At 39.8% G+C, this 60,948-nt stretch overlaps 2 protein-coding genes and 1 pseudogene across 16 annotated transcripts; 2 read left to right on the forward strand and 1 right to left on the reverse strand.

Annotated features, from left to right (window-relative positions):
- Positions 1–19,577: 19,577 nt before the first annotated feature.
- LOC119140926 lies at positions 19,578–23,354 on the reverse strand (annotated as a pseudogene).
- On the forward strand, positions 22,787–40,852 carry LOC119140773 (heterogeneous nuclear ribonucleoprotein K). 15 transcript variants are annotated; one of them, XM_037372350.1, is made up of 16 exons: positions 22,787–22,946; positions 23,933–24,052; positions 25,849–25,928; positions 26,704–26,813; positions 28,173–28,229; positions 29,667–29,710; positions 30,657–30,729; positions 31,329–31,442; positions 32,620–32,748; positions 33,265–33,572; positions 33,920–33,974; positions 36,811–36,861; positions 38,738–38,759; positions 38,834–38,916; positions 39,347–39,516; positions 40,292–40,852. In XM_037372350.1, the coding sequence occupies exons 3-16, from the start codon at positions 25,880–25,882 to the stop codon at positions 40,323–40,325; spliced, it is 1,299 nt and encodes a 432-aa protein (XP_037228247.1). In that variant the 5' UTR covers positions 22,787–22,946; positions 23,933–24,052; positions 25,849–25,879; the 3' UTR covers positions 40,326–40,852. The 15 variants fall into 15 exon arrangements, with proteins under 15 accessions (XP_037228247.1, XP_037228249.1, XP_037228255.1 ...); XM_037372355.1 differs by lacking the exon at positions 22,787–22,946 and adding an exon at positions 22,969–23,198 and having other exon boundaries at positions 40,353–40,852; XM_037372362.1 differs by lacking the exon at positions 22,787–22,946 and adding an exon at positions 22,969–23,198 and having other exon boundaries at positions 26,716–26,813; positions 40,353–40,852.
- A 6,207-nt stretch (positions 40,853–47,059) lies between these two features.
- Positions 47,060–58,814, forward strand: LOC119140927 (ubiquitin-associated protein 1-like). Its single transcript, XM_037372589.1, has 6 exons — positions 47,060–47,072; positions 48,714–48,871; positions 51,519–52,448; positions 56,415–56,450; positions 56,892–57,086; positions 58,541–58,814. Exons 1-6 carry the CDS (start codon positions 47,060–47,062, stop codon positions 58,667–58,669), a joined length of 1,461 nt encoding a protein of 486 aa, XP_037228486.1. The 3' UTR covers positions 58,670–58,814.
- Positions 58,815–60,948: the final 2,134 nt, after the last annotated feature.

The raw sequence follows: 60,948 nt of genomic DNA on the forward strand, positions 1-60,948 counted from the left end.
TTCTGAAAACTCAGTTCTCCCCCACTGCAATTACCCATTTCTCTCCACTAGGGTCAGTAAATTCTACTGTCTGCAGGGTAGGAAAAATTTTTCTCATCTTAGCTGGTGTGCTGAGTGCCAGAATGCCACTCACAGCCAACGACAGGAATTAGAGGGAAGTCCTAGCCAGTCATTTCAGTTTTGAGAGACAGCACACAACTGTGCAGTACAGTTAAGACAGAAAGCCTGTGAAGGGAGGAGGTATGTGTAAACTGGTTATCTTGCAGAGACCCTATTTTTATTAAATTTGGGTAAATTTTCACAAGATATCAAAAAGTATCTACAAATATTGGGGATACATTAGAGTAAGAAGACAGCACTGTCTCCACTCCAGCTGCTACATGATTACCTGAAATAATTTAAAAAAGCAGAACAAGACAACCCCTCCCAACGATATACACCGATTGTGGAGGAAAGTTTGAGAAAAAAAAAGTTATGCCACTCACATGCTTTCTTAGGGCAGAAATCACTCCTCTGCTCCTGCTATTGTCCTCTTATTCATCACTCAAAGCCTGGAGCAAGGAGGGAACATGATGGAAAAGTGCTGCATTCTGGTAATCTGTGTCTTGTGAAATTAGCAGCCTCAACTGTCTTCAGGATTGTAAACTAATAATCTTACTGTTCAAGTAAACAAAGCATGTAAAGGATAGAAGAAAAAAAGTATTAGCATTATACAACAAGAAAGTGAGAAACTGAAATACAAGATTAAATTTTGTAAGGCTGTCTGTGAGACTGAGGTACTTGTTCTTGGTAATATAATTAGTTCTGTGCGTTTATTTTTTTAACCTCAAAAATATTTTCCATAAAATGGTACTCTATACCATCATTGAAGTTAAGAGTTCTCAAAAAGATCTTTCAAAAGAATGCCATGATTATTATTTTATTTAGTATTGCTATGAATTCTGTATCCAAACAAGAATTGATTAATGTTATCATGATTACTTTAGTATTACTTATAAATGTTCAGTTAGTAGGTTAAATTAGTTGATTTTAGCGCTTGGATAGAATAACTTATTTTTGTGGGTTTGTTTCTGTTGGGTTTTTTTTAAGACTTAAGAAAAATAATTTATATGGGAACATGAATGGATTATGGCATTAACTGTACTTCTATTAGTGATTGTGAGCATATTATCTCTTTTAAATCAGAAAGCATCCTGAATAAGGTCTATTTTGTATTAGAAAGCGATAGCAATACCAGTGAACTCCTTTACTAGAAATATAGCTTATACTTACAAAATATTTGTTTTGCAAATATAAATTTAGTAATCCCTGAATGAAAGATGGTATACAACAATCACATTTTTAGCCAATATTTTATGTTGACAAAACTTTCTATTGTAAGTCTAGTCCAATTGTTGTACTTCCTTAATTTCCATCAGGGACTATTAAGTGCAAAGATACAACCTCTGGCTTAGGGGGTTCATGAGCAAAAGACTGCTGAAAAAATATTTCAGGGAAATAGCACTACATGATTGCCATGCTACCCTAGGCACCCACTACTGGCCATTTTCAGAGACAAAATACTTAATTATATGGACCATTGGTCTCATCCTATACAGGTTTCTTAGATTTTGTTTATAAAAGAGTGTTATAAAAATTTTATCCACTTGCCCTAGTATTCCAACATCACTTAATATTTTATTTTTTTATATTAGTTTACTTTGTTTACAAATGGTATTCCACACACTAGAGGTGTGGAAAATCACATTTTGTGTTTACCGCATTGTTTATACATTTTTAGTAATGTATTGAGAACTCATTAGGAAACATGGTTGGAAAATTCTCATTTTAAGTAGAATAGTTGTTAAGCAACTTCAGAATTTAATTAGAACTCTTTGCTGCATTTCATTATGAGGTTATTTCATAATTACTCAGCAGGTCCTAGGTATTTACTAATGCAGAAGTGTGCATGATATTGCTGAATTATAACTGCACAGCTGGAGAAGATAATTTGAAAAATGAAGAACAGATAAATGCATTGGTTAAAAAGCATCAGGGGAAAATTCAGCATGGAGCAGAATCCTTTTTCTCCCCTATAGCTACTATTCATAGTTGCAAATAATGCTACAAAATCCAGCATGGTCATCTATCTTGTAATGACTACCTAATAGAACCAGTTCATTCTTTACATATGCAAGTCACAGGAATTAGGATACATATAAGTAAAAGGAAGGTATGCTCCTAACTAACAAAAAAAAATGAGAGAACTATTACAATTAGGCCTGTACTCACCAAGTTGAATTTAGTGCTGTGGGCAAAACCGGGTTCTAATTATGCTGAGACACACTACGTGTTTTTTTCTTGGGGAAAAAAAAAAACCCAAAGACTACAATTCATTAAGAAATGAAGTTACCACCACCATTCAGGTCTTTTTAATTTTAAATTAATTTTCTTTTTATTATGTTTTTATAATAAAATAATATAATAAATTAAAATAATTCATAAATAAATTTATTTTTAAAAAATATGGTGATATGTTGCTACCACCCAGATATAAACATAATTATTATTATACAGACATTATTTGTGCACTCATCCACAGAAGCACAGTCCATATTTTAAGCTCACAGAGGAGTCTGGCAGAACCTGTGACTCCATGGGGGACCCACACTGGAGCAGTCTGTTCATGAAGGACTGTATCCTGTGGGAGAGACCCCACACTGGAGCAGGGGAAAAGCATGGGGAGGAAGGAGCAGCAGAGACAACAGATAATGGACTAAACGCAACCCCCATTTCCTGTCCCGCTGTGCCACTTGAGGGGGAGGAGTTAGAAGAGTCAGGAGTGAAGTTGAGCCTGGGAAGAAGGTGGGGGGAAAGTGTTTTAAGATTTGTTTTTATTTCTCATTGTCCTACTCTGTTTTTAATTGACAATAAATTAATTAGCTCGAGTGTGTTTTGCCTGTAACAGCAATTGGTGAGTGATCTCCCTGCCCTTATTTTGACCCATGAGCTTTTCTATTGTATTTTCTCCCCCTGTTCTGTTGATGGAGGAGGAGTGATAGAGCATCTTGGTAGGCACCTGTTGGCCAGCCAAGGTCAACCCACCACATCAGTGTAAATATGATTTTCTTTTTTAGCATCTCTTGCAGCTGGATCAGGCTTTCTATAATCACTTATTGTTTTTCAGAGTCCCAAAGAGTTTAGAATTTCCCTTTTTTCCCTCCTTCCTTGTTTATTATGCTTTACTATTTCTGACAAAGCCATTGCTTCCTTCATGGAAGAAAAGAGAGGATACAGTAAGCTTTTTTTCTCTGTTATATTCAAATGCTGAACAACCTAGCTTCCTTTCTCTTGTGTTCTTTACTTGGCCTCTTCCTATATTTTTATACTACCTTCCTCCAGCTGGTTCCAAGAAACCTGTTGCTGTCCATCAGCAGAATTGTATCTATGGCTGGAGTTTCACATGCTTTAAACAAGCACATGCACCTCTCCATGACACCCCACTGCCCCCATCCCTGCTTCTTTCCACCTCTGTACCATTTCCTCTTTTGTACCTCAGGGAACTGATCCAGGCTAAAAGCCAAACCAGTAGCAGCAACTAAAGATAGTTTTTAACCTAGCAGCATTACGGTGATGTTTTATAGTTTTTAACCCAACACAAAGAAGATGGTGTGCAAGCATGAAAACAGGGCAAGAGAAGTCTAAAGGCTTCATTCAGTGGCAATGCTGACTTATATGGATGTGGGACTATTGCATGAAATGATCAGGTCCTTCTTTTTTTTCAGTCAGCCAAATTCCACCTAAATATTAAGGCATTTAGGGGTATGATTTTCCTTTATTTTTCTATATTCAGCATAGCTATACTGATTTACTGCTTTAATATGGACATTACTTTATTAACAGGGCTTATTACACAAATGGAAACTGGTAGAAATTATACCAGTTTAAATATCTTTATACTGATGATGATACTAATGATGATAATGATATTGATACTAATACATTATTAACACAATTACTATAGATTTTGTTAGTCTGTGTCAATTGTATAATGAGTAATGTAGTTACACTGAACCTGTCCCCAATAAACAACAAACAAATCCAGCTAGTGTAACTCAAAGGCCTCAGGTTAGCCCAGACATCAGAACATTTTACAGGCTTTTTCCTTAAAATGAACATAAAAGTTTTTGCTTCCAACAATATGCTAGATGAGGTACTACTGTCAAAAGCACAGCAGCCTGAATTTTTGACACACAAAGTACTATGAAAGTATTAAGCAGTACTTGTAGATTAAGGTCTACTATGACCAGGCCCAATAAAAATTTTGCTACTGATTGATCTGTAGACACCACTAATGCAACACAGATACACTGTATTTGTAAAGAACAATATTTCCTTGCCTAGAACAGCAACCTTAGTTGATATTTTTCTATTAAAAAATAAATTAAATTAAAATCAGAAAAGAATGCTGTACTGGGTCTGGTTGGGATGGAGTTAACTTTCTTCATAGCAGCTGATATGGTGCTGTGCTTTGCATTTGTGGCTAAAATTGTTGATAACACACCAATGTTTTGACTACTGCTGAACAGTGCTTGCACAGCATCAAGGCTGTTTCTCACTGCCCCTCCAGTGAGTAGCTATGGGTGGGCAAGAGATTGGGAGGGGATGCAACCAGGACAGCTGACCCAAATTGGCCAAAGGGATATTCCATACCACATAACCTCATGCCGAACAATAAAAACTGGAGGTAGAGGAAGAAGGAGGGGTAGATGGCTTTCAAGGTGGCTGTTGCTTGAATACTGGCTGGGCATCAGTTTGCTTGTGGGAGGTGGTGAGTGATTGCCTTTGCACCACTTGTTTGGGGTTTTTTTTTCTTTCCTTCACTTATGAAACTGTCTTTAACTTGACCCACAAGTTTTTCTTGCTTTTGCTCTTCCTATTTTCTCCCCCATCATGCTGGGTGGAGAGAAGTGAGAAGCTATGTGGTTGTTTGGCTACTGGCAGGGGTCAACCCACCACAAATGCTTATAGACAATGCTATTTTAATGTTGCTTTACTTAATCTTTTGCGGGTTTTTTTTTTATTATTATTTAAGTAAGGAAACATCCTGTTAAAACACCCTTCTTTTAATATACCTGACATTCTCACCAATCACGCCTTCTTTTTCCACTCATAAATCCTCCCCCTCTAACATTCTCTTATGCTCCAAAAGTCAAGTCAGGAATAGAAATGTACAATTTCTCAACATCAGACTAACACAAATTTTTAGCTGGCAACTTATTAGAATGTCTCCATCATGATAAAAGTTTGGTTTGCTTACTTCCAACGCAAAACATCTCTCTTGAATTTTGAAATACCTGGTAGAATACAATATCAACCAACTGACCATATTTCTCAGGAAGATCTAAAGTGGTAAATTACACTGAAGACATAACATCTGATTTTTAGATTCAAAACTATTAACTTCATAAAATAACAAGTTTTCAGAAATAATGTGCCTTTAAATCAGTTTAAGATTATCATTGTTGTGAAAGTATTTATTATTTTTTATCAGACATTTCCATATATCTGAAGCTGAAAAAACTTTTAAGAAAGCTTTCTTCTGCAAAGAAGAGACAACAGAAGCAGTAATAATAAATTATTCCTGTCTATAAGACAGGAATTTTGTAAGAAAGAGTTCCAGCAATACATAGTATACTGTTGAAGTATATCAGAGTCTATGTCACAAGAATAACTTATTATTACAAGAACAGAAAATATATAAGAATAGATAAATATATAGCCATGTTTCATTTTGTACATTTGCAGCAGTCTATGCAAACTCATTAACTATACTTATATATGAACAGATAATACTTAGCTGTGAGTGTACACAATTATTTCACTTACATTTTTCTATGTGTACCCAGGGCCTAATTTACTGGTTATTAACTTCATAAAAGCCACTACTAAGATATTATTAGATCAAACTAATACCCAGTTCTGTTTTTCAAATAGAAGAAATATCACTGAATCAGGAGTTTTTAATACAATTGGGAAATAAATAGTAGCCTAACTGGTATCACCTGATATAAGAAAATACAGAATTTTTTCTGCTTCATGCTTAGTCATCTACCAGTACTAGAGACAGCAGATTTAGTATTTTGCTAGAGATACTGAGGATTATTTTACACTGTTCTTTATTTTACATTAAAGATTATAGCCTATGTTCTACAAGATTAGTATCAATCTCATTACCTTTTATGATGAGCAACAGACCCTGTACGTAAGACATTTGCTTTTCTCCTGCTTTGGCTTTGCCTATGCTACCAAATGTGACCACGTTACAGTATTTAAAAACTTGATGCCTGTCTGTTGAACTTTGTATCTGACCACGTGTGTTCTTGGTAACTTGTGAAATAAAAGGTAAAACATCTTTCAATGTTTTTTGTGTATTTTAACATACTTTTTAAAGAGATATAACATTTGTTTTATTTAGTCGCTTGCTGCACATATGCCTTATGTAGTATGTCAGTTTAGGTATGTCAGCTCAAAGTTATTTATCATCTATTTTTGTACTCAAGAGGAAATCCTCAATCTGTAAGTAAAAGGATCCAGACAATAACACATTTTCATGAAATGTATTTATTGATTTTTTTTAATGTTTTAAATTACAAGTGGATCTTTAATTACACTTTCTATTTAATAGTACTGTATTTTCTAGTTTGTAGAAACTGTATGAGGACAACTACACTAATAGGTGATACCAGGGGGTAAATTATCTAAACATATATTTAGGAAGCCAGCAGTCCTGGAGCTGCTAAGTATGTTTTTCTTTACAATAAATGCCAGATTTCTGGTTTAATAGTAACCTTTCTGGCTCCCTGCTTCCCCAAGCCTGCTAAGAGTCTGTGGAAATGTAGTACTACCTACTGTGGGGAAAGATACAGCTAGGGACTATTTAACCCAACAGACATACAGCTCCATGAGACCAGACAGGATGCAGCTGAGGGTGCTGAAGGGAGCTGGCTTGATGTCATTGCAGGGCCACTCTCTATCATATCGGAAAGGTCATGGCAATCAGGAAGCTATTCCTGATGACTGGAAAAAGGCAAATGTCACACCCATCTTCAAGGAGGACAAGGAGGAGGATCCAGGGAACTACAGACTGGGCAGCCTGACCTCAGTCCCTGTGAAGGTTAGAGCAAATCCTCCTCGAAGCCCTATCCAGGCAAATGAAGGAGAAGGTGGTGACTGGGAAGAACAGCCAGTATGGGTTTACCAAGGGCAAGTCATGCCTGACCTATCTGATTACCTTCTACGAAGATATTACTGACTGTGTGGATAAGGGGAAAGCAGGGAGAAGCTACCAAATGGGGGGGGAGGGGGGAGAAAATAGTCAATATATTGGAGAGAGAAGGAACCTCAGCAGGCTGGAGAAATAGTCTGATAGAAACCTTAAGTTCAGCAAAAGCAAATGCAAGGTTCTTCATCTGGGCACAAATAACCCCATGCAACAATGTAAGCTGAGGGCCAACTAGTTAGAAGGCAACTTTACAGAATAAAACTTGTGTGCTCTGGTGAACAAGTTGAACATGAGTCAGCAGTGTGCTCTTGCAATGAAGATGACCAATCACATACCAGGCTCTCTTAAAGAGTAGCAGGCAGGTCCAGGAAAGTGATCCTCCTTCTGTATTCAGCACTTGCGAGACCGTATGTGGAGTAGTGTCCCATTTTGGGCTCCCTACTACAAGAAAGCCACTGACATAGTGGAGCAGGTCCAGCGGATGGCTGCCAAGGTGGTCATGTGTTGGAAGAAGGGTTCGCCAGAGTCAAGAAGACGCTCAATATGAGTTATGCATCTTGCTCAACTTTATTAGTTTCTAACACTACTTATATAGAACCGATACACATGCATATTCATAAAGCAGAAATATAATTGGTTAGTAGTCTCTAAACGCGCGCGGTTCTCACACCCCTGATTATCATGACTAAAATAAGCATTCTATCCATGCAGCTAATTGTGTTGCTGTGCTTCAGCCTTGTAGTTTGTTACTCCCTATATTCCCATACCGCTCCCTATCTTTCTTGGCCCTGCACCTGCTTTCCCAGCAGCTGTATCTTGTTACAGCCATGGCCTGTTGGCACAACATAATTACTTGGTCTCAGGATTCAAGAATAGCTCAAGGCTACCTTTCTTGTTAACTTCAGCACAGCAACTTCAGTACAATTCTGATTACAGGCCTATTCTAATACCAGGCCTGGACTGTGCAGATCTTCAGAGATTCTAAGGCCATGCTTCTGCAGCCATTCTTCTACAGTCATGAGGCTGGAGCATATGCCACTCCATGAAGAGGATGAAAGAACCAGGTTTGTTCAGTCATAAGAGAAGGCTAAGAAGCAGAAACAGGTCAGATTCTGACAGGAACACATTGCAATTTGCCCTGTTATAAAACATGGTGTGAACAGGGAAAAATTCCTCAAGGACAAAAGATTAAAAAGTGACACACTGGTACAGAAGTCTGCTACACAAACATTTATATGAGAAGCAAAGTTGTAGAAAACTTCTACGTCTTATGTTGGATTAAAAAAAAGAGGTGCAATGTCAGGCTGCCCTTAATCTTCAGTTTGCTGTTATTATTCCTAGCACTCTGTTCCTTCTAGGATGATAATGAATAGAATTGGATTAGAAATGAGAAGTAGTATTTATGTTTTAAGTTCCTTTTTGCCAGGTAAATACATTTCAGTTTGCTTGACACCAGATAACTCAAAAACACTGCTTTAAATCACTCTACCTACAAGGAACAGCTTAAAGTTATTAAGATTTCATTCTAAACAGAAATGCTTGCAATTATTAAAGCAAGTGAAGGGAAAATACAAATTGTAACTGCTCAGCAGTGGTAATTTGTAACCAAGGAATGATCTGGCAAGAAGGCCCGACTGCAGAAGTGGTTGAACTGTCTGGAAGTAGGAATCCCAGAGACAGAAAGGTGTAAGGGAGTGAAGTTTCCCTTGGTGATGAAATAAGAAACAGCCTCAGCATTGTCTTGTAGCCATCCTGGAATGCAAGCCCTCAGGGGTCACCTTTGGGTAGCAGAGCAGGGCTGGAGGTTCAACCTAAGGCTGGTCTGAGATGCTTCATGGGATTGGTGCTGGTGTGAGAGTATATGTGTCATGGTTTAACCCTGGCTGGCAACCAAGCACCATGCAGCCCCTCACTCACTCCCCCCTCACCCAGATGGATGGGGAGGAGAATCAGAAAGGAATGTATCCACCCCTTATTCCATACCATTTACGTCATGCCACACTCTCCAATGCAACCTCATTAACCACCATCACCGTTCCCATCCTTTGATATAATACACAGATATCATTCCCCTAGTCTATGCACCACCCCTGTAGAAATGTCTATAAAATGTCCACAAAATGTCCATTGAGTTCATTTAGTCCATGAACACGATCTCTTATGGTGGTCACTCAGAAGAAAGGTTGTGTGTTGTATGGGGTTATCAGGCATCAAAGCCAGCTCAGGTCGGGTCACTGCTGCACTTGCACTGCTTCTTGTAAGGCTTGTCCTCCAGTGGTTCAGGTGGTTGCTGCTATAGTCATTCCTATAACATGAAATTCAAATCATGGGTTACAACAATTTAAAGGTATTTCCATTACAATCTCCACCCCTGGTCCCTTCGGACCAGCCCGTAGGGTTTAACATTGCAATGAACTCCTCCCCTTGCCCCTGCTCTGCCTTGGACTTATCCATAGAATGCAGTCCCTTAGGGGGGTGTACCTGCTCCAGGTGGAGCCTCAGCTACGAGCCACAGTCTCTCCAGGGGTATCCCTGCTGCGGCATAGACTCATCCACAGCCACAGTCCCTTTGAGGTGCACCTGTTCCAACATGGCCTTCTCCATGGGCCATCACCATGGACCTGGTCCAATGTGGCCTTACCCACAGCCACAGTCCCTTCAAAAGTAAATCAGCTCCAGCGTGGCCTTATCCCTGGCCACAATCCCTCCAGGGCTGTACCTGCTCTGTCATGGGCTTATCCATGGCCACACACTTTGAGGTGCTCCAGCATGACCTCACGCACAGCCACTGATGCTTCAAGGTATACCTATTACAGCACAGACTTATCCACAGCCACAGATGCTTCGAGGTGTGCCTTCTCCAACATGGACTTGCCTTTGGGCCACAATTCCTTCAGAGGCATACCTGCTGCAGCACAGACACAACCATGGCCACAGGCACACCGAGTTATACCTGCTCAGGCTTGGACTTAATCATGGCTACAGGAGCACTGGGGTGTCCTGCTCCCATGTGGACTCATCCACAAGTCACAGTCCCTTTGACATGAGTTCATACTGGAGTTCCAGCCTGTCCAGTACAGCAGCACAGAAACAGCAGCAATGACACTCTGGCCATCTGCCAGCCCCAGTGCATCGCCATTGCTGTTATCAAAATGTTCCTGAGCACAGCACAGTGAGATGATAAGCAGTACAGCAAGCAGCAAAAGTAAAACCAGCCACTAACAAGCACTAGACTAACATACAGTAAGGCAAGCAAGCCCCATGGCAAGCACAGAAATCTGCCCCTTCATAGATAAACAGCAATAAAAGCTATAAATTCAAACTAGCACATTCCAATCAAATTCACTGTTATTTCAAACCCTTCGGGCCCCACGTTGGGCACCAAAAAGGACTGTCGTGGTTTAACCCCAGCTGGCAACCAAGCATCACACAGCCGCTTGCTCACTCCCCCACACCCAGAGGGATGGGGAGGAAAATCAGAAAGGAATGTAAAACTCAAGTGTTGAGATAAGAACAATTTAATAGGTAAAGCATAAGCCACACACACAAGAAAAGCAAAACGAGAAATTCATTCACTACCTCCCATGGGCAGGTGTTCAGCCATCCCCAGGAAAGCAGGGCTCCATCACGCATAATGGTTAATCGGGAAGACAAACGCCATAATGCCAGATGTCCCCCCCTTCCTTCTTCTTCCCCCAGTTTATATACTCAGCATGACATCCTATGGTATGGAATACCTCTTTGGCTGGTTCAAGTCACCTGTCCTGGCTGTGTCCCCTCCCAATTTCCCATGCCCCTCCAGCCCTCTGGCTGGCAGGGCCCAAAAAACTGAAAAGTCCTTCATTTAGTATAAACATTACCCAGCAACAAATAAAAACATCAGTATCAACACTGTTCTCACACCAAACCCAAAACACAGCACTGCACCAGCTACTAAGAAGAAAATTAACTCTATCCCAGCTGAAACCAGGACACAAGGGCATGAGGGAAGACTTAGGAAGCTACACAAAGAGGGTCCCCCGTGGAGAGTTGGCCAAGTCACAACAATCACACCAATATGGCTACATGCCGTGATCAGTTTATTAAACAAACAGGTCATATTTATAACTTAAACCAACCACTCACCCAACTTTACACACAGGTGATTGGATAAAAGTCTCTGGCCACGCGGGCGTCCTGTTGCTGACTGGTGAGCATGCTGCAGGCGCCTGATCAGAGTGTGCCGATGAGAGTGTGTTGATTTCACAGTTCCCAGGACTTGCTCTGCACCTGGCTTCTTGTTTGTGCACAGCTTGTTTTCTTTCTCACCCTGCTTGTTCCCAGGACAATTTAAAGTTGCTCTGCAGCTTCAACTAATAGGCCTGGGTTGTCCAACCCGGACAATGGTAACATATGTCCTCGGTCCTTTAAAAATCCCTCTATAGCTACAGACCTGTTAGTCTCACCTCAGTACCTGGAAAAATTATGGAGATCATACTGGTGCTATTGAAAGGACAAGGCAATCTTCAGGCAGTTAACAGGGGTTCATGAAGGGCAAGTCAGAGAATTGTCAGGGTTAGAAGGGACCTCTGGAGATCATCTAGTCCAACCCCCTGCTAAAGCAGGTTCACCTAGAGCAGGTTGCACAGAGTTGCGTCCAGGCAGGTTTTGAATGTCTCCAGAAAAGGAGACTCCGCAACCTCTATGGGCGGCCTGTCCCAGGGCTCTGTCACCCTCACAGTAAAGAACTACTTCCTCATATTCAGAAGGAACTTCTTATGTTTCAGTTTGTGCCTGTTGCCCCTTGTCCTGTCGCTGGGCACTACTGAAAAGAGCCTGGCCCCATCCTCTTGACACTCACCCTCAGGATATTTGTAAACATTGATAAGATCCCCTCTCAGTCTTCTCTTCTCCAGGCTAAACAGGCCCAGCTCCCTCAGGCTTTCCTCATAAGGGAGATGCTCCAGTCCCCTAATCATCTTTGTAGCCCTCTGCTGGACCCTCTCCAGGAGTTCCCTGTCTCTCTTGAACTGGGGAACCCAGCACTGGACACAGCACTGCAGGTGCGGCCTCACCAGGGCAGAGCAGAGGGGCAGGATCACCTCCCTTGACCTGCTGGCCACGCTCCTCCTAATACACCCCAGGATCCCATTGGCCTTCTTGGCCACAAGGGCACACTGCTGGCTCATGGGCAACTTGCTGTCCACCAGCACTCCCAGGTCCTTCTCCACAGAGCTGCCTTCCAGCAGGTCAACCCCCAGCCTGTACTGGTGTGTGGGGTTGTTCCTCCCTAGGTGCAGGACCTTACACTTGCCTCTGTTGAACTTCATTAGGTTCCTCTCTGCCCAGCTCTCTAGCCTGTCCAGGTCTCGCTGAATGGCAACACAGCCTTCCAGTGAATCAGCCACTCCGCCCAGTTTTGTATCATCAGCAAACTTGCTGAGGGTACACTCTGTCCCTTCATCCAGGTCACTGATGAATAAGTTGAGCAGGACTGGACCCAGTACTGACCCCTGGGGAACACCACTAGCCACAGGCCTCCAGCTAGGCTCTGCGCTGCTGATCACAACCCTCTGAGCTCTGCCATTCAGCCAGTTCTTAGTCCACCTCACTGTCCACTCATCTAGTCCCCACTTCCTGAGTTTATGTATGAGGATGTTATGGGAGGCAGTGTCAAAAGCCTTGCTGAGGTCAAGGTAGACAACATCCAGTGCTCCCCCCTCGTCTACCCAGCCAGTCATTCCATCAGAGAAGGCTATCAGGTTGGTCAGGCATGACTTCCCCTTGGTGAATCCATGATGACCGTTGCTGATGACCTTCTTTTCCTCCACATGCTTCTAGATGACCTCCAGGATGAGCTGTTCCATCACCTTTCCAGGGATGGAGGTGAGGCTGACCAGCCTGTAGTTTCCTGGGTCCTCCTCCATGCCCTTTTTGAAGACTGGAATGACACTGGTTTTCCTCTAGTCCTCAGGCACTTCTCCTGTCCTCCATAGAGAGAGGTATAAATAAAGAGAAAATATAAAGGGAAAGTCCTGTTTAACTAATTGGATATCCTTCCACAAAATGGTCACCCACCTAGTAGATGAAGGGAAACCACTGGACATACTTAATGATGGATTTTAGGAAGGCTTTTGATTCTGTCCCTCACAACATCCTTCTGGACAAGGTGTAAAACTATGGCATGAGGAGGTCCACACTACACTTCGTGAAGAACTGTCTGAATGGCAGGGTTCAAAGAGTGTAGTGAATGGGACTACATCTGTCTGGTGACCAGTCATCAGCGGTGTTCCTCAGGGCTCAATTCGAGGGCCAGTTCTGTTCAATATTTTTATCAATGATTTGGATGCAGGAGTTGAATGCACCATTAGCAAGTTTGCTGGTAACTAAACTGGGACGTGCTCGTGTCTCTCTTGAAGGCCAGAGGCCTTGCAGAGGCATCTAGATACATTGGAGCATTGGGCAATCATCAATGGCATGAAACTTAACGAGAACAAATCCCGGATTCTGCACCTGGAATGGAGTAACACTGGACACAGGTATAGATTGGGAGAGAGATGCCTGGAGATCAGCCCTGCAGAAAGGGATCTGGGGGTGCTGGTTGACAGCAGGCTCAATAGGAGTCAGCAGTGTGCCCTGGAAGCCAAGAGGGCAAACCACATTCTGGGATGCATCAAACACAGTGTAACCAGCTTGTCAAGAGAGGTGATTATCCCTTTGTATTTAGCATTGTTGTGGGCTTACCTTGAGTATTCTTTGCAGTTCTGGGCCCCGTGTAGTGGAATGAAGCTGGGCTAATTAGCATTCGGGAAGAGCCTGGGGATCTGGATCAGACACCGGTAAAGGTGAGCCGTTGGGATCAAAGAGAAGGAAGCCTGACTGCCATGGAATTAAGAGACTGAGGGTAACAGGCAATAGCGAAGAAGTACACGGCCAGACATGTCAGCAGCCCACAGCGGCGGCAGGTCCAGAGCGGGTCCAGCTAGACAGCAGTGATGGCTGTACCAAGGGGAAGGCATGGGAGCAGCAAAGTGCCACAAGCAGCTCCCGCCATTGCTGCTGCTGCTCAGCCTGGTGGCATTCTTGCCAATGTTTATGTGCTTGTTGAAGGTGTCTCCAGTTGAAGAAGAAATGGGCAACCACAAGGATGTTAAGAAGTTTTTCAGGACACAGAATGATGTGTTAGTGCTGTATTCTAGATCTGCTGCTGTTGAAAGCTCAATCAGATTACTGTCCAGTATGATCCAAGAGGTGAAAGGACAAGGCACTATAAGTTCATCACAACCCCCCTCTGAAGAAATCAAAATCCCAGATGCTAAGAAAGCAGATAAGAAGAAAGGTGATCAACCTGCAGAAGATGAAAAGCCCAAGATAAAAGTGAAGAAAGAATATGAGTATGAGTTCAGGGACAAGTTGTCCAAATTGTATGAAAAGTTTATTTGTAAAAAGTTTGTGATGGTTGGTAAAAACATATATGGTTCTCTATGCAAAGTCATAAAGGCATCAATATATAGCACTTCATCCCACTGAATTAAATTGTAAAGATCCATTTTCCTTCCCACTTACAGAAAAGCATTAATTGTAATATGGTATTATATTTTAAAGAACCCCCCTCAGGCTACTTTTCTCCATCATCCAAAAAATATTGTGGCCACCACCGATTACAATATTTTTTCATTTTCTCTTTAGTCAAAGGATCCCCCACAATTTTTTTCCACTTTTTCAAAATAGAGCCCAGGGGAGTGCAAAGAGATGTTGCAGTAGAGCAGGGGTCCTCAAACTATGGCCCGCGGGCCGGATATGGCCCCCCAGGGTCCTCAATCCAGCCCCCGGTATTTACAGAACCCCCACGCCGGAGGTTGGGGGGGGAAACCAAGCAGCTGCAGATGACTGCCTGCCACTTCATCCGCGTGCCGGCCCCCTGTTTAAAAAGTTTGAGGACCCCTGCAGTAGAGGATGCTGCACCCATTTTCCTGTTTTCATGTTCACCAAATGATATTATCCAATTACCATATGCTATCGGTCTAGACCTTTAATAATCTACAACTGCACACCACTCCGACCCCATTGGTCAATTAAGACCTCCTGCCAAGCGTTATTGTGTGACTTATGTGGAGATTAACTCCTCTGAACCCCCAGTCAGTTGACACCCCCCTCAGGCAACTCCTAATAGGAGTTTTAACCTTTTTGATCCTACTGGCCACTAATTAATTTCACTCAGAATTCGTCCTTACAGGGTGAGGTGGTCCCTTGACTTGAAAATCCCAAGCTCTCCCCTTTTCCCAGAAATACCTCTGTCTGGCATTGCACCTTTGAGTCACTCTTGTCCTGATGCCAGAGGGGAACCAAAGTCAGTGGGCACCGAAGCCCTATCCAATCCGATCCTCCACTGTCAGGAACCACGAGACGATGCGGGCAAGGCCTTAAGGCAGTCCCACCTGGGTTGCCAAAATGTCGTCCAAAACATGGAATTGTTCACCCAGTGTGCAAGAGCTAATCAACACACAGAGTCGAGGTATTTCTTTACTACAGATTTCTTTACTACAGCACAAAGCTGGGGGCTAGGTGGTATTCTACAAAGCAAGCCCAAACCTCAGAAGAACAAGAATAATATTTATGCAGTCTACTTATACATATGTATTTTCCAAACTCTACCTAAAAGATACTATTGGCAATTTGTTATGCACGGTAGTTTTCTGTTGGTCTATATATCTCTCACTTCGATTTAAAGTTACAGTGTATTTTTAATTTACTACACATGTCCAAGGGAGGTGAGGGTGTGAGTCTTTTAGTCATGAATTGAGTTGGTGGTTGCGATCTCCCCCTGCCGCCTTTACATTTCCCCTAGTTACAACCTCATTCCGTTGACTTCTTGTCTTTGTTGCAATTAACTGGCTGCTGGCACTTCCTGGGTTAGGTTGTTCTCCTTATCAGGCTTTTAGTTCTCCTTCAAGGGGACAGTCATTAATACAAAGTTACAGATACATGACTAACCTAACTTCACTAGAAGAAGAGAATCATTTCATGTTGACAATAAGATAATGGCGATTGAATGCATAGCTAGACATCACTAGTATACTAGTGACAGGATGCATGGGAATGGTTCAAAGCTGTGTCAGGGGGCGTTCAGACTTGACATTAGGAAACACTTCTTTACAGAGAGAGTAGTCAAACACTGGAACAGGCTTCCTAGAGAGGTGATCGATGCCCCATGCCTGTCAGTGGGCATTTGGGCAACACCCTTAATAACATGCTTTAACTTTTGGTCAGCCCTGAACTGGTCAGGCAGTTGGACTAGATGATCATTGTAGGCCCCTTCCAACTGAAATATCCTATTCTATAGCTAATACCTGAAGAATATTGAACCTTGTTGGCTGTCCAGTCAAATGGAAGCAAGTCTAAGGAAATCAAACTTCTCACCAGACCAAAGCTTTGTTCTAAATCATGCAGTTTCCAACAGCCTCTGTGGTGGGATGACCTTGGCTAGCAGCCAGGTGCCCATCAAGCCACTCTATCACTCCCTTTCCTCTGCTGGGCAGGGGGAGAAAATAAGACAAAAATCTTGTGGGTTGAGATAAATGCAGTTTAATAAAGAAAAGCAAAGGTTGCACACAGAAATAAACAAATGTCCAGCCACCTCCTGGGAAGTAGGGCTTCATTATGTATAGCGGTTGCTTTGAAGACAAATCAAATACCTTAATAACTAATGCCCTAATGCCCCCCCACCCCCCTTCCTTTTAGGTTTTGTTGCTGATCAGGACATCATATGGTATGGAATATCCCTTTGGTCAGTTTGGGTCAGCTGTCCTGGCTTTGTCCCCTCCCAAGACCTTGCCCACCCCCAGCCTAGCAGCCTTTGGGGGCAGGGGTGTTGGGGAGACAGCCTTGATGCTGTGTGAGCACTGCTTAGCAGTAGCCAAAACATTGGTGTGTTATCAATACCATTTTAGCTACAAAGCACAACACTATGAAGAAAGTTAACTCCATCCCAGCCAGACCCAATACAGCCTCTCAGAAAATAAGAACCCAAAGATGGCTTGCAGAGTCATGGTTTGCTCAGGTTTTCTTTTGAGAGAGAAAAGGGAAGAGAAAAAGAGAAGGGACCCAGGAATTCATACATTTATTACCTGTATGAAATAAAGTCTAAAAAGGCTCATGCTTTACAAATCTTTCCCCTCTTCTACCTCCCTTAATTTTTACCTTACTTAACAAATTATCTCTAGTTTTGTTTAGGTCTCTTAGAGTCTCAAATGATGCCTCTTAATAATTGGGGTGGGAGGGAGGAGGCAATAATGACAGTCTCTTAGAGCAGTTTCCCATGGTCTAAAAGCTATTATTTGGAGGAAGAAAAGGCTATCAAAGAAGATACTGACAGTCCAATGAAAAACCCCCACAAACTATCTCCTCTTCCAACTACCAATTTTACATTCTTTGAAAAAAAAAAATCAAGGAAAGAAAGAACAAAAAGCAAGCAAACCATTTCTGATACTCTATACACACAGTAAGGTATAGATTAATCTTTGAAAGTGACTAAAGAGCTTCCGCCAAAAATTTTTCATTTATACTTTGTTAGGCATGTTTCTTTTAAAATACATTCTAAAAGCAGGAATTAAAAAAAAATTAAAGCAAACATATACATGTACAACATATTTGGAACACAAATATTTGACTACACTGTGAAAAGGTTAGACTAGTAAATATTAAGAGCTAATGAATAAGGTTGGCTGTGGGTTCAAAACAATTAGTAATGATTAACATGCCAAAAAATAGATTCCCTGTATGTTACAATCATTCTTCTCTGTTAGTGATGTTAGAAACATTTGGAGGGGTTCGTTTTGGTTTTTAAAATAAGTACATAGCTTTTAATCCCATTTATGTATACACTTTTTTCCTTACCTGAATATTTAAAAGATAATCTTTCATTTCTCTACATTTTAGGTTCTTGCACACTGAATACATATTTGAGTTTTCAAGTTGGCATTACTGGAAGCGACTGCATCTAAACAATGATTCTTTGTTTAAATATACTCAAGCACTTTACTCCAAGACAAGGCTGGGTAGTGTCCTATAGCTACCTTTTAAAAATCAGGTAAATAAATAATCATCCTTGTAAGAATTAGCTGATTTGTTCTTTATCCATTTCCTGACAGTCTGCTACCCCAGATCACCAGTCAAGAAGATAGAGGATTTTGCAGAAGGAAAGTGATACATGAATATTTTAAATCAAGCCAAAAAATTTCAAAAGTTTATTTCAATATTATCACCATAAGAAACAAACTGGTAAATTCCTACCTGATAAGATGTCTCCTCCTCTCACTTTTCCACTATTGTTCTTGAGAGAGAAAAGGCATACTAGTTAACTTTAAAATTTAATTTTCAACAGTCCTTCAGGGGAAATCTTAATTTAAACATTTCCTAATATATAATCTACAAGTTTTCACACATTATTATTTTGCACACATTATTTATTCAAACAATTCTTCAGTTGTTCTAGATGCCTTGCATCCACATCCTGTAGAATTAATACAGTAGCTTTAGACTGAAAAAAGGATTAAACTCTATAGTCATCAAAGATCTATCAGTCATCTGACATTTCTCTAAACCATCCTTAAACTTTGAATGTGAAATGGGATCTTTTTCAACATATTCATTTCAGACACTGAAAATCCAATCAAACTTCTTAGAATATCATCAGCAAAATCTACTTTGAGATAAGCTGAATCATCAGAAATTTTTGTCTTTATACCCCTGGACCCATTGCTGCTTGTGAAGTTTCCATTAAGAGTTACAATAAAACATCTAACTTTCAGAACTGGCTTTTTTGCAAGGAGAACAGAAATGTAGGTGAAAGTTAGAAAAACTAAATCAAGATCATATGCCTCTACTGCTGTACAAGGAAAGGATTTCATATCAATCTCTGGCTGATCTGCTTTTGGATGAGTTTTTGAAAATCATACCAGTTCATTGTTAGCAGCTTGCTGTCAGAAGTGCACTGAAATTTATGTCCGCTCTCAACTACGTCTATACCATTCCACTTTTCTTTGCTAGTATTTTCCAAAGAGAAATATGCAGAACTTTAAGTCTGATGTACGCTATTATGCTGTGAAAAGTTACTTGTACTATTTTCATCTCCAGCAGATACTGTTCTTTCAGAAGTCTTTTGCTTACTGGTAGCTTTTACAGGCTTCTCTCATTTATATAATCTTTTTCATAAGTGTCATTTAAAGATGAATCACATGAACTTCTAGGTGTATGTAGAACCTTCTCAGTAATTAAATCTATGTTTCTTTTCATGACTGCTGACAGCACTTCTTCTAGCTCTCTTTGGATCCCTTCTTCCAGAAGAAAGTAATCTTCCAAAGAAAAGTAATTTTAAAAGCCATCAACATTCCACAGGAGGTAAAATTTGTTCATCTGAATGAAGCAAAGGATTTCCAAATTCTTGGTACAAAACATTTTCATCATGTGCAGTGAGCAAACCTGAGGCTGTACTAAAATTCTTACTTTACTGCAGTATCCACTTTCTGAAGGTGTTACATTATTTAAAGCAAATTCATTATTTTCATGAAGACTACCTAAAAGATCTTCATTTGAAGGGCCTAGAGTTTGTCCCAATTCATCTACAGGCCTTGCAACAATTTGTTCATGATAAGCTTGTCCAACAGGATTAAGGTTCTCAGCTTCCCCAATTAATCTAGCAAGGATTTTTTCCTGAGTAAATTCCACTATAATAACCCCCACTTCACCAAGAATTTCACATTTTCTGGTTTAAGGAAGAGGACTCCAAGACAATATGCAATATTCCCCTGTACAGTGTTTTTTGTTTCAGGAGGAAAATTACTATGGAGAACAGGGACTGGTTGATATTCCATGCCCTGAATTTGATCTATCCCATCAGTTAGTTGCAGCATCAGCGTTTGAGTACACTTTGTTACCCAGGATTCTTGGGATGCTCAAGTGTTGGCTGTTACTTCTTCATTCACACTATTTTTTCCTCTGAGCTTTTGTAACTGTGAACATGCTGGTTGGCTAATATTGTCCTGTCCCACTTGGTGGGAGGAGGGAAAGACTGTTTTTAATTCTTGGTGTAGCAACTAGGAATAACTACAGTTACTCAGAGACTTAGTGTAACGCAGCAACTTTTACTGGTTGATTTGCTTATTGCAATTGGTACATAGCAAGTAAAAAGATTTGTACACTTGAATTCTCAAACTTCAAACATAGGAAACTGTAAACTTGAAATGTACGAGAAAATAGAGAGGGAAAGAAGGAAAGAAGAAGAAGAAAGTATTCACCACCCTCAGATCCCGCAATAGCTTGATCTGAAGTCTTCTATGGATGACAGTCAGTCCTCAGGTAGTGGGTGTGCATGTGTGCCTATGTGGGGCAAATTTTTATATCCTCGGTTTCTGCCCAGTTCCTCCCTGAGACGGGCCTTTGAGTACTGATTGTGCATTAGGCCTTGCGGAAAGTTCTCGAAATGAGTTGAGGGGTGGTACCAGGGTTCGGGGATATCACCAGACCCCTGCCAGAATCACCTTTGATTGACCTTGCCTTCAGTGCATAGATGTTTTGCCTCTTAGCCTATGTGACTCCTAGGCTAGGCTGTGGACAGAGAAAAGTACTGCCTCGCCTACACAGAGTGTACCTCTCCGTACCTTTCAATTCTTAGTATGCTTGGGTAAGGCAGGTGTTCAAGACATTTTGAGAATGTTACCATGGTAATTTCTGAATAGTCCCTCACAAACATCAACCAGTGAATCAATCTGTATGGAGTAGAAGCCAGACAACTCTCTTCTGGGAGCATCTAAAATGGAAACAGATAAAATAGGATATTCCAAATCTCTTGAATCTGGTAAAGAAGCCATTGATCAAATATCTGTCTGTTAATCTTAGCTTGACTTAAGTTACTACTGCTATTTTTTTCACAGATACAATTAATACAGGCTTCCAGCCATATCAAAGGAACTTCAACATGCCACATAGATGAAAGCTAAGTTTCTACTCTTGTTGCAATGTTAAATGCAGACAATTTCTTTTAAGTTAAAAGAAAAAAGTGAATTCTCTAGAGCAAAATCCAGAAAGATGTTTTTATTCTTCTGACAATAGGTAAAGTTATGACTTCTCTCACTTGCATTGTATAGAAGTTTGCTCTCAATTCAAAGTTCAGCTATTCTAAGTGTGACAGTGTAGAAGCAATTACAATTAAACCCACTTCCACTGATGCTAAAAAACATGCAGTTCCAGTAATTAAACAAAGTAAGCTTCAACCAGCATAAACAGCCTACAGGAAAGAACAGAGACTTCTACAAGCAACCCTTCTTGGTAGCTTCATCTTTTCCTGTTGATTTAATAGTAAGTATACACCTGAAATCCTTCTGCTGTGGATGGAAATATAGTAACTAGAAGAAGAAAGGTTCTCCTCCAACTGTTTTGTTTGTTTTATTCTTATTATTGCTGCTGTTCACACCCAGCCTACTTTAAAAATTGACTTAAGAAGTTATTGTCCCATTTTATTAGCACTGTTAAGAAAATGGGCTGGAAGCCCCATTTACAATATAAACAAGTTGGGATCTGTAAGTATTTGTACTACATGGGCAATTTTTACACTTTAACAGAATGAAAGCTTTGGAATTAACAGAAGGCTAGCGTGAAATATCAATGTTATCTAGAGATCCAGTCCAGGGTTTGGCTACAATAGTACTAAGTTTTGGTGGTCGTTGTCTCAAGAACATCAGTAGTTAATTAGCTTTACCTTCTTGTTAGTTTTGGAAGTTGCATAACTGCATTTGGAACCTGTTTATCCCCTTAAGGGGGATGACCAAGGAGCTCAACCTCCCTACAGAATTACACCAAAGAAAATTACTGTAAGAATAGCCAAGAAACTCAAGGCTTGTCTTCTGACATTATAACCTGCAACTAAGAAAAAAATACCGTCTTAAAGTTCTTCCCCAAAACTCCACCACTTAGAAGAAACCGTACAGTTAATTAAGGGACATAATCCATTTGTTTACTCATCAGCGGGTCTAATCCCATGGGCCTCTTGTAAAGTTAAGGACCAGCACATCACGCCATTTTCTATAAGTTTCTCATATGGGCCATGCAGACCTTAGGCAACCTGTCACCTGCTTGGTGCTGTAACCCTGTCCCAAGAGCTCCAGGGGCAGCGAGGCCAGCTGCCGCTCTGCATCCCTACAGGCACCGACGAGCGGCAGTAGACAGCGATGAACACTGAGGTGAGATGCCTCGCCCCACCACTGAGTCACATCAGGGACAGGACACACACTCCTCAAACCAACTATAACCAGAGCCCTTTCCCCCACACCCTACCCTCAGTCAAGCCACCCCACACTTATCCGGGACAGGGGCGGTGCCGAATAAGGGGGCAAAACCAGCAGGACAACCCAACTCCCATAACATGAGTTGAGGGTAAGGAAGAAAAAAAGAGAACACATCTGCTCTCAGACCCCCAAAACCCCGCGCAACCCAACAGCCAATAGGAGGCGTGGAGCCACGTGAGCCTTTAAGCTGCCCCGCCCCCTCCGGTGCTAGGGGACAAGCACAAGGCGGAGTTTTCGCAGACGCCATTTTTTCCTAAAAAAAAAAACCAACAAAAAACAACTGAAGTTGGTCTCGCTTTCCTTTACCGCTTTCCATCGTCTCTGCTGTTGTTGCCGCTCCTCTTGTGGCTTCTGTTAGTCAGGTAAAACAATCTAGGTACACAACAACGGTGCAGGGTGGATCGCGCTCCTCTCCTCGTGGCACCCAGGCCTGTTTCGCCGTGGTCCACACGGAGGGCGGGGCGAATTAGAGGCCATTCCTGTTCTGACGGGCAGTGGATCCTTCCGGGGCGAGGGGAGGGGGAGGCGAGGCGAGGCGGCGCGGCGGCTGGGCTAGTCACCTGGTGGTGTTGGTGGTGAGAGCTGCTCACCTTTATCGTACGAGGTGGGCGCAGGTAAGCACGCCTCGCGCGCGTAGCTGATGAAGGTGAGGAGGGGGTGGTGCGGTGTGCGGGGGGGGAGTGGAGCTGTTGATCGCGCCCCTCTCGACGCTGCTGTGTAACACGATAACGTAGGAGTTCTGAGTCGCTGCCAGGCCCCGGGATTTTCATGGGCTCCCGCAAAGACAGCGCTCTTCCCTGCTGGCGGAGCGGCGGAATTGGGTAGGTCTAGGGACTGCTGCGTGGAGTAGAAGACTGGGTGTGACTCCTTGGCTAATGTGGGGCGGCTTAGCGCAACCTGCCGGGCCCAAGGGGCCCCATCTATTCTGAGGGAAGGGTGAAAAGGGTGATTGTGTTTCTGCCGGCAGCCATCGTGCTTCGGCGACCTTAGCGCGGGCACGGTGGCCCAATCGGTGCGGCTCCCGGAGTGGCGATGTGTTGGAGGACGGCTGCAGTAGCGGATGCGCACCAAGGCCGGGGGAGCAGTCGTCGCCGCCTTCCTGCGCCTATCCTGGTTAACTGTGCATGGGGCGAGGTTTTAGGAATTATGGCGGGCGGAGAGGAGAAGGGAGGGCTCTCTCGGCTGCGGCCTGTGCGGAAGCGACCGTGCCAAACCGATTGGGGAGCGCTCTGCAGCAGGGCCTGCTTTTAGGGGCGATCGCGGCGATGGCGGAGTTTTCGTGGCGGAGCCGTTGCTCTCTGTCGGCCCCGCTTGAACTCGGGTGAGGGCCTCCTTTGTGTCTCCCTAGGCAGAGCGGGGGAAATCTTGTGACCGCGTGGTGGTGGTTTTTCGGGTCCTGGTTCCGCCTAGCAGTGGGTAGGCGCCATTAAAGCGGCCGCCATTTCTGATGGTCCCCGCCACCGCGAAGGTGGGTATCGGGCTGTGGGGGTTTTGTAATGTCCCGTTCTCCTCCCCCCCCCCCCCCCCCCCCCCCCCCCCGGGCCCAAGGAGTGAGCTGGACTTCCGAGAACTCTGCGGCGGCGGGTGGGCTGGCTGTGGATGCCGTGCGAAGGATAAAGTCTGCTCAGCCCGAGCATACCGTGGTGCGGCTTGCGCGTGGGCTGTGGAAGGGAAGGTGTGCGGGCGGGAACGGTCGTAAGTCCCGGAGGGAGCGGGATAGATACATGCTGGCATCTCCTAGCCCTCTACTCATGTCCGTGGCCGCTTTATCCTTTTGATGTTTTTAAAAACATTGCATTACTCAATCCCGCAAGTTCGATTTACACAACAGAGCACAGTAGCTAATTGAGAGCATCTTCTCCTGAACACTATATTAAATTTCGCCCCCGCCCCCCTCCCCTCCGCAGCTCTAAAATTTCTGTGAGGGTCATAAATAGAATAGGATCTGCAATAGAATAGAAAAGGGGTCTGATAGGGTTAGCCATTTGAATCTGATGAAATTCACCTTCCGTCCCCCCCCCCCCCCCGCGCGCTCTGGTAACGTCTGTTTCATACTTGGCTATTTAAGCAGCCCTTTTCCATTGGGTCCAGTTAGGGGCCTGGAAATACTACCATGTGCTGAGAAGTCGGTCTTGGCAGTGGCTGTAAAAGAGTGTGTGCTTACTGGTGGTGCTTGTTGTTAGCCTGCATAAGCAGGGTAACTATTACAAATTAATAGATAATTGAAAGGATGTTTTAAAAAGTTAAACGTACCTCACTTTTTATACATGAGCGTCAACCGTTTGTTCAGACTATGGAAGTTGAGCAATAAAATCTAAGGCGGAAAATAGCATTCTTTGGCTGTTATCTGCACAAATTAATTTTTTAAGATAAAAAGGTGCAAAAATGTTCTGCCTGGATTTCTAATGTATTTTAGAAGTAGTCTCACATGGACTTAACAAAAATAGATCTTGAAGGAGGTACCTGTTTCACAAAGTCAGAAAAGTTCAGCTGCTTTTGAGATTCTTTGTGCATGTATGTAGAGGTTATACATAATTAGCATGGTATTTTTTTTTTAGTGTGGCTTGTGTGTAATTTCTTTTGTTCATCCTTTATATTGAATTGAAAGCATGATAGAATGCCTGCTAGTAAGTTGATAATCACCAGCTTATAAAATTAATGCTGGTGATTATAATACCTTTTTAGTCTAAATTGTTTAGAACTAAACAATAAGCAGAATGTTACATAGTGTCTCTTAAAAAGGAAATACAACGTGTACTATATAACATGCTAAAAATAGGAACCAGATAATTGTTCGCTTTAAATATCTGAAAATCATTATCAGTAAATGTGATTGCTTAAAACTAGCAAATGCTTGAATACTGAGCAAGTCCAGAATCATTCAGACTGTAATTATTTGTAAGTTTACAGACTTGATTGTTTCTCCTCTTAGTGATGTGTTTGGCTTATGTTATGTTTTCTCATTTGTAAAGAAAAGTTTTGCAGCAAAAACTCGGGTCAAACCCCTGATTTAGTTGCTGGGAGAATCAAACCTGTAAGTGAACAGAGCCTGATCTATGCTGTTTTCATAGGCTTCTGAAGCAGTGGGCTGTTGGGTTTTGATCCTGCCCAGAACACTTGAGTGTTGCTCTGCAAGTGTATATAAAACTGGTTAGCTCTAAAAGCGGGTATATCTTTTTGGTTTTCCCTTTAGTATGATATACAGTTTTCTTTTTTCCCCCCTTTACAAAATAGATGTACTAGTGGTTTTTTATTCTGCAACAGGTTTTATCTGCACACCTAAGAACAAAAGATAATGGAGACTGAACAACAGGAGGAGACCTTTACCAACACAGAGACAAATGGTAAATTTTTTAAAGGGCTATTTTATTTTATTGTGGGGGGAAAGAACCTTTTTAAGTCTCAGTGTTTCTAACTATTTTGGAATACTTTAACTGTGTCAAATGCTTGTATTGGTAGTATTTTTTGCATTTAATCTTTTAATTTAAGTGTTCTGTATGACTTTATGTGGTTTTCGTATCATGAATACATAATTTTGCTTTGGGAGTATTTTAGACATGGCATAAGTAACTAAAAGTTATAGCTATCAAATATTTTCAAATCCTTAGGTAAATACTCAGTACTTGTCTGGACAGTGTGATCATGTAAAAATACTGTCAGACATATCTATTACTGTATTTTATTTATTGCAGATGTTAGTTTGAAGGAACGTGTGCATATATATACATGAAATATCTCGAAATATTAGCTAAGCAAAAAACTTTTTGGACATAATTAGCGAAGAAGTGTTAGGACATTAGCATTTAGTTGGTTCATGCCAGTTTTTCAAAACTATTTGAAATACTACTTTATTATTGTTCCACCAGCGTTAAGTTTGCAGAATTCTCATTTCAGCTGTAGTTCATAGATTTGGAATGTGAGTCTTCAATAATTAATTGATATGTAGGCTGATGAAGTAGAAATCTGTTTCTGTGCTATAGATACTCAGGGTAGATGTCAGAAGTTAGCTTTGGGCTAATAGGAGGGAATGCTTCATTAGGAATACAATGCATAAGCTTGGTATACAATTTTTTCGTGACTTAGAAAGTTAAATATATGTTTGTGTTTTCCCCCCTATGGACCTGTCTACAGGTAAACGTCCTGCAGAAGATATGGAAGAAGAACAGGCCTTCAAAAGATCTCGGAATACAGATGAGATGGTTGAATTACGCATCTTGCTTCAAAGCAAAGTATACTTCTTTAGTATCGCTATGTTACTCCTTATACCATTGCTTAAGCCAGTGGTGACAGTGTATGTTTAGAAAAAAAAGTGTGCTTTATTTAAAGTAAAATAACTTATTAGGGATATTTGTAAGTACGTGAATGATAGTAGAAGTGTGTTGCAATGGTATTATCTTCAATAATTTTTTTTAAATGTGAGTCTTTAATGATCTATGGGAATTCTCTGATTTAAAAAAATGTACTCATTGAAAAAATAAAGCAATAGAAATTATAAGCCACTTTTCTCATGCTTGAATGGAATGTAATTGTTTCCAGGGGAATGACTGTGTATTAGTCTTTAAAAAGCAAGCAGTTTAGGGAATGATCAGCTTGTGATTGTAAATTAAATATGAGAGGCAAGATGAGGACTTCCTCAGGATTTTAGTAATTTTCCCAGATTTATTAAATCTATGTATCAACAGGAGGAAATATGGGAGTAATGTTTCAGGGATTGCAATTGCTTTGTCGACTAGTATAAATTGTCATAGTACAATTGCTATTTATGAATCTCCTTCAGTGTTTCCAGTCATTACGGATGTTTGCACAGTCTGAAATAACTCTGTCTTTTGTGTCAGGACAGGGAAATGTTACCTTATTTCTACATGGCAATTCTGGTTAATAGTCACATTACGTGGAATGCTGCAAAATATTTGTGGTGCTGTTAGCATCATGTATAAATTGCATAATAAAAGCAATACTTTTGCATGTAGTTCTTGAAATAGCCTGTTAAAAATGTAGTTTTACAATCGCCCCTCTTGAATATCTGAGTTTATTCCTGTTGATTTTAGCAACTGGAGATTAGCGATTGTTTATATTGGCTTTACATTCTTCAGACTGTACCTGCCTGAGTGGTCAGTTGAGTTACATACATTTAAAACCAAAGTAGTGTTTGAAATTATCGAATATTTGGAGTGCAAAAGTGAAATTTGCAAACATAAAGTAAACAAATTGGGAAAATCCTTGACCTACATAACATGCATGGAATCCCATAAGGTATTTTTTCAGTCATACTGTAGCTATGAGATGGTTTTACATAGAAATAATTGCCTAGAAACCTAAATTTAAAATTGAAATAATATTGAGTATTTTTATTTCTTTCCAAAATTCGGGTTTAAGAGCTGTTTTGACTTTTTCTTTTCCCCTATGATAAAACTATGTCAGTTTGTTTCTATTTGATTTGACCCTTTCAAAAGCAAAACAAGCCCCGCTCCACCCCTAAATACATCCCACAAGGTAATGCAGAGATAGATACATTGTTCTTAGTCTTCATTTCAAAATGTAGTCTGTGCTGTATTAGCATAACATAACTTCTGAAAACTATTTTCCAGAATGCTGGAGCAGTGATTGGAAAAGGTGGCAAAAATATTAAGGCGCTTCGTACAGATGTGAGTATATATGAATTTGAATTGATATGACACTAATTCTTTCAGAGCACTACATTGAAAACTTGATTGCATACATTTCTTGAAACTGAGAAATTCAAATCTAAATGCTAATTATAAACCATTTATAATGATTGTTAGAGGAGATAACTAGTTTTTCAGTTTGTGTTGTAATTAAAACTCAGGCTTAAGTTATGTGGGAACAGAGGTTTATATTAAACCTCTTTGCTTTCAAACAGGGTTCCTCTAAATTACCTCAAATGAGTTAACATCTTCAATTAGAAATATTGGCAAAGCTTAAAACCCTTAAGTATCATTTCCCATATATGTGAATCAATTATAGTACTATTGAAAACTATTGCAGGTGGCTAGCTTAACCCAGTGATAGAGGAATTTTTTAACTTAAAAAAACCCAAACCCATAATGGTCCATCTGTTCTTACTTTAACAGCTTGGACATAAAGCACAAAAACATTCATGTTAAGATTGCAAGATTTAAATACATTTATAGAACAGTAAAGCAGCTTTTTATTCTATTGGTAGCATTTTTAAATGGTCGTGACTTATTTATCTATTCATATTTTATAGTTGATTCTTGTTATTAGACACATGTTCAGTGTAAATATTATGTATTTATAAAACTTTGCAATGCTTCTTAAATTCCATTTGTTTACACTTCTGTACTTAACATCAGCTACAATTTCAGCAATTTTTTCAAGCAAGACTGTTCAATACGATATTTGCTAATATATCATTACAGAATCAGTTCCATCTAAGTTCACAAACTATAGCAACTAGAATTGAGGATTAAGCTGAAATGGTTGGGAACTTGGTACCTTTGGTACACTTGGTAACTTTGGCAGCTAGTGGTTTTGCTTGTTTAAAGTAAATAAATATATCACCTAAGTCCATTTAATTTAATTGATCTGGAGTACTAACTTTCCCAACTTGCCCAAGGTTCCGGTAATATGGATCTCAACAGGTTTTTTTGTGTCTACGTTCATGAGCCAGCCTGCTACTGAAACATCATTATGTTAAAAGTAAAAAGTAGTTTAGTCAGATAAAGTAACTCATTAAGATCCATACTGTTAACCCACAGTCAATGTAGCAATCCACTGTTGTGTTAATTTTAAGAACAACTTAAGCTTGCTTCATTAACTGAGAGTAATGAGTATAGTTTGTGTTAAAATTCACTGCTTTTCCCCCTTTTCCCTCTCCTTGTTTTTTTGGCCATATATCTCCGTTACCCATGTACTGGATCGACTTGCCCCTGCGTTGCCCACCATGACGTTGGCCCATCCACCCCTGAACGCCCATGTGAAAACCCTGGTTGGCTATGCCCAAAAATGTACTCTTTGCCAAATGGGTACCATACTTGACAACTACTGATTGAATACCCATGCCCAATGCCAACATCCACGAACGCCAATGACCAATGCAGTACAATGCAAGTGTTTCAGTCCCAGACAGCAGTGGCCCCGAGCGGTATGTCCCAACAGTTTATGCCTCACTGCCTGACTAGAAAGAGAGAAATGTATTTTATTACCTGCCTTTTATATAATTAAATAGTATCCCCTTATAGACTATGTATTGTGGCTTGGTTGGTTTTGTTTTGTTTTTTTTTTTAGTTTTCTGTCTTATTTTCCCCATTAAGTTTTTTTGTCACTGAACTTTTACGTGAGTTGGCCACCCAAACAATCCACTAATTTTATTTCAATGGAAAGAGCACAGTTTCAAGTGTTGCATATTCACTGCATTATAAATCAAATTGCTTCAATAGTTTCTTGCTCTGTCTTTGTGGCCCACCTTGCTCCCCCCAACGTTGTCTCTTTATAATTATTTCTGATTAAATACTACCTCTAGGCCACTTTTCTTCACTTTGTGTTACATTTTTGTTTGTGGGGCTTTTGAGGGTTGGTTTCCTTTGGTTGGTTTTGGGTTTTTTCCTTGTATTTATATTCCTTTTTTGCAGAGCCTATTAGTAATCTAACTGGTCTCTCAACCGTACTCCAGATATAATGTTGACCACTTGCATATCCCCACTTTTTCTACAAGAAGGTGTGCCGGTTTTACCAATGTAATGGCAAGGGTATACTAAATTAGTGATGGTGGGGAACATGAATATTCACTTCTATTTTCAGTTCTGCATAGATTTCTTGCACACTTACTCTGAGCCCTTCCAAAAGCTCTTGCTTGCTCTCGCTCTCTCTGCGAGACCTACCTAGTCTTAAATTCATCATGCATATATATTGGGCATAAACAAAGATGCACGTATTGTAAATCTAGTGAACAGGTTTGCTTTAAATGGGGAACATTGACTACACAGAAGAACTTATAATTAATCTTGTTAGAATTTTGTGTATGATTATGAATACTAAACTTCTACTTTTCCACCTTCTCCATATTTTCTGACCATTATGGCCTCTAACAGCATCTTGAGTATAAGTGCAGATACAGAGACGATTGGAGAAATTTTGAAGAAGATTATCCCTACTTTAGAAGAGGTATGTTTCTTAGGTTTGTTTCATCTTCAGAGATATACATTTATATTTTAAAACGAGATAATTCTAGATGATTGTGCTATATTTAATATGTTAAATTAGAAAATAAAACCCAGCCTTTTTTGAAAGGAGGACCTATAGCTCTCAAACTACATGTTGTTGGTTGCTTTTTTTTTTTTTGGTAGAGGACAGAGACAATCTCTATTTATAAAATTAATATTTGGAACAGCCTCCTCCCCTTCAAAACAACTGTCTCCTGACTTGTTTAGTCCTCAATTTGAAGTAGCTGTATTGTAATTTCCATCCTGTCTTGGCTTTGTAAGCAAGTGTGTTGTGCTGTTTGATATCTTAAAATTTTATACAATAATAATAAAAGAAATAAGGAAAATTAGCTTGACATCACCTTACATTGAGGCAAAGTACTCAAAATAGGTGTGATTCTATCGTAGCAAATACAGCATTATAGTTCAGCAGCAAATTAAGTCATACCATGGTGTTTGGAGGAAAACCTTAACAAAAAACCAAAATTAGTATTTTGATTTTTTTTCAATTATGTTTTCCCCTGACTAATATTTTATTATTTTCTTGTATGCATCTTACAGTATCAACACTACAAAGGTAGCGACTTTGACTGTGAATTAAGACTTCTAATTCACCAAAGTCTAGCAGGAGGAATTATTGGTGTCAAGGGTGCTAAAATCAAAGAACTCAGAGAGGTACTGTGTCCTATTCTTTTCAGATTCTGCTTTTATTCTATAAACAAATTAGGGGTTTCTGCTCATAAACAGTGAGTGTAAGCATCATCTATGCAATAATTCCTGCAGAACATATTTCATACATGATTTCTGTGTTCTGAGATCAATCTGAGTTACTTATTACAACTTTCTTGCAAAAAGTCAGAAATAAAGTGCCTATTGGTGATAGAGCCTAGGACTTCTTATAAAGCTTTTAAGCATATCAGCAGTAATCTTTATAAATAAAGGATGCTTATTAAAATGCCATTCATCACTCCCTTCTGGAATGAACTGCTGAATAGACTTGGTACTGGACATGGAAAATGGTTTAGTGTGGATGCATCTCCATAAATTCTAATGATGATAATTTAATAGATGTTTGAATATTGCTATAAAAATGTAGTATGGGGTGGGTTTTTAATGTAGTTTGGTTTTGAGTGGGTTTTGGTTTTTGTTGGGGGGAGGGTGTGTTGGTGGTTGGAGTTTTTTGTTTTGTTTTGGGTGGGTTGGAAGGGGGTTTTTTTTGGGTTGGGTTTTTTTGGGTTGTTACTTTAAGTTCTGCTTCCTTAAAGACCACTGTTTCTTTTGTGAAGGAATGAGGCTTTGTTCTAAAAAGCTAGTGGTCTCTATGAATCTAGAGTGTTGTTTTCTATCCTTTATTGGCATTGTGTCAAAAGGCAATTTCAGGTCAGTTTAGATGTTAAGCTACTATTTGTGTGGACTGAGGAAGGCAAGATGACTAGACATAATCCTGACAACACATCCAAAGCATGTCTTTATGACATATGAAGGCTTATATAACCTGTAAGCTTATAATGGGTATGTGGTCCTTTTGCTAATATTTTATTAAATTACTCTGAAGATGAGCCATAATTGAAAGCTTTTTAAAAATCGAACTTTTTTCCTCTTCACTAGCATTTCATACAAACTGATAATCAATGCAGATCTTAAAAATATATTAATCCTAAGATGAAAATTGTTGCAAGAACTCAGAAGCAAGCATTCACTTCAAATGACTAGAAGTTTAATGGTCTGGTTTGATTGTTTCTTTAAAAATGTTTTAGTGTGTGTCTTGCCCATTTTGTTTCCAATAAATTTATAAAATTGTTTAAAATACTTCTATTTGAAGATTTTTGGATTTTTTTCTTCTCTTCAACAGAACACTCAGACCACCATTAAGCTCTTCCAAGAGTGTTGTCCTCATTCCACTGATAGAGTGGTGCTTATCGGTGGGAAACCTGATAGAGTTGTGGAATGTATCAAGATTATCTTGGATCTTATCTCTGAGGTAATGTGTCTTAAACTTATTATTCTTTCATTGGTATTCATGAAAGTTAGGGTGATTTGGATAGAAAATTATATTCTTCCATTTCTATTTTGAATTCAGTACCTCTTATCCAGTAACAAAATAAGCCTTGGACTGTTAGCACCCTTTGAAATTATTCCTGTTTTCTACAATTATAGACCCTACAAAGGGTGTATCTTATTGGAGAGGGAAGCCATTTTTGGTACCAATTAACTGTTAGTCATGCTTTACATATCAATAAAATATGACTTTTTAAATTGGGGAGGAAGGGAGCTAAATGTACATGCACCCATCAGTAAGCAGTTTCTCCATCATAGTTAAGTTATCAGGAAGCATATCACCACCCCTGCTTCTCTTATCAGCATCGTGAAATCAAGAACGTATTCAGAATGTATAATTTCATGTTTATACATTTACTATAGCAATTAATTGAAATACAATAATTGTAACAGTGCTAACCCAGGGGCTGTGTGTGGTGTTTTTTTGTGTGTGTCTTAGTCTCCAATTAAAGGACGGGCCCAGCCTTATGATCCCAATTTCTATGATGAAACATATGACTATGGTGGCTTTACAATGATGTTTGATGATAGAAGGGGTCGTCCAGTAGGCTTTCCAATGCGTGGAAGAGGAGGCTTCGATCGAATGCCTCCTGGTCGTGGTGGACGACCCATGCCTCCATCAAGAAGAGATTATGATGATATGAGCCCTCGCAGAGGACCTCCACCACCTCCGCCAGGTCGTGGTGGCAGAGGTGGCAGCAGAGCTCGTAATCTTCCTCTTCCTCCTCCACCACCTCCTCGTGGCGGGTAAGCTGTTGCATAAATGCATTGTACAAAACTCAACTTGAGTAAAATTTGCTGAATTGTGCTCATGTTTCCAGGACTTGTTTCACACTCTGTGTTGGTAGTGATTATGCAAGACTGAGCGTACATTGCACCAGAGAATTTTAAACTCAAATACTTTTTGATTATTTTTTGTAATGTGCCAGTCTATCAGGACTATAGCCAGTAGTTCTGTAACTTTATTTTCTGTCATTCACAACTTGGCTAAAGCATTTAGAAATTCATAGTTGTGTGCAAATCATGAAAACCTGAATTAGAATATATTAACTAGTTTATAATGAGTCATGTGCTGCTGTTTTTTCTCATTTTAGAGATCTTATGTCTTATGACCGAAGGGGTAGACCTGGAGACCGTTATGATGGAATGGTAGGAGTTAAAATTCATATTGTTTTGTTTAGTAAATACAGTTAGCACTGAATATCTGAGGAAACTGTTCTTAAGTACATATTTAAGTGTAGGGCATGTGTGCTTCTAATAAACTTAGATATTACCAAAATGTTTTGGCTATACAAAATGGTCTCCTCAAGAAGATGACTGTTTGGGGTGTAAAGGGTGTTTGGGATGTGATCTGCTGTGTGGTTTTGGTTTGTAGGGTTTCTTGTTTGGTTTGTTGTTTTCCCTACCTGCCATTGACAATGGAATAGAAAGTTGGTAGAATGCAATCCCTGCAGGTTTTATTACATGGATCTTCATTTAGACTTTCTTTTTAATCTAGATGACAGAAATAGGAATTGGGAGCCTTTTCAGATCAAGAAGCCATGTCAGCACAATGTTTTCCGACAGATGTTAGCGGAATTTAAGAGAACATGAATATCTATAAAGAGCTCTAGTTGGTCTGGCAGATGATTGTTTTTTCAAATCAATTCTTGACTTTATCCTGGTTTCTATGTCTGCAAAAAAATCTACTGTAATTCCAAATGTTTTGGAGCCAGGGCCACTGATAAGTTGATTTTTAAATGAAATTAGGTACATTCAACCATGTTGACGGGTGGGGAAAGTTTGAAAAAAGGTAATAGATACTCTTCCATGTTGTACTCTGAAATGTGACTTCCTGGTAGTTGCTTACTGTTGTATCCTCTTTCTTGGAAAGAGAAATCATAGGCATCTAGGAGGTAAATACTCGGGCTAACAATCTTTTTTCCTCCTCTGGTTCTGTTTGGCATATTCCTTAAGATGACAGGTTAGATGAGATTTTTTTTTAAAAAAAAAATATTTAAAATAAAAGGAAGAGAAAGAAGTGGATAGGAGCTATGAAATGAGATTTACACGTTGCCTCCTGGGAGGAAGAGGCAATTAACTTCCAGTAATACATACTGGAAGTACATATTACAAGGATGTCAAAATTGGGGCACCAGAAGTCTAGCAGAAATATTGAAATGAAAGACTTGCACTTAAAATTACAAAAAATAAACAAACAAAACCCCCATCATCTTGGAGATGTTGAATCTACAGAAATCCTCATTTGCTGCCAGTCCTCTGCTAAAGGCAGAAAAATTCAGTAGTTCAAGACTCATAAGATGGTGAACCAAGACTGGATGGTGAAACTTGATTTTTCTGAGATGCGACAATACTGACAGCCTTGTGCATTCTAAGATGGGAGGGGAAAATAATTTGGAATTTTTTTAAATTTATTTTTATATGTGTGTGTATATATATGTATAAAAAATACCTATTCTAAGGCATTTTACTGAAAAGCATGCGTGAATTGTTTCACTTATTAGTTATATATTTTAGGCTGTAACTACTCCAAATCAAATGCCTATGGACTATAATGGCTATTCTGATAGCTGAGAAAATATGAACGCATTTACACTATTTTTTAACACACTCATCCCCATGGGTGCTTTAGATATACAAAGGCACAAAAACATACCAGGAGAAAAAACAAGGTGGAGAAGTGTATATAAAGCCATTTAATCCCCTCTTTTTTTTTTTTTTTCTTTTTTTTTTTTTTTGGTGGTCTGGTTTTGCTCATTCAAATGATTCCTACTTCTTGATATTTCTTAACATTATTTATATGTGTTTATGTATACATGTCTGTAAAAGCACTTGAATAAAGGTACATAAACATGAAGTACTTCTAATATCTTTAGTATAAGAGATTTGAAATTAAGGAGCGTGTTAAAAACCGAAGGAAAGATGTTTGACATTTATCTATATAAATACTAAAAGAAATTAACAAACTTTCACTCTTCTGGGCTAATCCCTTTAAAAATAAGGCAAAGTTACAATAAGGAATTAGCCATCAGTTAGGACTGCATGCATATTTTCATTAGGTGTAAAAGTCAATAAATTCTTATTAATACTATGCTCTTTGTCTTATCCAATCAGTGCTTCATTTGGTTTTGATTTTGTTTCCATTGGTTATTAGTAGTAGCTAGCACAAATGAGTCTGTAGAGAAGAAAATTCTGTTATGTATCTTCAATTATCCTGTACTTGGTGTTTTAGGAACTGTTTTTAAATGAGCATTTATATTTTAATGTGCTATTCGTGTTGTATGTTTTAACCCAGCAAAGGCCTTTGCCTTAATAGTAATTTAAAGTGGATTCTACAAATTATAATTTTATAATTGTTTGTTGATATATTTTTCCCCAATGTTTGTTGTAGAAATCTGAAGGAAAGAAATGCTATATATTACTTGGAAATCAAACCACTTTTTTTTTAATATAATTAGGCAGTAGTAGATTGTTAGTTTAGCTATTGCCTATATGAGTTATATGGAAATACATTAATAAAATATGATAAGTCATGTTCTTACTGCTTGACCTGCTGTTGACGTAGATAGATCAATGACAGTTAGTTTAATTAAATGCCTTTTCTGGGTTTTTTCTATGTATGAAAGAAATAGAAGGTTTTTGTATCTGAGAGTAACATCTTTTAGTATATAGTACAGCTTTAGTACTCAAAGTTGTTCAAAACAAACTGTTCAGGCTTTGCTCTCCTCTTAGCTGTCTGATTCTCTTTGTAATAGGAAAATCTGTTTACACCATAGAAACAAGCAAGAAAGAACTATGACCAGTTACAGTTTCCTTGCAGTGAAAGTAAAAGGGAGTGGATCTTGTAACTGTTCTATATCATGTACTTTTTTGAGTCTTTGTAGTAGTAGTGCAGAAAAATGTTTGTGTTTGCTATAAGCCTCCATGACATGGACTTAATTTGGATTTGTTTCCTCTTTTCCTCCTATTATGTTGTGCCTGGAAGATGATGCAGTGTCATGTGGATGCCTGTGATGACATGCAGCCACCAGAGTTGGTGAGTGTGCTCATGCTTTTATTTGACTGGTGTAATAGTTGATTTTTGAGAAAAATCATTTGCATTGGTTAAGGGATAACTGCAATTTCTTGAGATTGAATGTAGTCAGTGGCAGCTTGCACCTATTTAAAAATCCCTAAAGCTGTCCTCCTAACTCAAGTTATTGGCAGTTTGTCCTGAACAGTGAATTCTATACAGGCAGTTAATGTTCCACAATGGAAGTATACAGCAGGCACAGCCAAGAGAGCAGCTTTTCTGTTGTATTGCTTCTTTTGTACCCTATTTTAATGTTCTAAGTTGTAACTTTCACTGTAACTTGCTTTTCAACACCCTGTAGGTGTGTCAATTTAGGAATATGTTTTACATTAACTTTATCATGTTGTGTTTTCTCCTGTTTCAAATGAGGAATGTTAAAAATAATTCTTTACTTATAGTTGTGGATAAACTATTATGCATTACCTATCCGTAAATCTGAAAGTATTCAATTTGATTTGTGTTTATCAAATTTCTTAGGGGTTTTAGGAAGGAAGGTTGGGTATCAGCAAGTGTTTATGCTTGTCTAGAAGACTGCAAAGTGCTACCAAATATTAAACATTAGTTCCTAGCTTACATAAACAGTTAAAATTACTCATCTGCTGTCATATTCATTTGTTGTCTTCTAGTCTGGGGAGGAGAAACAGCAGAAAGGGTCAAGAAAAGGATTGTTCATTAAAACAAGTTAGCCCAAAAGAAGGGTTTCCCTTCCCTGTGCAAAATATCAGCAAAAATAGGTGGAAGAGTCTGTGTGTGAAATATGCAGCCCTGATCAGCCTCTGAATTAAGTTCTAAGCAGTGTCCTTCATTCTTTTGTATTTTACACTCCACTACAAGCTCTGTTATGTTGTATTATGGTCTGTATTGCTAAGCAATGTGATTACACAACACAGGTTGCTTAGAAACAAATGATCAGCTGAACAGTTTTTTCTGAATAGCTTCCATTTTGATGTGGCTCCAAAAGGCTAGCAGGTAAATAGTTTTTGGAAAAAATTGTTGCATTACAACTTCTGCAAAAGAGTAATTCATACAAATTCCTGTATTTCAGTGATATAAGTTGAATTCCAGAGAAGTGTGCACGTCTATTATCTGCTTCTACAGGAAAATATTAAAATGGGTGTTTGTGTATTTAGAAGGCATTAATTCAAGTTAAGCACTTGATATCAAGTACCAGTCTACAAATCCTGAAAATAAAAGCAATCAGGAGTGCTGCATTGCAGTGATTTGGATTTGGTATATGGTAGTTTTAGCAGAACAGCAGTAATTAATGTCATGATTGTCCCTTCTAATATACAAAGTATTGTAGCATAGTCTGAATGAAGAGACCAATTATAAGTTATGAGTTGAATTAGTTTTTCCTCAAGATATAGATGGAATGGTGTAGGAGGGTTGACAGTTACCAGGTAAATGTCTTGTCCCAAACTGAGACTTTAATTTCTCCTGATCTGTATAGGTAGTAGTAATAAGGCTGAATTCTGATCTTTTGTTTTGAATGTTAGTTTAGTCCAAGGATCAGGAGTAGATCCAGCATCAAGAGCTGTTTATCAGTTGAATTCGTAAGGTTGCTTTGTAAACTGGTATGGCTGGATCTTGATGACTTATTCTTAGAGTTTTTAATAGAGTAAGCTAAGAGGTTGTCATAAGATATTCCCCTCCCCCTCCCTTTGTTCCTGGTCTGCCCTCTTACCCAGTTTACCTTTTAATGACATTTAGATTTAGGTTGTGGGTTAGGATTTTTGCATAAAATAGGCTCAAAGTTAACAGTATGATACTTGAGATGAAAACATGTTAATAAATCATGGCTATTTGCTATTTAAGTATTTTCTTTCTCTTTTTCTTATAGTTTGAGGGTGGCTCTGGATATGGTAAGTTTTTATAGAGAACTTTGACATGCACTTCATTTAGTCAGTAAGAGGCTTGATGCATACGTTTAAATCAGACTATTCTTATACAGGGGGCCGTGGTTCATATGGAGATCTTGGTGGACCCATCATCACAACACAAGTAACGATTCCCAAAGATGTAAGTGAAGCTGACTTGCTTTCCACTTGTGTTTAAATAAATAGAATGTCATAGCCTTTTCTCAGACTGTCAGTAAATCAAAAGTATTTGTGATGCTTGACAAGTATTTTTGATATAAAGCAAGTGTTTCAAAATCACTGAAAGTTTATTCTTAAGAATGTTTGTTTTGGCTTCAGTTCAGAGATGCACTGAACTATTTTATTTTTTTAATATTCAGTAATAGAAATGGTCTACACAATTTGTTTTTACAACCAAGCATCTGGTTCTTCCAACATTATCCCACTTGTGTTTATATAATAAACATTACAGAGGATGTTTTGAGGCTGTAAAAGAGTAAGCTTCCACTAAATTGATGGAAGCTAATTGAACAGTACTGTGTTTTTGAGGAGAAAGCTACATCAAGAAATAAATGCTTTATTTTCTCCCCTAGTTGGCAGGTTCTATTATTGGAAAGGGAGGCCAGAGAATCAAACAAATACGTCATGAGTCAGGAGCTTCAATCAAAATTGATGAACCACTAGAAGGCTCAGAAGATCGAATAATAACTATTACAGGAACACAGGACCAGATACAAAATGCTCAGTATTTACTGCAGAACAGGCAAGTTGAAGCTTAATGCTGTCCTTACTGTCAATTTTAAACTGGCTTTCCTACTACTACATACTAAAGCTCCTGTTCTCTGCAATATAGTTTTTAGAAGACAGGATTTAAGTATCTATTGAACCTAACTTCTTCAGTGGTAGTTCTGCCTTGATTCTCTTCTCCGTTCTAAAATGAAGATTCCCTCAAAACTAATCTTGATGGAAGACACCTTAACCAAGCAGTCCTCTCATTTCTCTGGTGAAAATTGCTGCAAAAAAACTACTTGTAATAAAGTACATAGAACCTGTAGAAAATATAGAAGATTTCAGTGGATGTTGGTCTAGTTCTGTGTGGAAGACTAGTGATTTTGTTGTTTTTAGATAACTTAACTGACAACAAATCACAGTCTACCATATGGCACAGACCATGCCTCTACAGGACAAGTTGAAATCAATTGGTGCTGTTATGCAGCATTTCACACCTTGCTGGCATTACTTTCTCTTCTGCCAAATATTAAGTTTCAGACTTAGTTTGCTTAGTTTTGCTTTAATAACGTCAGCTGTCATAGCATTTGTGACTGTTTAACTTGAATGTTTGGCTTTAGATTACTAATGTTTAAATGTGCTTAAAATAATTATATGCCTATAATCATTAGCCCTTAATCTTTTAAAATTATTTGCTTTTAGATGTATTGGAAATTTGTAGTTTAATCTTTAAGAATGCCATTGTGAATATTGATGCAAGATGTATGGTCAATCATTCTAATACATGCTTTTTTCTTTTTCTTTTATAGTGTGAAGCAGTATGCAGATGTTGAAGGATTCTAATGCAAGATTATTTTTTCTTTTTTATAGTGTGAAGCAGTATTCTGGAAAGTTTTTCTAAGACTAGTGAAGAACTGAAGGAGTCCTGCACCTTTTTTTTTTTTTTTTTTTTTTTAATATCTGCTTCTCTATTACAAAGTCAACATTCCTCTACTTCATAGGTGTTTCTGCATTTGAGGTGTAGTGTAATCTGCTGTTCTGCTGATCACCAGATATAATGTTTTAGTTCATTACAAATATTTGGGGGAGGGAAAGGCCACCCAAGGCTAACAAAGAAATTTTGAAATGGCAGCAGAGAGTGGATTTTATTTTTGTTCATTATCGGTAGTAAATTGTAATGGGTTTTCTGTAACTGTTGTGAACACCCTGATTTTTCTGTATGCTGTAATTTTATTTTATTTTTTTGTTTAAGGGGGGGAGAAGACTGGTTGTCCCCATGTCCCTGGTATCCTTTGAGAGCAGTGTGCGGAATGTAATGCTCTTTTTTTGAGTTATATTTTATGATTTCTAAATAAATTTAGTGAACCTATTATTGGTGGTCTTTTTTTTTTATATATACTCTTTTTTTCCTCCCACAAGAAAATGCATAAATGAAAGTTGCTGTTAAGCTTGCTCTTCTGCTGCTTTGATATATATGGAGTTACGTGGTTTTGGCAAACTAAAACTGTGAAAACAGTGGCTCAGCTTTGCTATTTGGGGAAAAAAAAGTATAAAAGTATTAATGCAAACATTGTGTGACATTTTTTTTTTTCAAGTTTTTGGCCCTCTGCAGTACGTGTATATATATTATTAGTGACAGTATATAAATAAAATATTTTAAAAGTTTGTGATGCCACTGAGTTAACAGTGGGTTAAATACAACTGGTTCTAGACAGCTTGCTTAATGCAAATAATAATGTCAAAAATAGCAGTTGGTGTATCATTAATGAAAGAATGGTAGTTCTCAAAGCTTTCATTTGTCAGGTAGAAATTTTATGAACTGACAAATTGGCAGTATCTAACTTGATTTTCATTGTATGCAGAACTTAAACTTGTTTGATTTCTCTGTTGAATTCCATAGGAAATATTTGTGAGAAATTTAAAAAGATTAAGTACATCTGGATATTTTGTGTAATACCTTGGTATTTGTATTTATAGTTTACAAGTCTTACTTTCACTTCCTAATTAAAAACAAAAAAAATGCCAAATAACTTTGTAAATATGAATGTGATTGACCCAAATTAAGTGGATTCTTTCACTATGGGGGGTGTGTGTGTGTGTGTAACATTTTACTTTTCTCATCTTTTTGAACCATATGGGGTAATTGCTGTCATAATCAGGAGCTAAAATTACAATGTAATGGTTTCAGCTGGGATAGAGTTAATTTTCTTCTTAGTAGCTGGTGCAGTGCTGTGTTTTGGCTGTGATGTGAGAACAATGTTGATAGCACACTGATGGTTTTGGTTGTTGCTGGGTGATGTTTATACTAAGTCAAGGACTTTTCAGTTTCTCAGGCCTTGTCAGTGAGAAGGCTGGAGGGGCACAAGAAATTGGGAGGGAACAGCCAGGACAGGTGACCTGAACTGGCCAGAGAGGTATTCCATACCATGGGATGTCATGCCTGGTATATAAACTTGGGGCAGTTTGCTGGGGCCTGTGGATCGTTGCTCGGGGACTTGCTGGGCATCAGTCAGCAGTTGGTGAGCAATTGTATTGTGCATCACTTGTTTTCTCCCTTCTCTTTGGATTTCATTCCCCTCCCCTTCTCCTTCCTTTTTATAATTGTTGTTGTTATTATTATTTATCTCTCATTTTTATCTTATTTCAGTTATTAAATTGTTCTTATCTCAACCCTCGAGTTTTACATTCCTTTCCAATTCTCCCCATCCCTCTGGGTGAGGGAGGAGTGAGTGAGTGGCTGCATCACACTTAATTACTGACCAGGGTTAAACCACAACAGATGTAAAATGGTCAGACAAAGTAAGCTCAGTTATAAACAGTCCACTTTTATTCATATCTTACTGCCATATAGGGTACACTCCTGTAAAATTTTCCTTGGGATTCTGTCACAGCACTCTCAAAACTAGCCGGCTGCAACAAGGTCTTTTACTATCACATACCAACATACTCTTCATGCCAGTCCCTCTGCTGCCTTCTAGTCTCTCCTCATCCAGGGCACACTCTCTGTTGGCTGCCCAACCACTTAACAGAACCAGCCACAGCTGCACCTTATCCACATCAGCCAACCCACTGCCCCTGAAGTCAGCCCACAGCTGTATGTTATCAATATTAATTAACCCAGCTTCATTCCTCTGCAGGATTCTTTTATGAAAAGTAACTTTTGAGTAATACCAAAGTTGTAACATGATAGTTATGTTACAGTTCTGAAGACATTTTATATTCCTCTTTATGGTAAAAAACAACTCCAAACCAAAACAAAAACTAAATGTAATCATGGGATTCAAGGTTAAAGAGTAAATTGTTTTGTTGTACAGCTACATTTCAAACAGTTTTCTGCAGTCATGAGGGACTGAGCATAAAGAATGGAGGTACAGTGTAGACTCTAAATATTCTTCTAGCAAATTCTGTGTTAACTTTTATTTTGCTAGAATAAAAGTTTAGTGAAATAGTTGACACGGGCACGATCATTTAGAGTGCAGTGTTGATATGTCATAATCATGAAGACTCTTGGGAAAAATTACTTTTTTTCTATCTTCCCACCACTCCACTGATTTGACAGTAAGGGAGTCATGACCCTGAAATAAACTTTATATAGAAAGAACAGGGTAATACACAGCCATGTGGCTATTTCCTGTAAATACTGGTCAGCCTCAGCTATACTTTTCCAGGATGCTGATTTATTGTCCTAATCAGTAGGTGAGGGATACTCTGTGTTTAATGCTTCCTGGAGCCATACCCACAGGGAGTGGGATATATTACCCTGTGCTTCTCTCAGCTGCTGGGTAATCATAGGGTTTTACTAGATGACATCAAAGCACTTTAATTATTTTGGAGGAGATAATGTACATTAAATCCTAAGTTCAATATTCACAATAGTCAGTGTGCCAGCCTTTCTCCTGGCTTGGTTTGATATGTTTTTGTTAAACCTTGCAACTTAGGCTGTATAAAGTCATGCACTGAGATAGTGTGCTGGAATGTCCCCTGGGGGCCCCTTTGCTTTGTGAATCACTAATGGCCAGAGGGAAATGCTGTTGTCACACATTCTCTGACCCTTCTGTCCACTTGTCCTCACCAGAGGAACAAGGATCCTCATCCCACCATTCATCCTTCTGGAAAATAGTACCTCAGTAGTGCTCTTCTGGGTTGCACTGTAGGTGTCTGCACTGCCATTTGATGCCCAGGGGCTGGCTGTGCAGAGCTGCACCTGCAGCTTGTAGTTTTTTGTATCAGCTCTAGACACCCCCATGGTCATTTGAAGCATGCTAGTAACAATCAAAGATGGTGCAAATTTTCCTTGACTTTTCCTTTCCCTAGCCCCTGTTTTCTAAGACAACAAAATACTTCAGCTGGGGTAGGGCAATCCTTGTCAGTTTCCCAGTGCACTGGGGAAACTGCCTGGGTCAATTGCCTTGCAAATACCCTCCATGGCTGTGTGTGGGGCCAGCCAGGCACAAGGTTTCTCTCTTACTCGTTTTTTCAAGAGAAAAGCATTTCTCACTGGGATCTGCCAACCACACCAAATATTTTGCACCAGGAAGTTCAATGATCCCAGTAATAAAGGCACTTGGACTCTCTAAGGCATCATTTTAAAATGCTTTTTATTACAACTAACACTGCAAGAAGAAAATAGCATAGATAATCTTATATCCCTTTAGATGTAACCCCAGGTGGCATAGCATCGAATAGGCCTCTGATTTAAGCACAGCAGGCTGTGCAGACCCTGTCTATAGAACAGATTCCCAAGTTTCCCCCCTTTTTGTCATTCAAGCTATTATAGGATTTTCTTACAAGAAAACAATTCTTGCTGCACTCTTAGATAAAGGCAAAGCCATGCAGGTGGCATCATTGCTGGTACCAAGCAGGAGATGCCTGCAGGCTCCTCTTAGTATGAGCTGGCTGAGGTTATCCTGCAGCCATGGGCTATGTGTAGCATGACACAGGCCTGAAGGCCAAGCCCTATATATAGCACAGGCCTGGGCCTACTCAGGTTAACTGTTATATGGATCACTAACTCCTCAGCATACAGTGGTCTTCTGGTCAGGATCACTACAAGGAACCATGAACTTTTTATATCATCTGCTATGCTTTGTTATATCTATTTAATATTGTTATCAACAGGTTTAGTGATAGCTTGTTTTATTGTCGGCAATCTTGTTGTCTGAATTGTGTCAAGCTTCTACATGGTCTAGTTGTTAAATGACTTGAAATAAAATTTGGCATGTTCATTCTCAGCTTGAAATGCTCCAAGCTCATCTCTTCCTCTTCCTATGAGCGTGCCAAGAGCATAAGACTGTAGGGTGATTTACATCTACACCATTTTATCTATCTAAAGCTGCATTATTTTTATTGGGGGGTGTTGCATGGTATATATATGTGTACTCAGGGTTTATCCTACTGAAGTCAAGTGTCTTAGCTATTTAGCAGTGAGGTCCTGCTGTGGGAGAAGGAAACTTCGCATGGAGGAGCCCTTATCATGTGTTGATCATGTACAGGCTTATTACATCATTACCACTATTTTAGGAATATAAATTTTATAGAGTCTGTGTATAGCTTTTTAAAACTAAGGCAAACGGCAGGGGGAGGGGAAGAGAGAGGTAGTACTCATGTTTGTGTGAAATGCATTAAAGGCAGAATCAAATTACCTTAATTACTTTGAATCTTAGAGTCTTGAGAAAGTCACTCTAAGAACTTTGTGCATGGATCTCAATTGCTTAAGAGTATTAGGGGTGCTCAGAGCTTGCCTATTGGACATGCACCCCTCTCCCCCCACCATCCCTTCCAGTATATAAGCAAAGAGCTCTTGGGCTTCTTAGTGATCCTTTTACAATGACACTTTTAATCCTTTAACATCCTCTATTTTTCATGTATCAGAAATTCAAGAACAGAAATAATGATTTTAAAGAAATCTCATATAAACAAATCTTAAAGATGGTAATTGTATTGACATTAAGATGTGCACAACTTATTTATTGTACACTTACATCACACAATTTCCTGAAGATATTTTATTACTTATGATACAAATAGGTATATTAGTTAATACTGTCATATGTCACACCAGTGAAGCTTTCTGACAAAATGTTTATTGAAACTGAAATTTTAGTGTCGTTTTAGTGGTTTGGTCTCTCCTCTTTTTTAAACAAATTGGAAAGAATATGTTTGTTTTTTTTCTCTAGCTGACATCTGAAATGTTTCAACCAGACCTTGGAAAACCATTGTTGATGACTACCCAGGTACCTAATAGGGATTTGCTAACCCAATTTAAGTCAGGCAGCTCCTATTTGTACTCTAATACTCCAACAACTATCCCAATATAAGTATGATCCCAGAACTTAGTACTGAATTCAGTGCTGTGTAAACAATTCTGCACTTTCATAGCCATATCACATTCACTGACAGTACACATGGGGCAAAAAAAAGTGCTAAGAGACAAAATCCAAACAAGATTAACTATTTACTACTGAGCATGCTCTGAGGCAAGAAACAGAGCATTATTCAGAGCCAAAAGACACAAAAACTCTTTTTACATGGTAGTTGCATGTGCTAGCTTCTGCATCTTGCAACTGAAACTCATGTATATGCTCACACAATGGAAATAAAAGGATACAGATATGCTATACAGGGAGAGGAAATAATGACTGTTGACGTTAGATTCTCCACAAGGATATGGTTTTGCATGAGCTGCCTCATTCTTTGTTTTGGTTTGGTGAAATTTCCACCATTTGCATACTAATGCATTTGTATCTTGACAGTCATTTAATGAAATATTCTTAATTGAGTAATTTTAAGAAAGCAAGAATTCAAACATACAAATGGAAGAGTAAGTTTTATTAAATAATGAAAAAATAATCACATTTCAATTAAATTTTAAGCTTTGCTAGAGTACTAGCTTTCTTTAGCAGAAAGTGCAACATCAATTATTCATAATGTTAGTCAAACTAATAATTGTTAATTCCTCTTCAAAAAACTGCGTAGTTGAGCAGGGGTGTGTGTTTTTTTTCCTTTGAATCCAGTGACAGAGGAGATTGCCTGCACTGGTCAGATTCTGAATGCCTTTTCCCTTTTTTCCCACCCTGTGAGAGAAAAAAAAAAAATTAGTTAATATACTAGACGTGACAACACTTTATATCTGCATTTATCTTCCATATTAAAGTAGTATAAATTAACAAGATAAAGACTTGGTATTTGTTTAAACTGCATAATTTTGTGAAATTATACAAGTATATTTATATGGGACACGAACCCATCTGAACACCAGATATACAAATAAAATATACAAATATACAAATAAATATAGTCAAGACACTTATAGGATACACAACTGAGATAACATCTGGGGATAAAAACAACACTGTTTTGTTGCTTGCTTTTTCTTTTTTTTGGACGCACTCACACATTTTTGGTTGTGTTTTTTTTAAGGGCTTCCTAGTATTTCAAAGCAGTATTCCAATAAAGAAGGCAAATCTAATGTTATTAAAGACAACAATACAAGAAAAGTGGGAGTATAGGAGAGAATAATAAAAGCAGCAGTGATGATCCCTGAAAGTGATATGGAGAAATAGTGTGAAATGGGGACAATGGACATCGATTGTAGTCATGCTGGCCTCTGAGCAGTCAAGAGATCTGGTTGTCTGACCTGTCCATGATTTACCATACTCAGTGCAAGGGCTGCCACAGTTGCTATTTCTATGTAAGCAAACACTTTGGTATATCCAGGTTCTCAAATTGCCAGCTCAAATACTATTTGGATGCCATGTTGCAAATAGTGGTGTTGGTGGCCAGTGAGGTGCCATCTGGATGCTGTGCTGTGTAATGCTTGAATGTGTGCTTCTCAGTAAGGATCAATGAAAATGTTGTTATATTTTGCCTGGAGTGCTTTTGTATCTTGGTGGTGCAGGTGGGATGTAGGTTATTCAGCCTGATGGTTTAAAAGCTGGAGGAAATGCCACCTGTGTCCTAACAGGACTCTGGGACCAGCCAGTGTGGTGCATGGTATGAGAGCTCAAATGATGATGGCACATAAACATTTAACTCCAAATTAATAGGATGTTCCTGTTTTTGGAAGCTGCTCATCCTTTTGTTGGAGCCTGTGACTGCCTTGTAGACAAGTCAATAGTGAAGGAACACAAACAGTACTTAACTGTCATCTGAGTAAAAAAGCATGGGTCAGATAAAAATGGCAAGTCACTGCTCACTGAGGAAGGTTGGTCGCTGAACGCCATCTTAATATTGCCACTGATATCTCTTTGGATCTGCAACACGCAGTTACAAATGAGTGCCAGAGGAATGCTTCAAATTGTTATACACAGCTAGAAACCTTGCCTCTAATTCCAAAAGCTTAGACCAGTGATCCAAGAAACCCCTTTCAGTTAATTGAGAAGCAGTGCAATTTATATTGTGTGTTTTCTAATGCTTCACAGCAGCCCAAGGAAAACAAACCTATAGTTTGGCTTCTTGAAGATGGTTGAGCTCTAAGTGATTCTGCCTCATGAGTTTGCAAGATGTTTGAAGAAGGTTTTGTCCTAAAGCTTTTTAAATACCATGTGTAAATGATAGATATAAAGGACAGATAGAGGACCATGAAATAAGTCCGAGGCCTCTCATTTGGAGTGATCACAAATCAGACAGCTGATTAAGTTAAACTACCTTGTTTCAAAAATCAGAATTGCTATGCTAAGTAATCTTGAGCTATTTCACTGTGTGTTGGTTAAAGTGGAGTGTCTAGACTTTAGGTCATTTTGCCCTTGTGACCACTTGCATCCAAATTTTACTTCCTACATGTATATCAAAAACTGTGGTTTAGTTTTTCTTAGCTGCTCTAAAGCTGGGTTATTTTAAAGCCTGTTTTGGATATGACAAAAATGGCCTCATGTTATAGAGACATAACAGAGTGTTCAGGAGAGCTTCAGCTTCCAACTGTTGCATAGGCATAGTCTTGTCACAAGGGAAGCTAAAATGTTGGGTATATTGACTTCAAAATCTGTTTGATTGTTGTGTGTCTGGGTTTGGTTGGTGGATTTTTTTAAATAGTTATGAGCTAGAACATTATTAAAAAAAACAAAGCAAACAGAACCTACTAAAATTGAAGCAATGAAGTCCAAACACATTCAACATGTTTCCGATCAAGAAACTTCCTTTGTATTGAGTCACCTGGTGTAGTTGGGGCAGCAGAGATAAAATAGCTCTCAAATAAAGAAATGTGAGTTAATTGAATGCATTAAACTCATTAAGTCTTTTTGATACAATTTCTGCTTTTGATCTTAGGGCCTTTGAGTTATCTTGATGATGTCCCATTTAAGATAGGAGACAAATTCAAAACCCCAGCGAAGGTTGGATTACCCATTGGTTTCTGCCTGCCTGATTCTTTTCAGCTCATTAGAGAAGCACAGGTGAGTGATGTATTTTGCCTTTCTGCTCTCTTTTCCCCTCACCCTGGCCTCCAACATGTGGTGCTGTAAATTGCAAGTAGTCACAGTTTGCAGGTGTATTCAAATGTTAGTCTTGTTGGTCTTGTAGTGTTATTTCATATGCAAGGAAGTAATTGCAGAATGTCTGTTGGAATGTATAGAAAGATAAAAATATGATAGGCTGTACAAAAATTCTAGGAGGGGACGCAGCCAGCACAGCTGACCCCAATTGGCCAAAAGGATATTCCATACCATATGACATCATGCTCAGTATATAAACTGGGGGGAAAACTGGCTGGGTGAGCAATTGCATTGTGCATCACTTGTATATTCTAATTCTGTTGTCACTATTATTGTTTTCCCTTCTTCTTTTGTCCCATTAAACTGTCTTTATCTCAAACAATGAATTTTACTTTTTTCCCTGATTCTCTCCCCCATCCCACTGGGGGGGAGGAGAAGCGAGCAAGCGGCTGTGTGGTGTTTAAGTGCCTGCTGAGTTAAACTATTACAAATAGTTATAGAAATAGTTATAGGTCTAAATGTTACACTGACTAAATTTGAGTAGTATTTTTTTAAGAGGAAAAATAAGAACTGATACATCCATCTATGCTATGGCATACTTGCAGAATCTTGTTTGAGGATAACAAGTGTTTCTATGATCATATTTTATGGGTTCTCACAATAGTGAGATCAAGAAAACAATTTCCAGTTCTTGTTTTCTGTGCAGTTGCTGTAGGGCAAACAGGTTATAGCTTGGTATGGATGGATTCCAGACCTTTAAGGACCATTAATTCTTGGTAGCATAAAATCAATTGTTCTAGCAGAAATGTTGAAAATCTAATCTCCAAATGTGACTGATTGCAGTAGATGGTTCTGTGTTTTTCCCCCCCTTTCCTGCAACTCATCTGCTGGAGAGCTGAATATCTCAATTACCCTACATGACGGCTTTTTCATTATAACCATTAAACAATTACCTGATCATCCTAATACACATATTTCCACCCAGTTAAGCTGGTGTGGGAGAACCAAAGGAGACTCTAATGTCCTATTGCTGGCTTCATTGTGCTAAGTCTCCATTTTCCTGTCAAGCTGAGGCTCAAGTATAGCATACCCGATTGGACTGCAACACCTTGCATAATATAATGTGACTATGTAGACTATGCATCTTGAAGTGTAATTTGATGACTTTACAGCTGTAGCAAGAGCTATTTTTAAAAAAATTAAAATACAGGGAAGCAAATTTGCCCAAAGCCATATATTTGTATATAAATACCTCCCTTTTTTTTTATAAAAAAAAACCAGCTTTGATCAATTTTTGTCTGTATATATAACCATATACATACAAACACAAAAACTGCAATAGCTCTGCTCGGGTAGCAAAGAATGTGTAATGAGTAGTGCCTAGCACTTCTGCCAGTGATTTGTTTTTCAAAGTCAACTTGCTGATAAGTTGTATATCACACCTCTTGAAGTCTTAGAGCTAAGGAAAGGGAAAACTGTTGTGGTTGAGACAACAGGTCTCCAGGATCTCACTGGAGCCTGCTATAGGATGGGATGCAATACAACATATAGCAAGTCCCAAAAAAGCCTAGTAGAGGCTGAGCAAGCCTTGCTGGCTTGTTGCTCTTTAGAGCTAGGAATTTCTATGACCTAGCAGTCCTGTAAGAAGAGCACTCCTGTTGGGTTATATGTTATTATCCTGGCAAGGATGTCTTATAACTTCTTAAGTCACAGGTAGGTTATACCCTGGACTTAACTTGTAGGCTGTGTTCTCTGAATGTTTTGTGGCTCTCTAAAGAACATTTGAAGCTGTTCATTCTTCATGAGATACTAAAGATTTAAGTGATTTAGTTTGTTCAGAATTTTGTCCTCTCAACCAGACTACTATGGTAGCCAGTAAACTGGTAGCAAGTAGCTTACAAATGTCTTCCTGTGCTAACCTGGCCCTGAAGGAGCTGATGTTAAATGAGAAAAGCTTGTGGGATTCTGTCATGCCAGTAACCGCAGCAAAATCTACTACTACAGATAGTTGTCATCTTTGGTGCAGCCCTTTGGCTGGTGAGCCACTGGCACTGGGGTAAGAATAGCGATACCTCTTAAACTAGTGGGTGTAGAACTCTAATATCAAGTCCCTTAGGAATCTTTTAGGGGGAACTGACTAATACTGTATTGGTCTTTGGATGCAAAAATACCCTGTTATAGTCTTGAATAGCTTGTGGACAGGGCGTAGTTCAGTGTTGCCAGATCGGGGTATGATTGTCCATCTAGTAATGCATTAGACTTTCCCTTGCTACATCTGTTGTCTTGGGGGAAGAGGGTGGGAGGGCTGTGAAACTTATCTTGGGATGATCAGTAGCTCTAAAGCAAAACTAAATGTAGGAAGGAGGCAAAATATGATATTCTAATGCAGACTATAGACAGGTTTTGCTGCTAGAGGCAAAATGAACTATTTTTGGTGTTTTCTAGCTTTGCTAGTCTGTAGGTTATAAGAGATGCTGGGGAAAAAATTGATGCCTGTTCATGGTAATTCATGTAGCTCTTATTCTGTTATGTTGCTGTTAAAAGTAGTGGCTATGTTCATTATATTTTTTTTTTTCTCTCTTCTCCTTTCCCTTTCATCCTTGGTCAGTATGACTTCTCGCTGGAAAAGCAAACAATTGAGTGGGCTGAAGATATCGACAAAACTGAAGCTGCCCAGAGAGAAGCTGAACATAAGGCAGAAGAAGCACTAGTGAACTCAAAAGCAGCTTCAGAGGTTAGCAACAAAATGGGGCTTTCAGAGGTACCTTGCCCTGAGGCCATGCCTCCTCCTATTAACCCCATCCTCGCTAGCCTGCGGCACAATAATATTCTTACTCCCACGCCAGCCAACAGCAGTGCTGTGAAGCAAAAGGCTCTCAGTCCACCTTGTCCAAAAGCAGACTTCAACCTGGCTGATTTTGAATGTGAAGAAGATCCATTTGACAAACTGGAATTAAAAACTATCAATGATAAAGAGGAATTAAAAAATATTCTTGAAATTCATGTTGGTACTACCAGGCCAGTTGTTGCCCAGCTGTTAGATAATACTTTGCCCAAAGGAGGGTCTGGGTCTGTGTTGCAAGATGAGGAAGTTCTGGCATCCATAGAAAGGGCCACGTTGGACTTCAAGCCCCTTCACAAACCCAATGGCTTTATCACTTTACCGCAGTTGGGAAACTGTGAAAAGATGTCCTTGTCTTCCAAAGTATCCCTGTCCCCTATTGCTTCAGTGAGTAATATCAAATCCCTGTCCTTTCCTAAACTTGACTCCGATGAGAGTGATCAGAAATCATCAAAGCTCACAAGTGCTTTCCACAGTACTACCTGTCTCCACAATGGCACTTTCCTCAGCTCTTTGCAGACTTGTGCTCAGAGTAAAGTGAGTGAACTGAATGGACACCATATGGTTGGTCTTTCCGCTCTAAATGAGGACAGCGACATAGAGACATCAACATTACCCTCTTCATCCAGGCTGCCTTCCCTGGCTGTGTCAACAGTTTGTACAGAAGAAGAATCATCTCAGAGCACAGTGACTACGGTAAAACACGCAGTAGATTAGAATCAGGGTTGCTGGGGAGATGTGGAGGTGCAGAGGCAAATGTTGCTTCTAAAATGTCATGTGGTTTTAGGTTCATTTAATGGGAGTGGTGCAGAGATCATGTGTGGTAGTTTCTCTTCATTTACATGGCAAACTGATCAGTCAAATGGGTCTTCATGCTGGCAGTTCTGAACTTCAGGTTATTACTCTGCAGGTTTTCCCTAAATCTGATATTTTTAGACTAATACTGGTGACTTTTCTTTCAGCTTCTCAGCTCTTGTTCATAGTTGCACACCTTTGAACTAAGTGTATGAGATGTCTTTGTACAGTCCTGCATTCTGTCTTATCCAACTGAGGTCTATCAGATTCTGAACCGCTCTTAGGTTTTGAGTTAAATCTCTGCTAGGTTTGTTTCTCGGCTTGCTGGAAATAAGGGGAAATTTGTTTTTATCTTATTCCTTCTATTCCTTGAAAAGCCTACAAGTATGTGCTGTCGTTCAGGGAAGAAAAAAGCACTTGCAGTTGACCTGCAGTGAAAGAATTGTCTGTGTATGTGTTTTTCTTCCTGATATCCTTTTAAAATCTAGCCTTTAAAAGGATGAGAATAATGGTGGTCTGAAATCTGGTATTTACTCTCTTCCTTGTAAAGGAGTGTGGAAGGATTGTTTTGTGGATACCAAAAACAGTCTTTAGGATCATCTCAGATCACTAATGTTACAGTTGATTTGTTGTAAAGCTCTGAGGCAGGGGTTTGACGCTTAATTTCCCCAAACTTGTAGCAAGTTCTAAAATTACTTTGGGGACACTTAACTTCACACCATCTGTTGTTTTTGTCTCTTTGTAAAGAAAAGTAGATATTTGAGTAAGCTTGCAGACTTCTTCCCCCCCCCCAAGAAACTAAGGTCTGGACACCAATACTTATGAAGCCTAGTAGAAATTGTGTAGTCAAATCCTCTAGCTGGCTCTAAAATCTGGCTGCTTCTGTCCAATATAAGCAGTGGTTCTGTGGCCTTACTGGCATACTGTAGTTTTTTGTGTGATACAAGTGACACTGCTTCTCTCCTGTTGTTCTTTCTCTCCTTTTCAGGCTTAGGTAAATGCATTGTTAATTGTGAGATACAGTATTCTGGCAACTAGTGTATTTGTCAGAGCACAGCAGAACAGCTGTTTATTGATCACTAGAGCAAATTCAATACAGTAAACTTTGGCAGAAGCAGCAATGTGTTGAGCAACTGCGCACTGCTACAGATCACAGGTTTGAGAGGTTGTATGTAGCTCAGAGGTGAAACCTCAAAGTATGACATGTGACATCTCTAGGGATTAACCTGAAAGATCACTTACAACTAGATAGATGGGCATTCAGATGGTCAAATTTTCATTCTAATTATTCAAATATCTATGTGGGACTAAAACTTATTAGAGGCCAAGAGGGGAAGGTGTCTTCTTGAAAATGCTGTAAGAAAAGATACAAACTGATAAACAAAAAATAGTCTTACTAGGAGAAGTAATAAAGATCATAATTTGAAACTATTCTTCTTTGGAAGCAGCAAACCAAGAAACAGGTATGCTGGCAGAACTAGTTCTTTCTGTTTCAATTCCAAGACTTCAGAATATACTTGTTTCATATTTCCACAATATGGTCCCAGTGGCTGAAAAATGACAGCTGAGCTGCAAGCAATTGAAGTAAATGTAACTTATTCAGAGTATGAAAATGATAGAAGGAAGTCATAGTTATCTCTGTAGCTGGGAGCAGAAGGTTCATGTGTCCCTTTTCTTCAAGGTTACACAAGAATAAGCCTGTCCTTTTAGAAAGCCTCAGGACAATCATATGTCCTAGTGTATTCCACAGCAATCTTATATATACTTTTTTTTTTTCCTCACAAAACTAGAAAATGTAACTTTGGATTTGGAGTGACTACTGGAGTTTATGCTTTACCAGTGAATATGATCTAGGGTTTTTTGGATGGAAATAAACTTGTGATTTCTCTGAGGCTCCACTGATTCTGTCTTGGGTGGTCCCCTCTGAGTATTGTTTTGAAGCTCACTGGTTTGCTTTTTGCAGCATTGGCAGAGAAATGACTAGTGAAGACAACAGGTTGGAATTAAACAAAACTGGTCAGAGACCTGATTAGTATGATGCATTTTATTTAGAAAAATTTCTGGTTACTGGAGGATGGGATACTCCTGGTGGGCCATTCAGTAGTATGATGTGTGTGGGCACACCAGCTGCAGGCAGGGTTCCTGGCCTCTGCATGAAGTCCCTAAAAGTAGGCACAGTGTGCAAGCACATACTGAAAGCACTGCATGTCTGCTTCTTGAAGGGTACTAAAACGCAAGTTTGAGATATAAGGGAACACGACTGCTGAGTTGACCAGTCCTGGCTTTGTCCCCTGCAATTTCTTTAGGTGTTTCCCTCTGGAAGTCACTGACCACAAGCACAGGTTGTTAAACTCTTATGTAGATTGAGGAGGAGTTGGTTTCCCCAGACTCTTGAATCTCTGGTGTCAGAAGCAGTTTTTGGATTTCTTGGCTGCATCATCCTTCAGTTTGCTAACCAGCTGATTTCAGGGCTACTCCAGACCCTTGTTTCAGTGTATCCCATATTCTAGTGCTTTTTGCTCTGGCAAAAGTGCCTGGAGGAAGGGTCTGTGTGGAGAGCTTTGAACCCCTCTACTACCATGAGGAGAGGTTCTTGGGTAAACTAGTCTATCGGATGGAACGTGATTTCTTGGGCCTTTGTCTCCTAGAAGAGAAATTCTTACCCTGGAGATGAAATAAGAAGAAAATGCAGAACAAAAGCCTTTTTTTTTTTTTTTTTTTTTTTTTTTTTTTTTTCTTCCCCCCCCCTCCCCCAATAGATGGAACTTGCCAAAATGCTAATACATATTCTTTTTTTATTTTTCTATAAACAGGTTTTTGTTGTTTGTGGTGGTGGGTTTTTTTATGGTGGTGTTTTGTAGGGGTTTTGGGTGTGTGTGTGTTGGTTGGGGGACTTTGTGGGTTGTGGTGTTTTGTTGTTGTGGGGGTTAGTTTTTTGTTTTGGTTTTTTTTTGTTTGGGTGGGTTTTTTTAGTTTGGGCCCAAAGAAGGCCTTTCTGAAAGAAGTGGACAAGCTTTCAAGCAATCTGTTTGCTTTAAAAGGTATTAAGGAAAGGCAATAAACAGAGGCTCTTGGTCCACAGTGTAATTTCTTGTAGTCTTTTCTAATTTGATTTAAAATACAAGAAGGTTTTTAATCAGATGAACTGAAATGTGCAGATTTGATGGGGCAAAGTTCTGACTCTGCACTCCTGTTATCTTGGGCAAAGTAGTATAAAGTGGTGGATTGGTTCTGCCCTCTGGCAGCCTGGTTCCGCAAAAATGGGGCAGGTGTACAGCAGGGAATGTTACCTAGCCTTGTTGGTATACTGGGAATGGGACCAGCTGTTGGTAGAAAAATCATGTGCTCTTTTTAGCCAGTGTGCCACATTGCTCATGGCATATGAAATGCAGTGCTTTGAGTGTAGAAAAGGGTTATCTATTTCTCTTATCCCTTCTCATGGTCAAAAAAAATAAAGGGAAGTCTATAGGCAATGACTTTAAAATTATCACTGTCATTCAGACAGCGTAACACTGGGATGACCTGAACAGGAGCCAGCGTGTTAAGCTGAGCTGTATGAACATATAGTAGTCACAGAATAAACAAGTTTACAATTATTATGAGGGGGGACACATCCTTCTTAGAGTATAATCTGTTTTTGTAGAGTGTTGAGAGAAGAAATGATCGCTATGATTGCTATTCTAGAACTACACACAATTGTAATGTGTGCATCTCGCATGTAGAAGCCTGATCAGACCAAGCCTCCTTAGTATGGTAGTCTTATTCCCAGATCTTTCCCATAAAACCCTTATTTTCCCCCAGCTGTAGCAAATTCTACTCACTGGTGCATAATGTTTATAGTAATCTTATTTGTGTATTGTCCAACAGGTACACCTAGACTACAAGGAAAGAGAAATCCCTGTGGTAAGTTCCCAAATACCTGTGTGCTTGTACTGAAACATGTTTCTGAAAATCTCCAGAAGTAGTGTTCCTCTGAGTACAGAAAATCATAGGTGACGAGTAAACTTTGGGTGAAGGAAGCAATCTCCATGCTTCCCCTGAGGTACAGGGTTTGACTATATCATAAGGTTTGGTATTGAAAGGTTTTCATCCACCAGTAAGAGAGGGTATATTGTGAAGAGTCTGGGTTGTTGATTGTTGTTTTGAGGGTAAAAAGAGTATGGTGGGAGTTCAGACTACGTGCACTGCTTGGTTTCGTCCTAACAGTGAGTAGCTTTCCAAGGGCAGTCTAGAAAGCCTCTTGGATTAATTGCATGGGATATCCTGGTTCTGCACTAGCCAGAAACAGGGTGTGGGGGATGCAGAAGATGATCATCACCTCAGCCTCTGGGTTTTCCCCTTTAGGTAACGCATCAAGATTTCCCAGTGTCTAAAGTGCCCAATAACCCTAGCTGCACAAAGTGGTCGGGTGGCCCTGCTTCTGAACTACAGCAGGTCCTCTCTGCTAGTGAGAAGCAGTGCGTAGAGATGGTTGTCAACATGGGGTACTCGCCTGAGAATGTTCTGAAAGCCATGAAGAAGGGACAGAACATAGACCAGGTAAGAGCTTGTGCAATGGGGAAGAAACCCTTGACTGGATGCTGATTCTGCTAAGAAACAACCTTGGGTTTGCAAAATGGATGGGGGGGAATACTTTATTTTAGCAAGGGGTTGCAGCCTGTAGCTGCTGTGAGATTATAACTGCTAGAGAAGTTGTCACCTGGCAGTAAAAGCTCCTAAAACCAAAGAGTGTCTGCATATGTTTCTGATAAGAGACTGCTTGAGTCGGCCATACCTGTGGGTGCTGGGTTAGAGCTGTGCTGAGCTTGGGATGGGCTCTTAGCTCTATGTTAAGCTGGGAGAGGTACTGGGCCTTCCCAGGAGCTGCAAAACCATCTGAAGGAAGCTTAGTGTGGCTCTACACCATGCTTAGTGCTGTGTGACAAAAAAAAGTCAACTTCCATTGTTCTGTGCATGGGTGAAGATGTTGATGTCTCTCCTTGTAGAGTGAGATTGGCCCCTTTGGGCTTATGACAGCCCCAAAAGGCTATCACAAGGCACCACTGACTGACTTTCTGGTTGTGGTGCTTCCTGCTTTGTGTTGCCTCAAATGCTTACTAAACCCAGGTCACATAGCATAAAGCACTGCAGGGTGAAGCATGGCTCTGGTTCTTGTATGTGCTTCAAACATTCTAAAGCAGGGAAAGTGTGGCCAAACTTTCGATGCTGGCTCTAGGCAGGCTGTGTACTGCACAGAGCATTGCCTGGTGGGACTGTGCCTGTTGCAGAGGAGTGTCCCAGTGACTTCTGCTTGTAGAGCCGATCTGTTTGCCCACTACATACACATTGAGAGCAGTTTAAGCTGTGCACTGGAGTGAACTGTAGTATCGAGTGGAAAAAATGTCCCTTAAGAGGGTGGTTTTAAATCCTGCTGTATTTGTAGGCTGTGTTCTTTTGTGTACCTAGCATTACCTATCCGACCTTTCCCTGTACCTCTCAAAGCTGAGAACAGATAAGAAATTTGGCAGCAATTTCTGGGTGTGTGAACTGGGATTTGCAGCTCACTCACCAGTATGCTGAGTTGATCTTAATCTGAAAGCAGTCAGCCTTTTGCATCAGTTTTTGCAGCTGTCTGAGAGGAAGCTAAAAGCTGACTGCTGGACCTACAGTTCCATTTTGAAAACTTGTAGTATAAAAAGAACAGTTTAACTTCTGCCTTGTGATCAGGCATGGAAGGCTAAGGATAGGCTTCTGAGACTGCTTTGACTAGAGTGGAAGATGATGTGCAGAGCTGATGGGAAAGCACAGGAGGACAGAAAGGCTTGTCTGTTTTCTCTGAACAAGCTCTTGCATAAAAAGCATCGCAACTCTACTAGGAAGGACTTTATCTCCATCCCTGGTAAAGTCCAGGGTGGAGTCACGCCTCAGCCCCTCTGCGTGTACAGAGATGGTATTCAACTATATGCTGCGAATGCCACTCTGCAAACTTAGTTTCTTTTCTTCATTCCACGTAGGTTTTGGATTACCTGTTAGCACATGGACAGCTTTGTGAGAAGGGCTTTGATCCACTTCTTGTTGAAGCAGCTTTGGAGATGCGCCAGTGCTCAGAGGAGAAGGTGAGGGTGCGATGTACTAAGGAATAGAGAGAATGTGCTGTGATGGGGAATTTCAGCAGAAGTTCCTCTGGCTGCTGTAATTTTGACTTTCATGATGATGCTGTCTTGTTTCCAAAACTGACTGCTGAAGGACATCCTTGCGGCAATAAAGTGAATATGTTTTAAAGCATTAGAATTCTTCTGCATTGTTTTATCGCTCTCACTTGCATGCATTTTTATGGGGACAGGATTTTTTAAAGATCCTGCTTATTCTGGTTGTAATGTTTTGAACCCAGAGTTCTATTGTGGGGTGAGGTGCTTGGTACAGAGATGGTTAATTTCAGAAGCAGCAAATTATCTTTCAAATCCTGCCAGCCTGCCCTGGCTGTGAATTTTCTTCCTTGTACAAACACGTGTTTGGGGAAGAGTGGCTGGAAAGCTGCCTGCTGGAAAAGGACCTCGGGGTGTTGGTTGACAGCCAGCTGAACATGAGCCGGCAGTGCGCCCAGGTGGCCATGGCCAGCAGCATCCTGGCCTGTATCAGAAATAGCATGGCTAGCAGGACTAGGGAAGTGATCGTCCCCCTATACTTGGTACTGGTGAGGCCGTACCTTGAATACTGTGTTCACTTTTGGGCCCCTCGCTTCAGGAGGGACATTGAGGTGCTGCAGCATGTCCAGAGAAGGGCAGCGAAGCTGGTGAAGGATCTGGAGCACAAGTTTTATGAGGAGCAGCTGAGGGAACTGGGGCTGTTTAGCCTGGAGAAGAGGAGGCTCAGGGGAGACCTTATTGCTCTCTCTAACTACCTGAAAGGAGGTTGTAGGCAGGTGGGGGTTGGTCTCTTCTGTTGCTTGTTAATTGGGAGAAGAAATGGCTTCAAGTTGCTCCAGGGGAGGTTTAGATCAGGTATTAGGAAATATTTCTTCACTGAAAGGGTAGTGAAGCATTTGAACAGGCTGCCAAGGGTGGTTGGGGGTGTGGAACCACCATCCCTGGAGGTATTAAAGAAAGCAGGTAGATGCAGTGCTTGGGGACATGGTTTAGTGATGAACTTGGCAGTCCTGGGTTAATGGTTGTACTTGATGATCTCAAAGGTCTTTTCCAATTTAAATGATTCTATGACATCTGTCTGACTGCTCAGTCAATTAGGTTAGTGCTCTTTCTGGAAGAAGCTGAAAAATGTTTTTGGGGTCTGGTTCACTGTCTGTCTGTTCTACCAGCACCAAAAGTACAGAGGCAGGAGCAGGTAGCCAGGGCAGAGGACAGCAGGATCTCTTAAAGTTTCCCAGCCTGTTGTGTGCCAATTTATTATATGAAATCTTTAGAGGTGCAACCTACCCCCCACCCCTTACATATTTACGCTTTCTTGCCTTTCTTGGGCTTAGTGATGAGCTCGCAGAGGAACTATGGTGTGAAGATGGGAGAAGTGACTGAGTTCAGGAAACACGTTTGCTACTGTCTTAACTCCAAAATTGGAAACTGCTGATCTCCTGATCATCCATTTCAACCTGTTTTTCTAGTTTTTTGGTCATGTTTCCCCCCAAGTGGAACAGAGGCTCTGTAAATGGCACAGGGTTCATAAGTCTGATTGGCTGATTCACTTGTTACTTTATTTTTTTGAAAGCTCAGGGAAGATTTGTAGTTGATGTTGGTAGTATTGTACACAGTGTGTCCAGTAGGGTTTGTGCTAATCTCCCAAGTTTGCCCTAGATCTGAAGAGCCAGTTGATAGCAAGGGCTACTCTACTCTACTCTTCCCAAAGTCAAAGTAACTTTAAAAAAATTCAGATGCAGCAGTGGCTGCTAGATGGGGGAGCAGGGTGACATCAATCAGTCTGAGTTAAGCTAGGCTGATAAATTTCCTACTGGGAGACACACCCCCATAGACTGAGCTTTGGTGCCCTTGCTGAAGAGGATTTTGGAAATGCAGGACTGCAGACACAGCAGACTGAAGGTGAGGCTCTGTGGGCTGTTGCACCCATAGCTCTGCTGTTCCATCTCCAGTTAGAGAGAGCCAGGATGTACTTGGGGAGGAGGAATCCACCCCATGGAGTGCCCAGTCCCTGAAGACTGGCTCTGTGCTAAACCTCCACCAAGCACTGATCTTTTCTCTTGCAAATAATGGACTGTCTATGATCACAGAACTTCTCCAACTAATGAGCCAATTTAAAGAAAAGGGCTTTGAAGTACAAGACATTAAGGAGGTCTTATTATTAAATAACAATGACCAACACAAGGCTTTGGAAGATTTAATGGCCCGTGCAGGAGCTAGTTGAAAACACATGAGTGTGCAAAGGAGCAGGACTAGCCCTGCCACCTTCACATCCA

This window comes from Falco rusticolus, chromosome W, assembly GCF_015220075.1.
Source record: "Falco rusticolus isolate bFalRus1 chromosome W, bFalRus1.pri, whole genome shotgun sequence".
NCBI lineage: Eukaryota > Metazoa > Chordata > Aves > Falconiformes > Falconidae > Falco > Falco rusticolus.

Bases quoted from the DNA above. Each gene is read 5' to 3' on its own strand.
- LOC119140773 (XM_037372350.1), top strand. From the start codon at position 25,880: ATGGAGACTGAACAACAGGAGGAGACCTTTACCAACACAGAGACAAAT. The intron at 38,760-38,833 runs GTAAGTTTTTAT...CGTTTAAATCAG, and splicing joins TGAGGGTGGCTCTGGATATG to ACTATTCTTATACAGGGGGC. The intron at 38,917-39,346 runs GTAAGTGAAGCT...TTTCTCCCCTAG, and splicing joins AAGTAACGATTCCCAAAGAT to TTGGCAGGTTCTATTATTGG.
- LOC119140927 (XM_037372589.1), top strand. The intron at 48,872-51,518 runs GTGAGTGATGTA...ATCCTTGGTCAG, and splicing joins AGCTCATTAGAGAAGCACAG to TATGACTTCTCGCTGGAAAA. The intron at 57,087-58,540 runs GTAAGAGCTTGT...CATTCCACGTAG, and splicing joins AGGGACAGAACATAGACCAG to GTTTTGGATTACCTGTTAGC.